This window comes from Arachis hypogaea, chromosome 17, assembly GCF_003086295.3.
Source record: "Arachis hypogaea cultivar Tifrunner chromosome 17, arahy.Tifrunner.gnm2.J5K5, whole genome shotgun sequence".
Taxonomy (NCBI): domain Eukaryota; kingdom Viridiplantae; phylum Streptophyta; class Magnoliopsida; order Fabales; family Fabaceae; genus Arachis; species Arachis hypogaea.
Genome location: NC_092052.1, coordinates 81284482 through 81345429, shown reverse-complemented (window position 1 = coordinate 81345429; position 60948 = coordinate 81284482). Strand labels below are relative to the sequence as shown.

At 40.8% G+C, this 60948-nt stretch overlaps 1 long non-coding RNA gene and 2 other non-coding genes across 3 annotated transcripts; 2 read left to right on the top strand and 1 right to left on the bottom strand.

The window, feature by feature from the left end:
* The first annotated feature begins 267 nt into the window (after positions 1-267).
* LOC140180971 (uncharacterized) lies at positions 268-4227 on the top strand. Its single transcript, XR_011875354.1, has 4 exons — positions 268-750; positions 852-919; positions 1025-1186; positions 4027-4227. It is a non-coding gene; the product is annotated as an uncharacterized lncRNA (long non-coding RNA).
* A 7402-nt stretch (positions 4228-11629) lies between these two features.
* On the bottom strand, positions 11630-11736 carry LOC112767689 (small nucleolar RNA R71). The gene has a single exon (XR_003185130.1). It is a non-coding gene; the product is annotated as a small nucleolar RNA R71 (small nucleolar RNA).
* A 7163-nt stretch (positions 11737-18899) lies between these two features.
* LOC112768758 (small nucleolar RNA R71) lies at positions 18900-19007 on the top strand. The gene has a single exon (XR_003186150.1). It is a non-coding gene; the product is annotated as a small nucleolar RNA R71 (small nucleolar RNA).
* Positions 19008-60948: the final 41941 nt, after the last annotated feature.

The following is a 60948-nucleotide window of genomic DNA, read 5'->3' as shown; positions in this document are numbered from 1 at the left end:
AAAATAATAAAATGTTATATCATTTAATTTGAATAATTGGTATTGAGTTTAAAGTACATTTTATAAAAATGTGATTAATATACTTATTTTATAATTTAAACTAGAAATAATTAATTGAACTTAGCAATATGTTGATAAATAATGTTCTTATATATTTTTTATAGAGTATATTTAATTTTAAAAATTACTCTACTCTTCAATTTTATCAAAATATCTATTCATAACTATCCTTATTTCTTTATAAAATCCTAATTTCACTAAATTCCTAATTGATACCCTAATTTCACAAATAAACACATACACAGAAAGGAAAGAAAGGGAACAGGGGGAGCTTGAGGGGGGAAACGGAGAACAGGGGGAGAGAGTGACAGAACGGAGTAAGAAGAGAGGAAGGAGGATCGCCGTGCTGTGCCGCTCCTTGTGCCGGTTGCCGTTGCTGTCGTTAGAGCCAGAGAAGAAGAGAAGCAAAATCCCGAAGAGAAAGAGATCGACGGAGACGTTCACTCGCTCATCGTTGTTGCTGTCATGCGTTGCCTCCGCTGCTGGTTCAGCTGCCGTCGAGCTCGCAGCAACCGTCACCATGGAGACCGCTAATATCATCTCCGAAGCTGCGTCGTCGATTAAGTTAAGGAGGGGGAGAATCGTGAACAACCGGCGGAGGAGGAGAAGAACGTGTGGTGGTGGGTGCTCTCTTAGCCAGCGTCGTTGAAGGATGCTCCGCCGCCGCCGCCGCCGGAATCACGAGCTGAGGTAGAGGAGGAAGCTATCTTCCCTGTTGTTGTAGTCACCGTAATTCTACTACTGTGGCTTCGTTTCCATGTTTTCTTTAATTACTGATTAAGCTGCTGCAGCTGTGGACTGTGACGATCGATTTTCCAAAAGAATCGTTGCTGCTATGAACTATTTCAGCCCTGCCCTGGTATTGCTTGGTTACCACAGCCTCCTTCATCTTTGTATCTGAATCTGTATCATTCACAACCTATTTTGATTATTGTTATCTCTGCTTGCCGCTTCATTGTTATAGGAAAAATGCCCAAAAATATTTCTGTTTCGGTCTTGCCACCATTATCGCGATTATTGATGACATCGCTGCTGCAGAGGGTCTCCGGTGTCACTGTTGTGGTTGCTGCCATGAATTAGGAATAAAGGGAATTGCTGTGTTAAATCCTGCGATTACGACATCGAGGTATGGGGTTTAAAACGATTTCAATTTAAGAATGCCTACAAGGTTTAGTGAATAACTACAAATAGATTTAATATCTGTGAGTAATTGATTGACTACTTGAATATTGAATTGTGGCTGAAATTGTGATTGGAATGGTTGAGATTGTTATTTGGAATTGTTGATTAGTGATATTGATTGATTATGTGGATTGGGAATTGTTTGATGAATAATTGTTGAGAATTTCTGAATTTTAATGGGTTATGTTGGATTTATTGCCGTTGAGCTGTTATTTGGTATGTTGTAATGTTAGTGAACTTGGTTGGTGGTTGATTTGGAGTTGGTTTTGAGGGGTATTGAAGGGTTGGATTTTGAATACAAAATGGTTTGTTGAAAATTAGGTTCTCTTGAAATTAAACGGCAACTTTGAAAGTGAATCAGTGGCTCTATAGTGACTAAAATGATGAGAATTTAAGTAAATTATATTAAGTGTGATTGTTGAGATTTAATGTTGAAGGTTTCATATTAATTGGAACATTAGTTATGATTTTTCAAAGTTAAGTTGTGAATCTGATTTTCTGCACTACTTTAAATGAAATTAGAAACTTTGAAAAGCTATAACTAATTCTATGATTATCGGAATTGCGTGGAACTAAGTCCGGATTAAGCTTGGGAATATAGGGAGCTGAACTAGTGAATTTGAGACTTTTTCATTAAGTTTATGATTTATGGTAAATTTTTGAATTATGGATGTCAAATCTGATTTTTCTGCAGAACGTTTAACACAACAGCAATTTGTTTCCTCTATTAAAAATTCTCTAGTTTGAATTTTTGAAATGGAACAAATTTTAAATGAAACTCTGGTCCTAGTACTTTAATTTCATAAAAATTTAGAATTGTTAGAGTTGTGGTTTTAAAGATATGAATTTTTAAAATAAGATGTATTATGCAGTAAAAGTCAGGTTTTGTTTTCTAAGTCAGTAACTTTGAGACTTTATAATTATTAATTCTGAAATGATATTAAGATGCAACTAATTGGAGGTGAAAGTTGAGTATGTTTAGTACATATGATTCAAATTTCAGGGCTATTCATGTTTTAATAAGTGAGTTATGGGACTTGGAAGAGGTTGTGTTCAATGATTTGTAAAACAGAATTCTGCAGAAAATTACCTAACTTCCAAGCTACGTAACTCCTTCATTAAAAATGGTATGACCCTGGAACTAATTGAGAAAGAAATTTGGATGCGTTATGTTTAACCATATTAATTTTGAAGGTAATTGGATTTAATTTGGATTTTATATGAAATTTCACATGTTGTATGGTGCTGCTGTCTTCTGGTTTTAAAACACTGCAGAACAGTCACGGTTTTGCTTATATTCCCGAAGCTAGAGTCAGCGAAAAATTATGATTTTTAGTTTAATAGAAAGCTTAATCCGAGACGGTCGTATGGATATAAAGTTTACATGATTCCGAATTCATTTGATATTTTAAAAATAAAATGGAAATCAGGCTGCCAGGTTGTGTTGACAATTATTTTGGATATGGAATTTAAGAAATAGATTTTCTATACTATTATCAAATGTTTTTGAGAATATATATTGTTGTGGCAACTGCTGAAAGAGGCTGATGAACTGTTGAGAAAGAAGGAACCCGTAAGGGTGGCTAAGTCCTATTTTTAAAGGAGATTATGTCCAAATTTTTATAAAAGTAAAATGACTTAATCAAAATGAATACTTGAGACTTGTTTAACGATAATAACTTTACTGATTCTTTTGAGAAAATATATTTGGTTTATAAAGTTGCTAGCAAGGACATGGGTTTTGTCCCGCTTGCATATTTACAATTACAAAAGAGTAAAGAGATAAAGAGAAAAAGAGTAATATAGATACAAATGAAAGAGTATTCAGAGAAAAGTAAAGAGATACAGAGAACAGAATAACTAGAGTAGAGTAAAGAGATGCAGAGAAAAGAGAAACCAGAGCAGAGTAAAGAGATATTTGTATATATATATATATATATTAGTTGCTTGATGCAACCCAGAGCTATATTTATATATATTAGTTGCTTGATGCAACCCAGAGCTATATTTATATATATATTAGTTGCTTGATGCAATCCAGAGCTATATTTAATATATATTAGTTGCTTAATGCAACCCAGAGCCTTTGTAGGGAAACTAAGTTACCTACAGTAAGCAGAGGCTGTCTCAAATGAGCGGCTATTATCATATGCGCATTTATTTAGGAACGAAAAATCGTATTCGGGAAATCGGGATTACTCGTGACCGGATAAATGTCAGGATTACGGGCAGCCAACCGACACATGAGCTCATAGCCTGTACTAGGACTAGACATTCATCATATGCATCTATGTGACATTGTTTGGGTGTGTATATTGTAATTGGTATGCCTAAATGAATAATTCTGTTAACTGCTAATTGCTATACTTGATATAATTGCTCTTGATTGTGTTTGAACCTCATTACTTGTGTTTGTAACTGATTGGATGGATTGTGGTGAATTGGGTGTTGGTTGAATTGCTTGGGCCTGAGGCCGTGATTGGATTGTGTTTGAGGTTTAGTAAGTATGAAAGATTGAGCTGGTTCAGCATAGACTTAATGAACCTATGCTTGGAACAGATTAGTCATTCATACAGTCTAGGAAACTTTTATGAGTTTTATAAAGAAAATATGGGTCTAGGATTTTGAATAATTAACTAATACTTTTAAAGAAGGTTAATTTTCTTTTAGATGTCTCTGAATGAAATTAACTATTTGCGCTTTATTCTTTACTTTCACGGCATTCTCGACCTCTACTGAGAACATGTGGTTTGGTTCTCACCCCCAAATTTTCCACCGTTTCAGTGACACAGGTTTGAAGACGCAATTTGAAGCTGCGAGCGATTAGTAGGCTTTCTTTATGGTTTTAATTGCTTTCATAGAGTCCCCTCGCTCTTGTCCTTTGAAGTTTTATTTTATCAGAGGGGTAGGTATTGTATTTGGATTTATATGACTTCCTATGTATAAGAATTACTAATAATAATACTTCTGTGATTGTTATTATTATTTGCAATGTTTATCCTTGATACATGTCTTTAATGAATAAAAACAAAATTTTCTGGCATTTTCTTAAAACTGAAACGCGAAATCGATACAAAGGCTCAGTAATTAAGTAGTTAATATTAGAAAAGGACACGTAACGTTCTTTCTAGTAGAAATACCCTGACTTAAGCAAGGTATTTTGCTGGAAGGGATGTTACACTATGCGCCCAACTGGGACGTACCATTTGAACTGATGTGTGATGCTAGTGACCATGCCATGCAGTCCTGAGACAGAGGCATGATAAGCTTCTGCATGTCATTTATTATGCCAGTTGTGTTCTAAATGTCGCACAGAAAAACTACACTACCACAGAGAAGGAATTACTTGCAGTGGCTCATGCCATTGACAAGTTCAGATCCTATCTAATAGGATCTAAGGTCATTATTTATACTGACCATGCTTCTCTGAAGTATATACTCACCAAGCAAGATTCTAAACCTAGGCTGGTTAGATAGGTATTACGTCTGCAAGAGTTTGACATAGAAATCAGAGACAAAAAAGGGTCAGAAAATCAAGTGGATGACCACCTGTCTCGAATTTAACCAGTAGAAGGGATATCCCTCTACTGTGGTGTCTGAAACCTTTCTGGAGGAGCAATTCTTTGCTATCCGGACAACACCTTGGTTTGCAGACATTACAAATTACAAGGTAATAAGATTCATCCCAAAGAGTACAGTAAGCAACAGGCCCGAAAGCTCATTCATGATGGTCAATACGACTTGTGGGATAAACCGTATCTCTTTAAGAGATGCTCGGATGGGATGATCCGCCGCTGCGTGTCTGAAGGAGAGGCACAGAAAATGCTATGGCATTGCCATGGCTCCGATTATGGAGGAGACTTTGGAGTAGAGCGCACAGCCACTAAAGTCCTCCAAAGTGGTTTCTATTGGCCCACACTCTTTAAGGATTCCCGAAAGTTTGTCCGACGATGTGACAGTTGCCAAAGGCCTGGCAATCTCCCCTATGGTCATGACATGCCTCAGCAAGGAATCTTAGAGACTGAGTTGTTTGATGTATGGGGTATAGACTTCATGGGTCCTTTCCCACCTTCATACTCAAACACCTACATCCTTGTGGCCGTAAATTATGTGTCTGAATGGGTAGAGACAGTCGCATCACCCACAAATGACACTAGAGTAGTGATGAAGTTCCTTCAGAAGAACATCTTCAGCAGATTTGGTGTCCCTCGGACACTTATCAGTGATGGATGAACTCATTTCTACAATAAACAGCTTGACTCTGTGCTGAACCGATATGGAGTTCGCCATAAAGTGGCCACCCTATATCACCCACAGAAAAATAGGCAAGATGAAGTCTCAAATAGAGAACTAAAGAGAATCCTGCAAAGAACAGTGAATACCTCTAGAAAGGATTGGGCAAGAAAGCTTGATGATGCTCTCTAGGAACGTCACTATATCAATTAGTGTATGGAAAGGCATGGCACCTGTTAGTGGAGCTGGAACACATGGCCTACTAGACAACCAAACTCTTGAACCTTGATGCAAAGGTAGCAGGAGAAAAACGGTTGCTCCAGCTAAATGAGTTTGATGAATTTTAACTTACTGCATTTGAGAATGCAAAGATTTATAAAGAAAGGGCCAAAAAGTGGCATGATAGAATGATTTCTTCCAGAGTCCTTGAACTTGGACAGAAAGTTCTGCTCTTCAATTCTAGACTAAAGCTCTTCCTTGGAAAGCTTAAGTCACGTTGGATAAGACCTTTCCTAATCACTAATGTATGACCCTATGGTCATATAGAACTCCAGTGCAATTACACTGATAAATGATTTACTATTAATGGCCAAAAAGTGAAACATTACTTGGATGGTGAGATTGAACAAGCAAAATCCACCTTATTGCTGACATGAGTGCAGTACCATCAAGCTAGTGACGTTAAAGAAGCGCTTGTTGGAAGGCAACCCAACCAAAATTAAAGTTATTTATGTTTTTCATTAAGTTTATTTCAGTTATCTCAGTTTAATTTTTACGTTTGTTTAAGATTGTGGTCAAATGTAGTGGTTAGAACAGAAATAGAAACAGTCAGAGCAGAAAACAAAGTGCCCTGGGGAAGGCCCCTTACTAGCGTTGAACGCCAGGCAAGAAGGAAAAAGGGGGCGTTGAACGCCCCCAGGAGGCAAAAGACTGGCGTTCAATGCCAACCATGAGGTTCTGGTTAGGCGTTGAATGCCCTCAAGGGATAGCAAGCCTGGCATTGAACACCAGCTAGGGGGCACTGGCTGGACGTTCAACGCCCTGAAAGGGGAGGCAAGACTGGCGTTGAATGCCGACCAGGGAGTACTGGCTAGTCATTCAACGCCCAAGAAGGAATGGCAAGCTGGCGTTGAATGCCAGCTAGGGGGCACTGGCTGGGCGTTCAACGCCCAAAAAGGAGGAGCAGCCTGGCGTTGAACGCCAGAATGGTTGCCATTTTGGGCGTTCAACGCCCTTAACAGGGTTAGGATGTTTTTGATTTTTTTCAAAACTTATCTTTTCCAAATATCATCTTTTTAATTATATCTTCTAAACAAGATTCCTTCAATCATCCTCTTTTAATTTCAAATCTAAAATCTTTTCAAATCCTTTTCAAATCTTTTCAAAATTTCATATCTTTTTCAAATCTTTTTCAAAATCTCAAATCACTTTCATGTCTTTTATTTAACTTTAAAATCTTTTTCATACCTTCTATCTTATTTTTTTTATCTTTTTCATATATTTTGATTTCAAAGCTTATCTTTTTCTATCTTTTACTAAAGTATGAATCATATCTTATTTATCTTGTATCTAATTAAATTTTTAAATACCATCCTCCCCATCCCTATTTATACCATTCGGCCACCCTCGTACTCCTTGCATTCGAATTCTTCCTCTCTTCTTCTTTATCTTCTTTCCATTCTTTTACTCAAGAACGAGCAAACCTTTTAAGTTTGATGTGGAAAGAGCCTTTCCTTCTCACTTCATCCGAATTCAATCGCTCCAAAAAGTGGAAATCCTACTTCAAGAAGCAAGAAAGAAGACAACCAAGAAGTTGTTTTCAACCCTTTCTGATTCTACGCAAAGCAGCATGAAGAAAATTCTTACAAAATCATGTGCAAGAGGACATTGATCCCAGAAGCCAAATTCAAATTAAAATAAGATTAGTACCCGGAGATCCAAGAGCAAATTCGGAAGAGAGGCTGGGAGATTCTAGCTGATCCTAAGATCACTGTTGGAATAACAATTATCCTTAAATTCTATGCAAATCTGTGGATGATAGATAAGCAAAAGAAAGATGGACAAGGATTTTATACTTTTCGCACCATGGTGCGAGGGAAGACTCTCTATTTTCATCTTGACAAGGTGAGAGAGATCTTCAAGCTACCTCCACAAAAGGATGATCCAGAATCCTTTAATAGGAAAGTGGTGGCTAATCCAAAGTTGTATCAGATTCTAGAAGACATATGTCTGCCTGGAACTAAGTGGATCAACAACACAAAAGGTAACCAGAACCAACTGAGAAGAGTAGATTTTAAACCAGCTGCTAGGTGTTAGTTGAATTTCATTGGGTGTTCCATACTCCTTTTTAGCAACCGTTCGGATGTTACCATCAGAAGGGCTGTGAAGATTCACTCACTGTATTATGAAGGGGAATAAGGTGGAAGTCCACCAACTAATTCCCTTTGAGTTATACAAGGTTGCAAAAAGGATGTCAACTCATGCCAGATTGGCCTATCCAAACCTTATTTTTTGCTTGTGTAAGGAAGCTGGAGTCATGATTAACAGGGATTCATTCATCCCTGTAGAAAGCCCTATCACCAAGCAGGTAATAGAAAGCGCCCAAGTACCAGCTGATCAACCCAAAAGCAAGGCGCCTGAGCAAGCACAAGAGGTCCCTCTAATTAAATACTGGACCCAGCTGGAAGCATCTATTGCACAACTGCAAACCACCTTGGATTAATTAAGAGAGGAGAAAAAAGACCAGACTAGCATGCTTTGCAAACTGGTAAAGGAACAAGAGAAGCAGAAGCATGAGCTAGAAGAGCTGAAGCGTCAGAAATTGTCCCCTGAAGAGCCTAACGCCTCCCATGATTAAGGTGGTTGAGTTCCACCTACGTATTTTTGTGGCTATTCTAATTCCTGTTTCTTATGTTTAGATTTACATGATCATTAGTAGCATTTAAATTTTTATTTAAATTCCTGTCTTTTAATTTAAGAATTACATAAGCATTATTAGGATTTAAGTTTTTATTTTCCAATTAGCTATAAAATGTTCTTCTTATCATCTCATTGAACTTGAATAAAATTTTCATTTTTTTAGAAGCAGTAAAGGTAAATAAATTTTGAGTTATATATTAAGAAAAGTTCAATTACTTTATGTGGTGGCATTGCTTTTCCTCTCTGAATGCATGAAATAAACAGTGCATGTTTGATGTTGGAGTTAAAGAATGTTGGTTCTTGAAAGAATGGTGATAAAAGTCCAAAATATGATGAAGAATATTGGAATTTGAAAAATCCAAAAATTGATTCTTGAAGTAAGAAAAAGCAGCAAAAAAAGCAATAAAAGAAAAAAAAAAATATATATATATATGCGAAAAAAAGAAGAAGAAAAAAGCAGAAAAAGCCAATAGCTCTTTAAACCAAAAGGCAAGAGCAAGGATCCAAGGCTTTGAGCATCTATGGTTAGGACGGCCTAAAAGAAATATCTTAGCCTAGGCAGTTCAATTGAGCTGCTTCCCTAACTATATGCTTGTGGTGTGAAGGTGTCAAATGAAACGCTTGAGACTGAGCAGTTAAAGTCATGGTCCGAAGAGTGTGCTTAAGAGCTCTGGACATGATGAATCCATATTTGATGATGATTTTTGGTTAGAATTGAATGGATTTCATCACATAAACTTGCACTTATTCCCATGAATAGCATGTTCTTGTACTTTCCTACCCAATTTGTGGTTGATTATGAAAATATGCTTTTTTGTTCCCAATTCAATCTATTTTATTCCATTTGCCTTCCATTCGATGCCTTGATGTTCTTTGTGAATGATTTCAAGTGTATGAGGTAGGAATGGGTTGGAGAAAATGGAAGAAGAGCATGCAAAGTGGAGGAAACATGAAGAATCAAAGGAGATGAGTTCAGAGACGTGTGCGTGTGCACAGACATGCGTGCGTACGCACAGGAGCCCAATCAGAGCGCGTGGATCTTTTCGAGCGTGTCGCGCATCCATTCAAGCATCGCCTAGTGTGCGTGCGCATAGCTACTTGTGCGTACGCACAAGAAGGGATTTTCGCAAAGTGTGCGGATGCACACGCTTGTGCGCCGCACAGGTGTCCGCACATGACTTCATTCAAATGGCATATGACTGGCAATTTTGAGGCTTTGGAGACCCATTTCTGAAGTCTTTTAGCTCATATTGGAAGGGAAAGGAAGACCATAACATAGCATATCATTAGTATAGTTTAGGAGTAGTGGTAGGAATCTTTTAGTTTAGTTTTCTCTAAGTTTTTTTCATCATCTCTATTAGGGTTTATATTAGGGTTTTACATTCAACTGCCATTTCCATTTTTTATCTTGGATTTTGCTAGTTTCCATTGTAAGTATTCTCTTGTTATTACTCTTTATAGTTACATTGTTCTTACTCTTTCCTCTAATTCAAGTTATAGTTCAATTTTACTTTTCTCTTGCAATTTCAATTTCTTGTTGATGAATTTGATGTTTGATGTTTGTTTTATGCTTTCTTGTGTTATTCTTGTTGCTTGAGATCAATTGTTGCTTTTTATTTCAAGTCTTTTCTCATTTTTACCATGTTTAAGGTTTTTGCCCACCAAGTGTTTGACAAAATGTCAAATATGGTTTTAGGCTAAATTTTTTGTTCTTGGCTTGGGTAAAGTGAGCAAATGGGTTCCTAGAGTTGGAATGTCCAACATTTAGTGTCAATTCTTGGATTGTTAATTGTTCTTGTTCCCACTAACGCTAATTTGTTGTTAAGGCAATTAGCAAGCAATTTAGGATTTGTGGGTTAAGGACACTTATGCTCATTTTACTTTCTTTCCGATGTGAGGGTTGATCAAGTGAGACTAATCCATCATAATTGTCATAGTTGTGGTTCCAACAAGGAAAGGACCCTTAGCTCACTCCAAGCCAAGACTCTTTTTATGCTTTCAATCTTTCATACACTTCTATGTTAATCTCTTTTATACTTTACTTGTTTATATTACATAGTCGGTTCTTTAATTTCTTTATTAGTTCAATCATTACAATTTTGCATGTTCTTTTATTGGTTTATATGTTCATTTCTTCATTTATAACCCCTTGATCACTACAACCGGAATTGTACACTCATTGTCCTCAAGTGTTCCTTGGGAGACGACCCGGGAGTCAAATACTCTCGGTTTTGAACTAGTTTTGAATTGTAACACATCTTTTGAATTTCCAATTTGATTGTGAGAGTTGTTGTTGGTTTGGACTATGCTACCAATGGATTGATTCTTGTTTTTGATTAAATTCTGAACCGGCAATCAATCTCTCGCACCATCAAATTTTGGTACCGTTGTTGGGGAGTTCACTTTAAGTGCAATGAATGCTATAATTTTGGTTGTTGTAAATATGTGAATAGTGTGAATACTTGATTTTGGTTTGCTACATGGCACTAATTGTAGATACTACTTTCCTCTTTAGTTAGTCTTAGTAGTTGTTGATTGTTAAGTTTGTTCTTATTTACTTGCCTATTTTGTTTTACTTTTCATAATTGCATGCTTTCATTGCCTCCTCAGTTGAATGACACGGTCGCTTCCAGACCTGAGCTTGGTCACTTTTGATCCGGAAATTAAACAAACTTTAACTCGTATAAGGCAAGCTTGGCGCCGGCTAGCTTTCGTGAATAGTGAATCGGGCTCCCTTGAGGAGCACTCCAATTCACTATCACCATCAACCCGTGACCATCATTCTCCAATCAACGCGGAGACCATATATTCATCTGTGGGGAGTACTGAATTCTCTGTGAGTTACTCAGGTGACACCGTCATGGCAGACCCACCTCGAAGGATCACTTTGAAGGAGGCCGGAGCTCGTGATCTTAACTTGCAACCGCTTCAAATTTTGTATCCGACTTTGGACCCGAATTTTGAGCTCAAGTCCGGCACTATAAACTTGCTCCCTAAATACAATGGACTACCTAGGGAAGATCCTCTAAAGCATTTAAAGGATTTCCAAGTTGCATGCGCAACTGCAAGAAGACATGGGGTGGATGAATCCGCAGTGTTGGTCTTCGCTTTCCCGTTCTCTTTAGAGGGAAAAGCGAAGGAGTGGTTTTATACACAACTGGGTGAAGTTAGATCCAATTGGGACTTGCTGCGTAAAGAATTTTTGGAAAAATTCTACCCTCCTCAGAAAACAGACAAGCTGCGAAGAGAGATCTCTTGCATTGTGCAACGAGATGGGGAGACTTTGTATGAATACTGGGAGAGATTCAAGAAGTTGTTAGAGGCTTTCCCTCACCACCGGATTGATGATTTGGTTCTTATCAGTTATTTTTGTCAAGGAATGCACCACCAAGATAAGCTTTCCTTAGATGCCGCGAGTGGAGGATCATTGACCAAAAACAAGACCGCTGCAGAATCGTGGGAAGTTATATCAGACTTAGCGGACTCAACTCAACACTCAAGGGCAAGGAGTCCACAACTAAAAGCTTTGAGTGAAGTTTCTCCCTCCGGAGATGCTATTCTGACAAAGACCCTAGGTGAGATGACAATTTTGTTGAGGCAAATCACCTAAGGGCAACACATTCCTCAAGCTTTGATAAATGCCCCACCTCAACCTCCAAGGATCGAAGGACCATCAAGGATATGTGGTGTTTGTGCTTGTAATACTCATTACACCGATGAGTGCCCTCAACTCCAAGAGGACACTACATTGGCAGTAACCAACCCTTGCCCAAAAAGGCCCAATTACAACCAAGGATCCTACCAACATGGAGGCAATCAAAACCAATGATGGAGGGAGAATTCAAACCAAAGGTGGAACCAAGATCCTCAAGCTCAACCCAACCAAAACGTGCAAGTCTACTACTGTTCACACCCTGGGTCGAGCTATCCGACCCGAGATGTTCAGTGACAAAGCGACCGACCTCTTCAGGTCAGGCTATCCGACCTCTTCTCAAAGAGTTCGGCCAAATCGACAGGAAAGCCCAATAAAGGGCCCAAGTAAAGGAACACGACCCAAATCCAAAGGCAATCCAAGCCTATAGAGATAAAGGCAGTTCCCTTGAAGATAAGCTGACTTCACTCAAAATAAGATAAGATAAGATAAGATAACTAACTTAACTTATCAGAAAGGTCAGCCCACACTACTATAAATACACTGGAGCACCCAGGTATAACTCATACTCTGATTCTACTAAAAACCTGCTTAATACCATTGCTAACTTAAGCATCGGAGTCCTTTGCAGGTACCCCCCACCCTCCGGTGACGAAGGATTAGCAGCATAGCCAGTCCACAAGTCGGATGCAACAGCTCCGGCCACCACTCACCGGCCGGACACATCAGCACCGACCAGTACAGGAGATCTCGTCCGAGATCGACCTCCAGTTTTAGGTAACCCTCGGAACATTGGCGCCGTTGCCGGGGACCTGGAAGTCATCCCATCACCATGGCGGACGACCATGACAACGACCATGATTCAGATCTAGAGGATAGAACGCCGCACAAAAACACGGACGCTACACCAAAAGATACTCCGGAATCTAACGGAGACAAAAACTCATCAAATCCAGGAGTAATAGAAGCACTTCAAGATCGTTTAAAGCAACTTGAAAAAGAAAGCCAACATCAACGAGAAGTTGGGAAGGATCTACAAAGAGAGGTAAGGCGACGTCGAGAGTTAGAAGATAAAATCCTACAACTCGAAGCCGATCTCAAAGCAAAGGCTACCCGGACCACCCCTGAGGACAATTCACGCAAAGATCGTGACCTATTCACTAGGGAAATCATGAAAACTAAAATTCCTAAGGACTTTAAACTCTCGGATTTAACTCTGTATGATGGCACTACAGATCCCAACCATCACCTCAGCAACTTCAGAAGCAAAATGTACCTCACCGATGCCTCAGACGTTGTTCGCTGCAAAGCTTTTCCAACAACTCTCACGAAGAAAGCAATTAGGTGGTTCGACAATTTACCTCCTAAGTCCATCTCTAGTTTTGATGACTGGTGCACGAATTGTGAATCAAACTTTTCACAACGCGTACCACTAACCAGCAAGTGCACTGGGTCGTCCAAGTAATACCTTACGTGAGTAAGGGTCGAATCCCACGGAGATTGTTGGTATGAAGCAAGCTATGGTCACCTTGTAAATCTCAGTCAGGCAGATATAAAGTGATAATGGAGTTTTCGAATAATAAATAATAGAATAGGGATAGAGGTACTTATGTAAATCATTGGTAGGAATTTCAGATAAGCGAATGGAGATGCTTTTCGTTCCTCTGAACCTCTGCTTTCCTGCTATCTTCATCCAGTCAGCCTTACTCCTTTCCATGGCTGGCTTTATGCAAGGGCATCACCGTTGTCAGTGGCTACATCCCCTCCTCTCAGTGAATAATATGCTCACGCACCCTGTCACGGCACGGCTATTCATCTGTCGGTTCCCAATCATGCTGGAATAGGATTCTCCCTCCTTTTGCGTCTGTCACTAACGCCCAGCACTCGCGAGTTTGAAGCTCGTCACAGTCATTCAATCATTGAATCCTACTCGGAATACCACAGACAAGGTTTAGACCTTCCGGATTCTCTTGAATGCCGCCATCATTCTAGCTTACGCCACGAAGATTCCGGTTAAGAGATCTAAGAGATATTCATTCTAGCTTATTTCATGTAGAACGGAAGTGTTTGTCAGGCACGTGTTCATAGGGGAGATGGTGATGAGCGTCACACATAATCATCACCTTCATCACGTTCTTGGGTGCGAATGGATATCTTAGAAGCGAAATAAGATGAATTGAATAGAAAACAGTAGTACTTGCATTAATCTTTGAGGAACAGCAGAGCTCCACACCTTAATCTATGGAGTGTAGAAACTCTACCGTTAAAAATACATAAGTGAAAAGTCCAGGCATGGCCGAGATGGCCAGCCCCCAAAATGTGATCAAAGGATCATAAGGTAATCCAAAGATGCCTAATACAATAGTAAGAGGTCCTATTTATAATAAACTAGCTACTAGGGTTTACATGAGTAAGTATTTGATGTATAAATCTACTTCCGGGGCCCACTTGGTGTGTGTTTGGGCTGAGCTTAAGTGTTGCACGTGCAGAGGCCATTTGTGGAGTTGAACGCCAGTTTTTGTGCCAGTTTGGGCGTTCAACTCTGGTTTTGGATCCTTTTCTGGCGCTGGACGCCAGATTTGGGTAGAAAGCTGGCGTTGAACGCCAGTTTATGTCGTCAATTCTTGGCCAAAGTATGGACTATTATATATTGCTGGAAAGCCCTGGATGTCTACTTTCCAACGCAATTGGAAGCGCGCCCTTTCGAGTTCTGTAGCTCCAGAAAATCCACTTTGAGTGAAGGGAGGTCAAAATCCAACAGCATCAGCAGTCCTTTTTCAACCTCTGAATCTGATTTCTGCTCAAGTCCCTCAATTTCAGCCAAAAAATACCTGAAATCACAGAAAAACACACAAACTCATAGTAAAGTCCAGAAATGTGAATTTAACACAAAATCTATTAAAAACATCCCTAAAAGTAACTAGATCCTACTAAAAACATACTAAAAACAATGTCAAAAAGCGTATAAATTATCCGCTCATCACAACACCAAACTTAAATTGTTGCTTGTCCCCAAGCAACTGAAAATCAAAATAGGATAAAAAGAATAGAATATACTATAAATTCCAAACTATGAATGAAACAGAGCTTCAATCATATGAGCGGGACTTATAGCTTTTTGCCTCTTGAATAGTTTTGGCATCTCACTTTATCCATTGAGGTTCAGAATGATTGGCATCTATAGGAACTTTAGATTTCGAATAGTGTTATTGACTCTCTTAGTTCAGTATGATGATTCTTGAACACAGCTTCTTTATGAGTCTTGGCCGTGGCCCTAAGCATTTTGTTTTCCAGTATTACCACCGGATACATAAATGCCACAGACGCATAATTGGGTGAACCTTTTCAGATTGTGACTCAGCTTTGCTAAAGTCCCCAATTAGAGGTGTCCAGGGTTCTTAAGCACACTCTTTTTTTTTTGCTTTGGACCTTGACTTTAACCGCTCAGTCTCAAGTTTTCACTTGACACCTACACGCCACAAGCACATGGTTAGGGACAGCTTGGTTTAGCCGCTTAGACCAGGATTTTATTCCTTTAGGCCCTCCTATCCACTGATGCTCAAAGCCTTGGGGTCCTTTTTAATTGCCCTTGCCTTTTGGTTTTAAGGGTTATTGGCTTTTTGCTCTTGCCTCTTGGTTTTAAGAGCTTTGGCTTTTTCTGCTTGCTTTTTCTTTTTCTTTCTATTATTTTTTTTTCGCCTATTTTTTTTTTCTGCAAGCTTTGTTCTTTGCTGCTTTTTCTTGCTTCAAGAATCATTTTTATGATTTTTCAGATTATCAAATAACATGTCTCCTAGTCATCATTCTTTCAAGAGCCAACATATTTAACATTCTTAAACAACAACTTCAAAAGACATATGCACTGTTCAAGCATACATTCAGAAAACAAGAAGCATTGTCACCACATCAATATAATTAAACTAAGTTCAAGGATAAATTCGAAACTCATGTACTTCTTGTTCTTTTGAATTAAAACATTTTTCATTTAAGAGAGGTGATGGATTCATAGGACATTTATAACTTTAAGACAAAGTTACTAACTACTAATGATCATGTAATGAAGACACAAACATAGATAAGCACATAACATAGAAAACGAAAAGCAGAAGAATTAAGAACAAGGAATGAATCCACCTTAGTGATGTCCTTGAGCTCTTCTATGTCTCTTCCTTGCCTTGGCTGCTCCTCCTTCATTGCTTTTAGATCTTCTCTGATTTCATGAAGGATGATGGAGTGCTCTTGATGTTCCACCCTTAGTTGCTTCCAATAATTGTGTGGAAGAAAATGTATCCCCTGAGGTATCTCAGGGATCTCTTGATTTGCAGTCAAATGTTCTACCACTGAGCTATAGACCCTTGATGGAAGCTTTTGTCTTCCCTTTCCTCTTTCTAGAGGTTTCTCTGGCCTTAGGTGCCATCAATGGTTATGGAAAAAACAAAAAAGCTATGCTTTTACCACACCAAACTTAGAATGTTGCTCGCCCTCGAGCAAAAGAAGAAAGAATAGAAGAAGAAGAAGAGGATATAGAGGAGATGGATGGAGGTGTGTATTCGGCCATATGGGTGGGATTGGGTGGGAGAGAGATGTTGAATTTTGAAGGTAGTGGTGTTTGGATGTGAGTGGTAAAGGGTTAATAAGGAAGAGTGTTTATTGGGAATAGAGGATGATTGAGAAGAGAGAAGAGAGTGAGTGGAGGTAGGTGGGGATCCTGTGGGGTCCACAAATCTTGAGGTGTCAAGGCATTTACATCCCTGCACCAATTTAGGCATGCAAAATGCCCTTGCACACAACTCTGGGCGTTCAGCGCCAGGTTGGTGCCCATTTTGGGCATTCAACGCCCCTTTGCTGCCATTTCTAGCGTTGAACGCCAGAACTATGCTTGTTCTGGGCGTTCAGCGCCAGGATGCTCCCATTCTGGGCGTTCAGTGCCAGAACTATGCTCTGTTCTGGCGTTTGAACGCCAGACAGATGCTCCTCCAGGGTGTGATTTTTCTTCTGCTGTTTTTGATTCCTGTTTTTGATTTTTTTGTTTATTTTGTGACTCCACATGATCATGAACCTAAGAAAACATGAAAAACAATAAAAATAAGAATTAGAAAAACATTGGGTTGCCTCCCAACAAGCGCTTCTTTAATGTCAATAGCTTGACAGTGGGCTCTCATGGAGCCTCACAGATGTGCAGAGCTTTGTTGAGACTCTCCAACACCAAACTTAGAGTTTGGATATGGGAGTTCAACACCAAACTTAGAGTTTGGTTGTGGCCTCCCAACACCAAACTTAGAGTTTGACTGTGGGGGCTCTGGTTGACTCTGCCTTGAGAGAAGCTTTTTCTGCTTCCTCTCCATGGTTGCAGAGGGAGATCCTTGAGTTTTAAATACAAGGGATCCTCATTCCATTGAAGGATTATTTTACCTCTGTCAACATTAATCACAGCTCTTGCTGTGGCCAGGAAAGGTCTTCCTAGGATGATGGATTCATCCTCTTCCTTTCCAGTATCCAGGACTATGAAATCAGCAGGGATGTAAAGGCCTTCAACCTTTACTAATACATCCTCTACTTGTCCATAAGCCTGTTTTCTAGAGCTGTCTGCCATCTCTAATGAGATTTTAGCAGCTTGCACCCCATAGATTCCCAGTTTCTCTATTACAGAGAGGGGCATGAGGTTTATTCCTGAACCAAGGTCACACAGAGCCTTAAAGATCATGGTGCCTATGGTACAGGGTATTATGAACTTTCCAGGATCCTGTCTCTTCTGAGGCAATGTCAGTTGATCCAGATCACTTAGTTCATTAATGAACAAGGGAGGTTCAACTTCCCAAGCATCAATGCCAAATAATTTGGCATTCAGCTTCATGATTGCACCAAGAAACTTGGCAGTTTGCTCTTCAGTAACATCCTCATTCTCTTCAGAAGAGGAATACTCATCAGAGCTCATGAAGGGCATAAGGAGGTTCAATGGGATCTCTATGGTCTCTAGATGGGCCCCAGAGTCCTTTGGTTCCTCAGAGGGAAGCTCCTTATTGACCACTAGACGTCCCAGGAGGTCTTCCTCCTTGGGATTCACGTCCTCTCCTCTCCTCACAGGTTCGGCCATGGTGCTTATGTCAATGGCCTTGCACTCTCCTTTTGGGTTCTTTTCTGTATTGCTTGGGAGAGTACTAGGAGGGATTTCAGTGATCCTTTTACTCAGCTGGCCCACTTGTGCTTCCAGATTTCTAATGGAAGACCTCGTTTCATTCATGAAACTCATAGTGGCCTTGGATAGATCAGAGACTAGATTTGCTAAATTAGAAGCCTTTTGTTCAGAGTTCTCTGTCTGTTGCTGAGTGGATGATGGAAAAAGTTTATTATTGTTGAACCTGTTTCTTCCACCATTATTAAAGCCTTGTTGAGGCTTTTGATCCTTCCATGAGAAATTTGGATGATTTCTCCATGATGAGTTATAGGTGTTTCCATAAGGTTCACCTAAGTAATTCACCTCTGCTATTGCAGGGTTCTCAGGATCATAAGCTTCTTCTGCATAAGAAGCCTCTTGAGTACTGTTGGATGCAGCTTGCATTCCATGCAGACTCTGAGAGATCATATTGACTTGCTGAGTCAATATTTTATTCTGAGCCAATATGGCATTCAGAGTATCAACTTCAAGAACTCCCTTCTTCATAGGCGTCCCATTACTCACAGGATTCCTTTCAGAAGTGTACATGAACTGGTTATTAGCAACCATGTCAATGAGTTCTTGAGCTTCTGCAGGCGTTTTCTTTAGGTGAATGGATCCACCTGCAGAAGTGTCCAGTGACATCTTTGATAGCTCAGATAAACCATCATAGAATATATCCAGGATGGTCCATTCTGAAAGCATGTCAGAAGGACACTTTTTGGTCAACTGTTTGTATCTTTCCCAAGCTTCATAGAAGGATTCACCTTCTTTCTGTCTGAAGGTTTGAACATCAGCTCTAAGCTTGCTCAGCTTTTGAGGAGGAAAGTACTTGGCTAAGAAAGCCGTGACCAGCTTATCCCAAGAGTTCAGGCTGTCTTTGGGTTGAGAATCCAACCACAATCTAGCTCTGTCTCTTATAGCAAAAGGGAAAAGCATGAGCCTGTAGACTTTAGGATCTACTCCATTAGTCTTAACAGTATCACATATCTGCAAGAATTCAGTTAAGAACTGAAAAGGATCTTCAGATGGAAGTCCATGAAACTTGCAGTTCTGCTGCATCAGAGAAACTAATTGAGGTTTCAGCTCAAAGTTGTTTGCTCCAATGGCAGGAATGGAGATGCTTCTTCCATGTAAATTGGAATTAGGTGCAGTAAAGTCACCAAGCATCTTCCTTACATTATTATTATTTTCAGCTGCCATCTCCTCTTCCTGTTCGAAAATTTCTGAAAGGTTTTCTCTAGATTGTTGTAATTTAGCTTCTCTTAATTTTCTCTTCAGAGTCCTTTCAGGTTCTGGATCTGCTTCCACAAGAATGTTCTTATCCTTGCTCCTGCTCATATGACAAAGAAGAAGGCACAGAAAAATAATAATAATAATAATAGAGATCCTTTATACCACAGTATAGGGATCCCTGTGTGAGTAGAAGAAGAGGGGGAGACAAAGAATGTAATATAATGGAGGAAACACAACTGTGAAGAGGCTAGACATGTGAGATGAGATGTTAGGATATGAATGAATAAATAGAGTAAGATGGGGGAGGGAAAATTTTCGAAAATTATTTTGAAAAAGAGTTAGTGATTTTTGAAAATAGTTTTTGAAAAATGTTTAATATTTTTTTCGAAAATTTTTGAAATCAAAAATAAAAATAAAAACAATTTGTTAATTAAAAAAGAAATTTTGAAAAAGAGGGAAGATATTTTCGAAAATTAGAGAGAGAGTTAGTTAGGTAGTTTTGAAAAAGTTAAGAAACAAACAAAAAGTTAGTTAGTTAGTTGAAACAAATTTTGAAAAGATAAGAAGTTAGGAAGTTAGAAAAGATATTTTGAAAAGATATTTTTGAAAAAGATAAGATAAGAAGATATTTTAGAAACTAATTTTGAAAAAGATTTGATTTTTAAAATCTCAATTAATGACTTGATTCACAAGAAATCACAAGATATGATTCTAGAACTTAAAGTTTGAATCTTTCTTAACAAGCAAGTAACAAACTTCAAATTTTTGAAACAAAACATTTAATTGATTATGTTATTTTCGAAAATTTGGTATAAAAATAAGAAAAAGATTTTTGAAAAATATTTTTGGAATTTTCGAAAATAACTAAGAATTTTGAAAAAGATTTGATTTTTGAAAAAGATTTTGAAAAAGATAAGATTTTCAAATTGAAAATTTGATTTGACTCATAAGAAACAACTTGATTTTAAAAATTTTTGAAAAAGTCAACTCAAATTTTCGAATGTGATGAGAGAAAAAGGGAAAGATATTTTTTTGATTTTTTTTTGAATTTTTATGATGCAAGGGAAAAACAAGAAAAATGATGCAATGCATGAAATTTTTAGATCAAAACAATGAATGCTATGAATGTCAAGATGAACACCAAGAACACTATGAAGAATATGATGAACATCAAGAACATATTTTTGAAAAATTTTTAATGCAAAGAAAACATGCAAGACACCAAACTTAGAATTCTTTGATGCTTAGACACTAAGAATTTAAGAATGCATATGATAAACATGAAAAGACACAAAACAAAAAATCATCAAGATCAAACAAGAAGACTTACCAAGAACAACTTGAAGATCATGAAGAACACTATGAATGCATGAAATTTTTGAAAAATGCAAGATGCATATGCAAGTGACACCAAACTTATGATATGACTCAAGACTCAAACAAGAAATACAAAAAATATTTTTGATTTTTATGATTTTCTAATTTTTTTTTGGATTTTTATTTTATATTTTTCGAAAAATTCTTTTGAAAAAGAAAAAAAAAGAATTCCAAAATTTTTAATATGAATTCCAGGAATCTTATGCTCTAAAGCTCCAATCAAAGGGTCAGGCATGGCTTAATAGCCAGCCAAGCTTTAGTATGTAACTCAGACATGACACGCCTGACATTCCTTACATTCAACAGCCAATTGGCTAAGAAAGATAAAGAAGCTCTTCTCTTGAGTACAAGAATTGAGACATGGCTTTATAGCCAGCCAGGCTTCAACATGCTTCATGAAACACTAGAATTCACTCTTAAAAATTCTGAAGCCATAGAATAATTTATTTTTGAAAACATTTTTTTTTTATTTTTTTTTTTCGAAAACAAAGGAGAAAATTTTGAAAGATTTTTGAAAAATTTTGAAAACAAAACAAAAAGAAAATTACCTAATTTGAGCAACAAGATGAACCGTCAGTTGTCCAAACTCGAACAATCCCCGGCAACGGCGCCAAAAACTTGGTGCACGAATTGTGAATCACACTTTTCACAACGCGTACCACTAACCAGCAAGTGCACTGGGTCGTCCAAGTAATACCTTACGTGAGTAAGGGTCGAATCCCACGGAGATTGTTGGTATGAAGCAAGCTATGGTCACCTTGTAAATCTCAGTCAGGCAGATATAAAGTGATAATGGAGTTTTCGAATAATAAATAATAGAATAGGGATAGAGGTACTTATGTAAATCATTGGTAGGAATTTCAGATAAGCGAATGGAGATGCTTTTCGTTCCTCTGAACCTCTGCTTTCCTGCTATCTTCATCCAGTCAGTCTTACTCCTTTCCATGGCTGGCTTTATGCAAGGGCATCACCTTTGTCAGTGGCTACATCCCCTCCTCTCAGTGAATAATATGCTCACGCACCCTGTCACGGCACGGCTATTCATCTGTCGGTTCCCGATCATGCTGGAATAGGATTCTCTCTCCTTTTGCGTCTGTCACTAACGCCCAGCACTCGCGAGTTTGAAGCCCGTCACAGTCATTCAATCATTGAATCCTACTCGGAATACCACAGACAAGGTTTAGACCTTCCGGATTCCCTTGAATGCCGCCATCATTCTAGCTTACGCCACGAAGATTCCGGTTAAGAGATCTAAGAGATATTCATTCTAGCTTATTTCATGTAGAACGGAAGTGTTTGTCAGGCACGTGTTCATAGGGGAGATGGTGATGAGCGTCACACATAATCATCACCTTCATCACGTTCTTGGGTGCGAATGGATATCTTAGAAGCGAAATAAGATGAATTGAATAGAAAACAGTAGTACTTGCATTAATCTTTGAGGAACAGCAGAGCTCCACACCTTAATCTATGGAGTGTAGAAACTCTACCGTTAAAAATACATAAGTGAAAAGTCCAGGCATGGCCGAGATGGCCAGCCCCCAAAATGTGATCAAAGGATCATAAGGTAATCCAAAGATGCCTAATACAATAGTAAGAGGTCCTATTTATAATAAACTAGCTACTAGGGTTTACATGAGTAAGTATTTGATGTATAAATCTACTTCCGGGGCCCACTTGGTGTGTGTTTGGGCTGAGCTTAAGTGTTGCACGTGCAGAGGCCATTTGTGGAGTTGAACGCCAGTTTTTGTGCCAGTTTGGGCGTTCAACTCTGGTTTTGGATCCTTTTCTGGCGCTGGACGCCAGATTTGGGTAGAAAGCTGGCGTTGAACGCCAGTTTACGTCGTCAATTCTTGGCCAAAGTATGGACTATTATATATTTCTGGAAAGCCCTGGATGTCTACTTTCCAACGCAATTGGAAGCGCGCCATTTCGAGTTCTGTAGCTCCAGAAAATCCACTTTGAGTGCAGGGAGGTCAGAATCCAACAGCATCAGCAGTCCTTTTTCAACCTCTGAATCTGATTTCTGCTCAAGTCCCTCAATTTCAGCCAGAAAATACCTAAAATCACAGAAAAACACACAAACTCATAGTAAAGTCCAGAAATGTGAATTTAACACAAAATCTATTAAAAACATCCCTAAAAGTAGCTAGATCCTACTAAAAACATACTAAAAACAATGTCAAAAAGCGTATAAATTATCCGCTCATCAACGACCTAGCCAAAATATTCCTGGCCAGATTCTCCATCTAAAAAGACAAGGCCAAGCACGCCCCCAGTCTATTAGGAATCAGGCAAGGAGATCGGGAAAGTCTTCGCAACTACATGGAGAGATTCAAAAAAACATGCCAAGACATACAAAGCTTGCCAACAGAGGCCGCCATCATGGGCCTCATCAATGGCCTACGAGAGGGACCTTTTAGCCAATCTATATCAAAGAAATATCCCACATCCCTGGATGAGGTGCAGGAGCGAGCGGAAAAATATATCAATATGGAAGAAAACTCTCGGTTGGGAGAAACCTCAAAATTCGGATTCTCCTACCGAGACAAAGTTAAAGAATCCAAAAAGAAGGAAGATCGACGAGGGGAGAAAATTAAAAAATATCACAATTACACTCCTCTTAGGGTATCCCTAGTAGATGTCTACAAAGAAGTTTGCCATACGGAAAAAATACCCCCAGCTCGACCCCTCAAAGGCAAAAGAGGAGGAGGAAACCGGAATAAATATTGTGAATACCATCGAGTCCGTGGGCACTCCACCAACGAATGCTTTGACTTAAAAAATGTCATAGAAAAATTGGTGAGAGAAGGAAAACTAGATCGGTTCCTGGCCACCCGAGATGATGAGCAAAGAAAGAGACGAAGGGATGAAGATGTCGGACGAGCTGAGCGATCACCTCGTACACCAGAAAGAGACGTCCACATGATACACGGCAGATTTGCAGGAGGAGAAATCTCCAAATCATCTCAGAAAAGATATCTCAAAGAAGTATATCATGTCGAAGGGAAGGAGGAAGCAACCGACATCCCTGCAATCACGTTCACCAAAGAAGACGGAACAGGTATCATCCAAGGACCCGACGATCCCATGGTCATCACCATCATATTGGCAAACGCCAATCTCCACCGCACACTAACAGACCAAGGGAGCTCCGTCGACATCTTATTCAAAACTGCCTTCCACAAGCTCGGCTTAGAAGAAAAGGAGCTTAGAGCATACCCGAACAGCCTGTTCGGACTGGGAGATACCCCAGTACAACCACTGGGATACGTGTCACTGCATACAACCTTCGGAAAAGGGAACCAATCCAGAACACTCAAGATAGACTACATCGTGGTCGACGTGAGTTCAGCCTACAATGCCCTAATAGGTCGGACAACACTAAATCAACTCGGCGCAATAGTCTCAACTCCACATCTATGCATGAAATTCCCAGCTACAGAAGGGATAGCTACGATAAAAGCAGATCAAAAGATGGCATGCCCCTGTTATAACGAAAAGTCTAAACCTCAAAGGCAGAGGAGAAGAGTTCCATACAATTGAGCTTGGTGGAGTTCAGAGACGAGAAGAACTCCGTCCACAGCCCGAAGGTGAAGTAGAGAAGGTTCAGATCGGAGACACCTCAGACAAAACAACTAATATTGGCACGATCCTCAAAGGAAACGCAAAAGAATTACTAGTACAGTTCTTACGAGATAACATCGATCTCTTTGCATGGAAAGCTGCAGACATGCCAGGCATAGACCCCAAGCTAATGTTTCACAAGTTGGCAGTCTATCCAGGATCTCGGCCGGTACAGCAGAGACAAAGAAAACTTGGGCCAGAACGATCTCAAGCTGTGGAAGAACAGGTATAAGCACTATTGGAGGCAGGATTCATAAGAGAAGTCAAGTACCCATTATGGCTAGCTAATGTCGTCTTGGTGAAAAAATCAAATGGGATGTGGCGAATGTGCACTGACTACACCGATCTCAACAAAGCCTGCCCAAAAGATCCTTACCCACTCCCAAGTATCGACGCTCTGGTAGATGCTTTATCCGGATATAAATACCTCTCATTTATGGATGCATATTCCGGATACAACCAAATCCCCATGTATCCACCAGATCAAGAAAAGACCTCGTTTTTAACACCAAAAGTAAATTACTACTACATTGTGATGCCTTTCGGTCTCAAGAATACAGGAGCTACTTATCAAAGGATAATGAATAAAGTCTTTTCAGATCATATCGGAAGAATCATGGAAGTCTACGTGGACGACATGTTAATAAAGACACAAAGCAAAGAGATATTATTGTCCGACCTGGCCCAAGTATTCGACACTATAAGGAAGCATGACATGTGACTCAATCCTGCAAAATGCACCTTTGCAGTAGAAGCAGGCAAATTCTTAGGTTTCATGCTCACACAAAGAGGAATTGAAGCAAATCCAGACAAATGCCAGGCCATACTCAATATGAAGAGCCCAACTTGTGCCAGAGAGGTACAACAACTCAACGAGAGATTGACAGCCTTATCCAGATTCTTAGCAGGATCAGCGATAAGATCTCTCCCCTTCTATGCCACTTTAAGGAAAGGAAAGAAGTTCGAATGGACAATGGAATGCGAGCAAGCCTTCCAGGATTTCAAAAGTTTCCTGGGACGACCACCTATCCTAACTCGACCACGGGAGGAAGAACCACTCATATTATATCTTGCGGTAGGAAGTCGGGCAGTAGCCTCAGCACTGGTTCGAGAGTACGACAAAGGGCAAGAACCTGTATACTTCATTAGTAAAGCACTGCAGGGATCCGAGCTGAACTACCAAAAAATAGAAAAGTTTTCCTATACTCTCATACTGACATCTCGACGACTTCGCCCGTACTTTCAGGCTCACACCATTAAGGTTCGAACCGACTAGCCCATAAAAGGGATATTGCAGAAAACAGATCTAGCAGGCAGAATTTTACAATGGGCAGTCGAGTTATCCGAGTTCGACCTCCAATATGAAGCTCAGACAGCCATCAAATCACAGTACTTGCCCGACTTCATTACAGAATTCATAAATACCCCGGAAACCCCCACAAAATGGAATCTCTACATGGACGGTTCCTCGAATAAGACTGGAAGCGGTGCAGGAGTGATAATAGAAAGCAACCAAGGAACCCAAGTTAAGCTTTCCCTCAAATTTGTGTTCCCAGTCTCAAACAACCAGGCGGAATATGAAGCATTACTAGCTGGTTTGAAGCTGGCCAAGGAGGTTGGAGCTCAAAAACTCAACATCTTCAGCGATTCACAAGTAGTCACCTCACAAATAATAGGGAGCTACCAAGCCAAAGATCCCACCATGAAAAAGTATTTGGATAAAACCAAGGAACAGCTCGGACAACTCGAGGAATATAAGATATGCCACATACCCCACAAACAAAATGCCCGAGCTGACACACTTTAAAAACTAGCCAGCACCAAACCAGGGGGCAACAATAGAAGCTTCATCCAGGAAATGCTACAGAACCCGTCAATCTCGGAAGAGGAAAAAGTCCTAGCCATAACAAGTCAAGATCAAGCATGGATGACCCCCATAATTAATTACCTCAAAACAGAAACACTCCCCTCAGATGAAAAGGAGGCAAAGAGGTTAAAACGGGAGGCTCAGTACTACACTATCATAAACAACACCCTATATAAAAGAGGGATTTCAATACCACTATTAAAATGTGTGCCGACCTCCAACACAAGGGAAGTTTTAGAGGAAGTACATAGTGGCATTTGTGGTAATCATCTCGAAGCACAAGCTCTCACCAGAAAAGTACTCCGGGCGAGATTTTATTGGCCAGCTCTACAAAAGGAAGCTACAGAGTTTGTAAGGACATATCCACCATGTCAGAAACATGCCAACTTTCACATCGCCCCGCCAGAAGAGCTCATCAGCGTAACCTCACCTTGGCCGTTTGCAAAATGGGGACTCGATCTTCTCGGACCTTTCCCCAGGGATAAGGACAAGTTAAATTCCTCATAGTAGGGGTAGACTATTTCACAAAGTGGATCGAGGCAGAGCCCCTAGCCAACGCCACTGCTCAAAGAAGCCAGAAATTCCTATATAAGAATATTGTCACAAGGTTCAGGGTTCCATACTCCATCACCACAGACAATGGCACTCAATTCACAGATGCAGGCTTCAGAAAATTAGTAGCCGACTTGAACATAAAGCACCAGTTCACTTCCGTCGAACATCCTCAAGCCAATGGACAGGCCAAAGCTGCCAACAAAGTCATGGGTACGAGATCCTCAGTGATGGTCGGAACTGATGTGTCCGGCTGGTGAATGGAGGCCGGAGCTGGTATGTCCGACTTGTTTGGACTTGGACGTGCTGCTGATCCTCTGTCACCGAAGGGTGGGGGTACTTGCAAGAGACTCCGATGCTTAAGTTAGCATGGGTATTAAACAGTGTTATGTAGAATCAGAGTATGAGTTATACCTGGGTGCTCCAGTGTATTTATAATGGCGAGATGTGACCTTTTGGATAAGATAAGTTAGTTATCTTATCTTATCTTTATCTTTGAGTTGAGGTCAGCGTATCTTCCAACGGAACCGCCTTCATCTCTATAGGCTTAAGCCGCCTTAGGATTCGGGTCGTGCTCCTCTATTTGGGCCCTTAACTGGGCTCTCCTATCGATTCGGCCGAGTTCTTTGAGAAGAGGTCGGTCCGCTTGACCTGAAGAGGTCGGTCGCTTTGTCGTCAATCATCCCAGGTCGGATAGCTCGACCCAGGGTATGAACAGTGCCCCTGCTTGAGCTCGATCTTCTTTGTCGAGGTTGAGTCCTTAACTTCGGTCTTTCTTAAAGTCGAACTCAAGCATTTGTCGATTCCTTTCTTTGTAAAGTCTTTTTTGAATGTAGAACGTTTTCCTCTAAAAGCGCGCGCTTTTGTATTAGCGCTTTTTTGGGAATGCAAGCGGTTTTAATATCCACATTTAATTGGCATTAATTTGCCCTTCATTCTCTCTTGGCTTTTATTTTGAATTTCGTGATGAGAAACGGTTTCTCTTCTTCATTTCTTCTTCGTAACTTCTCCCTTTGCTCTCTCGTTTTCTGTTTCTCTCATCTGCTCTTTGTCTTTCGCTTGTGCTTCTGCTTTCGTCGCTTGGCATTTTTCTGGGCAGCCTTTATCTCTGTGCTTCTACTCTTCCTCGAAGCTTCTTCCGTCTCCAGGTTGGTCCCATTTCATATTTTCCTCGTTGTTCTTGACTTTGCGATGGGGTTTTCCTTTTGATCTTCTTTTTGGAGAAAGTTTGGATCTTTCTGTTTTTTATCATGCTTGACTTGTTGCATGATCTGAAATTTCTTTGCTTTTTGGTGCGAATCTCTTTCTTGTTGCTTGAATCTTTTTCTTTTGCATGTTGCCGCTGTTTCTGTTTGTGCCTTGGTTGATGATTTTTTGCTTGATTTCAAAAGAAAGTTTGCGCCTTTGCTGCTTGGCCTTTTTTTGACATTTCTGATATACTGTAGAAGTAGTGTTTTTTGCTAGTAAACTATAGAAGTGTGGTCCTTTTGTGTTTTTGCTTCCTTTATTTTCTTTCTGGATTTTATTTTGATGAGTGCTGGGATGTAGGCCATAGAAATAACTTGAAAACCTTGCTTGTTTATTGCCTCCAAGGGATGCCCCAAGACCTTTGTCTTGAGTCTTGGGGTTTTCCCTTTTTTGTTTATCCGCCCCATCGAGATGTTTTGCCCTCTGTCCGAGATGTTTTTGAGTAATCCATTCTTCTTTTCTTTTTGTAGGATTTAGTTGACCTCATGTCTTCCCGAAATAACGTTGTCGAAATGTCTTCCCAGGTTCCTGCGGGTATGGCTGATTGGGTGGACTCCATGGTTCTTATGTGTGTCTCGCTGGTTGATTCTGAATTTTGTACTCAGCTTAGGCAGTTTCACAGTGTCTGTAGTAATTCTTGTGATGAGAAGAACTATGAACTTGTCCCTCCCTCTTCTGACGAGAGAGTCTGCTTTTCGACTCGAGTTGTTGATGGTCGCCCTTTCTTTTATGCTTATGATTTTTTCTTTAGTCAGCTAGGTATCACCCTTCCTTTTATCAAATTCGAAACCGACCTGTTATGGTCTTATAATGTTGTCCCTTCTCAACTTCACCCCAATTCCTGGGGTTTTATTAAAATTTTCCAATTACTATGCGATGGTTTTGGTATTCCTGCTTCCCAATCTCTCTTTTTCTATCTGTTTGTCTTGACAAAGCCCGGTGTGGTAAAAAAGAAGTCGGCCTGGGTCTCCTTTTGTTCTACCCTGGGGAAGAAGGTTTTTTCCATGTTTGACGAGTCGTTCCGTGATTTTAAAAACTACTTTTTCAAGGTCCGAGCTGTTGAAGGAGCTCGGCCCTTTTTTCTAGATGAGAATGACGAACCTGCTTTTCCCTTGGAATGGCAAAAAGATGTGAGGGTCTCCAGGTATTCGTGGGAGATGTTGGATGAGGTTGAGCGAGCCTTTGTGACTATCTTGGAAGAATGCTGGGGTCAACCTCCTCATCTTGACACAAAAAAATTTCTAACCAATTCTACTCTTCTTCAAACTGAACTGGGTATCTTGTGTTTCTTTTATTATTTTGTTTATGTTGCTTGTAGCTGTCCTTTCCGACTTATCCGACTTGTAGCTGAGTTTTCTGTTTTGTTTGCAGAGGCAATGAAGAATAATGAATCCATGAAAGCTTATAAGAGAGCGCAGAGGGCGACTGCTGCCAGAAATGCTGCTGCCCAGGTGGCTGTGGAGGGATCTTCCCAAGTGCGCGAGAAGCCATCGGTGCAGAGTTCTGCCGGGGTGAAGAAGCTGGTCCCTACACCCCGAGTTCATTTGGTAGATCCTCACGTCACCTCTGCTGCTCCTTCTGTTGCTCCTCCCAATAAAAAACAAAAGATTGCTGAGCCCTTTGACCTCGATGCTCCTGATTTTAATGCTATTGATTTCATGGATCAACAAATCGGTCCTTATGGCACTCTCTCCATGGACGATGTGTCCATCCTCCATCACTTGGAATTCATGGCGCGAAATCATGTGAAGATGGCGTACATGTCGGCTGCCATATATCGGACTGCTCAGAATCTCCCTCTCCACACTACTAAAGCTTTTATGGAGGAGGCGAAACAGGAGTTTGATCAGATGAAGGAGCTAAAGGAGGAGCTTGAGACGAAGGTAGCCAAGCTGGAGAAGGACTTGAAGAATGAGGAGGCGAGCTCTCAGTCATTGGCGGCTTCTTTGAGGTTGGCTGAGGACGCAGTCTTGATGCACAAGGAGAGTTACCTTTCATCTTATCGGGAAGTGATGCGCCTGAGGGGGGAGCTTGATAGTGTTCGGGAAGATTATGCTGAGCTCCAAGTTCAGGTCATTACTCCCGAGGCCGACCTCACCCTTTTTAGCCTGGATAATATTGTCAGGGATGGCAAGATTGTCCCTGATGATGAGGGTGATGATGATGATGTCGTTCCTCCTGTGTCTTCTACCAAAGTGCCGACCTCTTCGGTTCCTCCCGCTGTACCCGACCCGGATTGCCAGATCCTGAATTGGGAGGATGAAACTGTGGATGCTGTGCCGATCCAGACTCACCCTCCTTCTCCTTGTCCTGATGCTGCCAAGAAGGCTCCTGATGCTTGTTGATCTTTTCTTAAAATTTGTGTAGTTGGCCCAGCTTGTGGGCTTTTTTAGAACTCTTTTATTTATTTGCTGATACTTCGTAGTTGCTTATTTAGAAACTTTTATTTTGAAAAACAAACAATATCTCGCTATCTTTTTTATAGTAGTTTTTGGTGGCCTTTCGAGGCCTTATAACTCTGTAAAAAGTAGTTTTTTGACTAGGCATCTTTTCTGTTTTCTGCTGATGTCGAAATCTTGCGGCTCGACCTCCTTGGATTGTTTTTGTTATGTTATTTGTAGCTTGAATCCTTTGAGGTCGTGGTTGTGGGGGTCCAACTTGTTTCTTTGGTTTTCTTTGCTTTGTATGCTTTCTTAACGTTGGTCCCCTTCTAAGCTATTCTCGTAATCCTGTGTCTTGGACCTTTGCTAGGTCTCCTTCAGGGATTACTTTTATAACTTTCCAGTTGTAGGAGTCCGACTTCGTTAGGTCGATCTCCTTTAAGTTATTTGTAGTCCTCTTTCTTGGATCTTTGTCAGATCTCTTTCAGGGACTACTTTGATAACTTTTAAGTAGTAGGAGTCCGACTTGGTTATACCGGTCTCCTTTAAGTTATTTTTTGTAGTCCTCTTTCTTGGACCTTTGTCAGGTCTCTTTCAGGGACTATTTTGATAACTTTTAAGTAGTAGTAGTCCGACTTGGTTATATCGGTCTCCTTTAAGTTATTTTTGTAATCCTCTTTCTTGGACCTTTGTCAGGTCTCTTTCAGGGATTACTTTTATAACTTGTTAGTAGTAGGAGTCCGACTTCGTTATATCGGTCTCCTTTAAGTTATTTTTGTAATCCTCTTTCTTGCACCTTTGTCAAGTCTCTTTCAGGGATTACTTTTATAACTTTTCATTTTGGGCTGACTTTGTCATGTCGAGCCCTTCTAAGTTAAAGTAATCCTCTTTAATAGGGTTGGCCAGACCTCTTTCCAGGGTTTACTTATAACTTGGGTTTACTTGGTCTGACTCCTCAACGTCGGCTAGTCTTTAAGTTATTATTTTAGCAATCCGTAAGACCTCATCAGGTTCTTTTTTAGATCACTTTCGATAACTTCTTACATTATTCTCTGTTCATCTTTGCCGATTTGTAGAAAGTGGTTGTCGTCTCTAGATCGTCCTTTGGGTGAATCGTGTTTTCACCTTTATCGGACGGTTGTCTTTATCATGATCGTGCAGTGAAATTGTTTTTCACTTTCTGCCGATCTGTTGCTTTATAATCGGACGATGAATGCTTCAGAATAATGCATCTTGAAATCTTTGTAGAATATCTAAAATATATTTTATTTAAAGGAAAAATGCAAATATATACATATGGGATTTGTCTGAGTCTCAACTTGGTGCCTCGTTAAAAAACTTTTTCAGGAAAAAGAGTGCATCCAATGATGAGATCTTTTATCTTTTCTAACTGTAGTACCTTCTGAGGTTGCAGGCGTGCCATGACCTGGGAAGCTCTCGTCCATCGAGTTCAGACAGTCTGTAGTAGCCCTTTCCAAGTACTTATACAACTCAGTAGGGTCCTTTCTAGTTTGCTGCCAGCTTTCCCTCTCCTGGTTGAGTTGTTCCGATATCATTTTGGATTAGGATGAGATCATTTTCTGCAAAACTTCTCGGCACTACCTTTTGATTATATCTGGAAGCCATTCGGCGTTTTAGAGCTTCTTCCCTGATCCGAGCTCTTTCTTGGATTTCGGGTAACAAGTCGAGCTCTTCTCTCTGAAGTTGGGAGTTTGCTCCCTCATTGTAGTGAACTACTCTCGGCGACCCTTCCTCAATCTCTACTGGAATCATCGCCTCTATTCTGTATGCTAATCGGAAGGGGATTCCTTCGTGGTGGAATGTGGCGTTGTTCGATATGCCCACAGGACCTGTGGAAGCTCTTCTGCCCAGGCTCCCTTTGCATCTTGTAATCTCCGTTTTAATCGGGCCAATATGACTTTGTTAGCAGCTTCGGCCTGCCCATTGGCTTGTGGATGTTCGACAGAGGTGTACTGGTGATTTATATTTAAGTCGGCTACTAGTTTTCTGAAGCCTGCATCTGTGAATTGAGTGTCATTGTCTGTGGTTATTGAATATGGAACCCCGAACCTTGTGACAATGTTTCTATATAAGAATTTCCGGCTTCTTTGAGCGGTGGTATTGGCCAGGGGCTCTACCTCGATCCACTTTGTAAATTAATCTACCCCTACTATGAGGAATTTAACTTGTCCTGATCCCTGTGGGAATGGGCCGAGAAGATCGAGTCCCCATTTTGCAAACGGCCAAGGCGAGGTCACGCTGATGAGATCTTCTAGCGGGGCGATGTGAAAGTTGGCATGTTTCTGACATGGTGGGCATGTCTTTACAAATTCTGTGGCTTCTTTCTGTAGAGTTGGCCAATAAAATCCCACCCGGAGTACTTTTTTGGCGAGAGCTCATGCTCCGAGATGATTGTCACAAATACCGCCGTGTATTTCTTCTAGCACTTCCTTTGTGTTGGAGGTTGGCACACATTTTAGTAAAGGTGTTGAGATTCCTCTTTTGTACAGGATGTTGTTTATGATGGTGTAGTACTGTGCCTCCCTTTTTAACCTCTTTGCCTCCTTTTCTTCTGTGGGGAGCGTTCCTGTTCTGAGGTAGTTGGATATAGGGGTCATCCATCCTTGGTCCTGACTTGTTATGGTCAAGACTTTTTCCTCTTTCGAGATTGACGGGTTCTGCAACATTTCCCAGATGAGGCTTCTATTGTTACCCCCTGGTTTGGTGCTGGCTAGTTTTGAGAGTACGTCAGCTCGGGCATTTTGTTCACGGGGTATGTGGCAGATCTTATACTCCCCAACTTGTCCGAGCTGTTCCTTGGTTTTATCCAAATACTTTTTCATGGTGGGATCTTTGGCTTGGTAGCTCCCGGTTATTTGTGATGTGACCACTTGTGAATCGCTGTAAATGTTGAGTTTTTTGAGCTCCGACCTCTTTAGCCAGCTTCAAACCAGCTAATAACGCTTCATATTCCGCCTGGTTGTTTGAGGCCGGGAACCCGAACTTGAGGGAAAGCTCAACCTGGGTTCCTTGGTTGCTTTCTATTATCACGCCCGCACCGCTTCCAGTTTTATTTGAAGAACCATCCACGTAAAGATTCCATTCTGTGGGGGTTTCTAGGGCATCTGTGAATTCTGCGATGAAATCGGCCAGATACTGTGATTTGATGGCCGTCCGAGCTTCATATTTGAGTTCAAACTCTAACAACTTGACTGCCCATTGTAGAATTCTGCCTCCTAAATCTATTTTCTGCAATATTCCTTTTATGGGCTGGTTAGTTCGAACCTTAATGGTGTGAGCCTGGAAGTACGGACGGAGTCGTCGAGATGTTAGGATAAGAGTATAGGCAAATTTTTCTATTTTCTAGTAGTTCAGTTCGGATCCCTGTAGGGCCTTGCTAATGAAGTAGACGGGTTGTTGCCCATTTTCGTCTTCTCTGACTAGTGCTGAGGCTATTGCCCGGCTCCCTACTACGAGATATAGTATGAGCGGTTCTCCTTCTCGTGGTCGAGATAGGATAGGTGGCCGTCCTAAGAATTCCTTGAAGTCTTTGAAGGCTTGCTCACATTCTGTCATCCATTCGAACTGTTTTCCCTTTCTTAGAGTGGCATAGAAGGGGAGAGATCTTATCGCAGCTCTTGCTAAGAATCGGGATAGGGCGGCCAATCTCCCGTTGAGTTGTTGTACTTCTTTGACACAGGTTGGGGTTTTCATGTTGAGTATGGCTTGACATTTGTCTGGATTTGCTTCAATTCCCCTTTGTGTGAGCATGAAACCTAAGAATTTGCCTGCTTCTACTGCGAAGGTACATTTTATGGTGTCAAACACTTGAGCCAAGTCGGATAATAATGTATATTCGGTTTGCGTTTTTATCAACATGTCGTCCACATAAACTTCCATAATTTTTCCGATGTGATCACGATGTAGCAGTAGTTTGCCTTTGGTGTTAAGAACGAGGTCTTTTCCTGATCTGGTGGGTACATGAGAATTTGGTTGTATCCTGAGTATGCATCCATAAATGAGAGATATTTATCTCCAGAGGAAGCATCTACCAGAGCGTCAATGCTTGGAAGTGGGTATGGGTCTTTTGGACAAGCTTTGTTGAGATCGGTGTAATCGGTGCACATTCGCCACTTCCCATTCGACTTTTTCACCAAGACGACGTTGGCTAGCCATAGTGGGTACTTGACTTCTCTTATAAATCCGGCTTCCAGTAGTGCTTGTACTTGCTCTTCCACAGCCTGGGATCGCTCTGGCCCAAGCTTTCTTCGTCTCTGCTGCACCGGTTGAGATCCTGGATAGACCGCCAACTTGTGGCACATTATCATAGGGTCTATGCCTGGCATGTCCGCGGCTTTCCATGCGAAGAGATCGACATTATCTCGTAAGAATTGTATTAGCAATTCTTTTAATCCTCCTTTGAGGATTATGCCGATATTAGTTATTTTTTCCGAGGTGTCCCCGATCTGAATTTTTTCTATCTCACCTTCTTGTTGGGGGCGAAGATCTTCTCGTCGTTGAACTTCGCCCAACTCGATTGTGTGGAACTCTTCTCCTTTGCCTCTGAGGTTTAGGCTTTCGTTATAACAGCGACGTAACATCTTTTGGTCAGCTTTTATCGTGGCTATCCCTTTTGGCGTTGGGAACTTCATACATAGGTGTGGGGTCGAGACTATTGCGCCGAGTTGGTTGAATGTTGTCCGACCTATGAGAGCATTGTAAGCTGAACTTACATTGACTACGATGTATTCTATTTTGAGGGTCCTGGATTGGTCTCCTTTTTCGAAGGTTGTATGTAGTGATATATATCCTAGTGGTCGAACCGGGGTATCTCCCAACCCGAACAGACTGTTTGGATATGCCTTAAGTTCTTTTTCTTCTAAGCCGAGTTTATCAAAGGCTGTCTTGAATAATATGTCGGCAGAACTCCCTTGGTCTATTAAGGTGCGATGTAGGTTGGCGTTTGCCAATATGATGGTGATGACCATGGGATCGTCGTGTCCTGTGATGATGCCGGACGCGTCCTCCTTAGTGAATGTTATCGCTGGGATGTTGAGTGCTTCCTCCTCTCCTTCGACATGACATACTTCTTTGAGATACCTTTTGCGGGAAGATTTGGAGATCCCTCCTGCTGCGAATCTGCCATGTATCATGTGGATGTGTCTTTCTGGTGTTCGAGGTGATCGTTCTGCTCGTTCGGTATCTTCATCCCTTCATCTTTTTCTTTGATCATCATCTCGGGTGGCCAGGAATCGATCTAATTTTCCTTCCCTCACCAATTTTTCTATGATATTTTTCAAGTCGAAGCATTCGTTGGTGGCGTGTCCTCTGACCCGGTGATATTCACAATATTCCTTCCGATTTCCTCCTCCTCTTTTTCCTTTGAGGGGCCGTGCTGGGGGAATCTTTTCTGTATGGCAGACCTCTTTGTATATTTCGACTAGGGATGCTCTGAGGGGAGTATAATTATGGTATATTTTAATTTTCTTCCCTTGTCGGTCTTCTTTCTTTTTGTCTTTATCTCGGTAGGGGTTCCCAGATTTTGAGGTTTCTCCTAATCGAGCGTTTTCTTCCATGCTGATGTATTTTTCTGCTCGCTCCTGTACTTCATCTAATGAGGTTGGGTACTTCTTTGATATAGATTGGCTAAATGGCCCCTCTCGTAGGCCATTGATGAGTCCCATGATAGCGGCCTCTGTTGGTAAGCTTTGTATGTCCATGCATGTTTTGTTGAATCTTTCCATGTAGTTGCGGAGGCTCTCCCGATCTCCTTGCTTGATCCCCAGTAGACTGGGGGCGTGCTTGGCTTTATCTTTCTGGATGGAGAATCTGGCCAGGAACTTTTTGGCCAGGTCGTCGAAGTTTGGGATGGACTTTGGAGGTAAATTGTCGAACCATCGGATTGCTGTCTTTGTGAGAGTTGTTGGGAAAGCTTTGCAGTGAACGGCGTCTGAGGCATCGGTAAGGTACATTCTGCTTCTGAAATTGCTGAGATGGTGGTTGGGATCTGTGGTGCCATCATATAAAGTCATATCTGGGAGTTTAAAGTCCTTTGGGATTTTGGTTTTCATGATCTCTCTGGTGAATGGATCCTATTCTTTACGTGAGCTTTCCTCAGGAGTGATCCGAGGGGCCTTCGATTTGAGATCGGCTTCCAATTGCTGTAATTTTTCTTCCAATTCTCGACGTCGCCGTATCTCTCTTTGTAGATCCTTCCCGATTTCTCGTTGTTGTTGGGTTTCTTTTTCAAGCTGCTTCAAGCGATCTTGAAGTACTTCTATTGCCCCCGGGTTTGCTGGATTTTTGTCTCCGTTGGATTTCGGGGTGTTCGTGTTTTTGTGCGGCGTTCTGTTTTCTAGATCTGAATCATGATCGTTATCATGGTTGTCCGCCATGGTGTTGGGATGACTTCCAGGTTCCCCGGCAACGGCACCAATGTTCCGAGGGTTACCTGAAACTGTAGGTCGATCTCGGACGAGATCCTCAGTGATGGTCGGAACCGATGTGTCTGGCTGGTGAATGGAGGCCGGAGCTGGTACGTCCGACTTGTTTGGACTTGGACGTGCTGCTAATCCTCTGTTACCGAAGGGTGTGGGGTACCTGCAAGAGACTCCGATGCTTAAGTTAGCATGTGTATTAAACAGGTGTTATGTAGCATCAGAGTATGAGTAATACCTGGGTGCTCCAGTGTATTTATAATGGCGAGATGTGACCTTTTGGATAAGATAAGTTAGTTATCTTATCTTTTCTTTATCTTTTAGTTGAGGTCAGCGTATCTTCCAACGGAACCGCCTTCATCTCTATAGGCTTAAGCCGCCTTAGGATTCGGGTCGTGCTCCTCTATTTGGGCCCTTAACTGGGCTCTCCTGTTGATTTGGCCGAGCTGTTTGAGATGAGGTCGGTCTGCTTGACCTGAAGAGGTCGGTCGATTTGTCGTCAATCATCCCAGGTCGGATAGCTCGACCCAGGGTATGAATAGCTGGGTTAAAACGGAGATTACAAGACGCAAAGGGAGCTTGGGCTGAAGAGCTTCCACAAGTCCTATGGGCATATCGAACGACGCCACATTCTACCACAATGGAATCACCCTTCCGATAAGCATACGAAACGGAAGCAATGATCCGAGTAGAGATCGAGGAAGGGTCGCCTAGAGTCGTTCATTACAATGAGGAAGCCAACTCCCAACTTCAAAGGGAAGAGCTCGACCTACTTCCTGAAATCCAAGAAAGAGCTCGGATCAGGGAAGAAGCACTAAAACGTCGAATGGCTTCCAGATATAATCAAAAGGTAGTGCCAAGAGGTTTCTCTGAGAATGATCTCATCCTAATCCGAAATGATATTGGAACAACTCGACCCGGAGAAGGAAAGCTGGCAGCAAACTGGAAAGGACCCTACCGAGTCATAGAAGTACTTGGGAAGGGCTACTACAGACTGTCCAAACTCAATGGACGAGAGCTTCCCAGATCTTGGCACGCCTGCAACCTAAGAAGGTACTATAGCTAGAGAAGGTAAAAGATCTCATCATAGGATGCACTCTTTTTCCTGAAAAAGTTTTTTAATGAGGCACCAAGTTGAGATTTAGAAATTATCCGACTTAAAGGATGAAAAACTCCCGCATGTATATATTTGAACTTTCTTTTGAATAAAATATATTTTAGATATTCTACAAATTCTCAAGACGCATTAATCTGAAGCATTCATCGTCCGATTATAAAGCAACAGATCGACAGAAAGTGAAAACCAGATTCACTGCACGATCACGATAAAGACCAATAAAGATGAAAATGCGATTCATCTAAAGGTCGACCAAACAAAGATAGAAACCACCTTCTACAAATCGGCAAAGATGAACATAGAATAACACAAGAAGTTATCGAAAGTGATCCGGAAAAAGAACCTGACGAGGTCTTATGGATTGCTAAATAATAACTTAAAGACTGGCCGATATTAAGAAATCGGACCAAGTCAACCCAAGTTATAAGTAAACCCTGGAAAGAGGTCTGGCCAACCCTATTAAAGAGAATTACTTTAACTTCGAAGGGCTTGACATGACAAAGTCGGCCCAAAACAAACAAGTTATAAAAGTAATCCCTGAAAGAGACCTGACAAAGGTCCAAGAAAGAGGATTGCAAAATAACTTAGAAGAGATCGACATGACGAAGTCGGTCTCCTACAACAAACAAGTTATAAAAGTAATCCCTGAAAGAGACCCGACAAAGTTCCAAGAAAGAGGATTACAAAATAACTTAGAAGAGATTGACATGACGAAGTCGGTCTCCTAAAACAAACAAGTTATAAAAGTAATCCCTGAAAGAGACCTGACAAAGGTCCAAGAAAGAGGATTACAAAATAACTTAGAAGAGATCGACATGACGAAGTCGGTCTCCTATAACAAACAAGTTATAAAAGTAATCCCTGAAAGAGACCTGACAAAGGTCCAAGAAAGAGGATTACAAAATAACTTAGAAGAGATCGACATGATGAAGTCAGTCTCCTACAACAAACAAGTTATAAAAGTAATCCTTGAAAGAGACCTGACAAAGGTCCAAGAAAGAGGATTACAAAATAACTTAGAAGAGATCGACATGACGAAGTCGGTCTCCTACAACAAACAAGTTATAAAAGTAATCCCTGAAAGAGACCTGACAAGGGTCCAAGAAATTGTATTACAAAAATAACTTGGAAAAGGACGACGCAAAGAAGTCGGTCTCCCACAAACAAGTTATAAAAGTAGTCCCTGAAAGAGACCTGACAAAGGTCCAAAAAAGAGGACTACAAAATAATTGGAAAGAGGACCAACGTAAAGAAATCGGTTATAGATTGCTAGAAATAAATATAAGTAAGAGCGAAAGAACCGAAATACAAGTTGGATCCCCACATCCACAACCTCAAAGGATCCAAGCTACAAGCAATAAGTACAAAGCAATCCAAAGAGGTCGAGCAGCAAGGCTCCAGCATTCTCAAAACCCAGAAAGGTTCCAAGACAAGTGCAAACAAGCATGATATAAAATACAATATTATAACAAGCCTCAAGGTCAGGCCCAAAAGCTTGAAAGCTACTTGTTGTTTTTTCAAAATAAAAAGTTGCTAAACAAGCAACCTGAAGGAGTATCAACAGTCAGCAAAACATTCAAACTACAAAATAAAGAGTTTAAAAGCCCACAAGTCGGGCTATCTACACAAATATCCAGGAAAATTTAGCTAAAATTAGAAGACTTCTCGGCAACATCAGTCTGGGGTGAAGAAGGGTGAGCCTGGAGAGGCACTGCATCCACCGTACCGTCGTCCCTATTCAGAATTTGACAATCAGGATCTAATTCTGGACGAGCGATCCCAGCAGGAAGAACTATAGAGGTCGACACTTTAGCAGCAGGCGCAGAGGGAGGTTCGACATCATCATCATCTTGGTCGTCGGGGATAATCTTACCATCCCTCACAATGTTGTCCAAGCTAAAGAGGGTAAGATCAACCTCAGGAGCAAGAACTTGAACCTACTCCTTCAAATTATCATAAGCAGCGTTTACGCTGCCGACAAGGTAACCTTGGAGCTCCGAATAGTCAACTCGGGCGGACTCCAACTCCTCCCTCAGACGTATCAACTCCCGATAAGATGTGACATAGCTATCTTTATGCCTCAATGCAGTGTGTCCTCGGCCAATCTAACAGAAGCCGCCAGGGCAAGAGAGCTAGCCTTTTCGTTTTCCAGATCCTTCTCCAGTTTGGAGACTTTCACCTCAAGCTCCTCCTTCATGCCCTTCATCCAATCAAACTCTTGTTTGGCCTCCTCCATGAAGTCTTTGGTGGCATGGAGAGGAAGATTTTGAGCAGTCCGATACAGGACGGCCCCCATATGGGCCATCTTGATGGTGCTCCAAGTTATAAAATCTAAATGGCGAAGGAGCGAAACATCATCCATGGGGAGGGCACCATAAGGACCGATCTGTTGGTCAACAAACTCCACCGCATCAAAGTCAGGAGCGTCAAGGTTGAAAGGCTCAATTGTTTTTTGCTTCTTATTGGGCGGAGCACTAGAAGTAGCTACGGAAGACTGTGGAGGGTCGGCCAGGCGAACCCGAGGAGTGGGAATCACCTTCCTCGGCCCAGGAGAACTCGGCACGGGCGGCTTCACCTGAACTTGAGAAGATATCTCTCCCATCGCCTTGGCCAAGATATTTTGAGCAGCAGTAGCCTTTTTTGCCTTCTTGAAGGCCTTCATGGAATTGTTGTTTTTCGACATCTCTGAAAATACAGAATCGACCACAGTAATGGGTTACAATCACAAAAAAGAAGAAGCAAAACTAAAAAGCAAGTATAGAAACAAGTCAGACAGTACCCAAAGCAGTTCGAACCAAAGATGGATCGCTCAAAAATCTTTTTGTATCAAGATGGGGTGGTTCCCCCCATAAATCTTCAAGAACAATTACAAAAGCCCGCTCAACCTCGTCAAACATCTCCCATGTATAGCGAGACACTCTCACATTCTTCTGCCACTCTAGAGGGAAAGCAGGCTCGTCATTCTCATCAAGAAAAAAAGGGGCGGACCCCCTCAACAGCACGGACTGTAAAGAAATAATTCTTAAAGTCCTTAAAAGACTCATCATACCTGGCAAAAACTTTATGACCCTGTGATAAACCCATATTTCATGAGTTCTTTTGTGCTTAATTTGAGTGATTTATACAATCCTTCACCTACTTATTCACATTAATTGCATGGTTTTACTTTCCCTTCCTTATTATGTCATATTGTGAAAAACATGTTTCCTAAGCTTTAAAAATTAATTATTTTAATTACCTTTATTTCCATTCAATGCCGTGATTAGTGTGTTGAGTAGTTTTAGATTTTCTAAGGTAGAATGACTTACAGGACGGAAAAGGAAACATACAAAAAAATGGAAGGAGAAAGCAAAACAGAGCTTTAAGGAAATTGGTATCCACGCGATCGCATGGATGATGCGATCGCGTGCCAAGCACGAATCAGAAGCGACGCGGCCGCATGACTGACACGACCGCGCGCCTTAAGCAGAACGCACATGATGCGGTCGCATGACTGACGCGACCGCGTGACAAGGAAAAGCTCCAAATGACGCGACCACGTGACCCACACGGACGCGTGACAAAGGCCACGTATTAGAATTTACAGAATACGCCCCCAGCGAATTCTGAAGCCCTTTTTGGCCCAGATCCAAGTACAGACAGCATAGACCAGAGGTTATAAAGTGTGGGAATACATCCATTCAGGGAGGTTGAATATTTTTACCTTTCAATGATTTAGATTTAGTTGAGAGGGAGATCTTCAATCTCTCTCTTTAGGATTTAGGATTTCTTCTTGTTTTAAGAGTAACTCTGGATCCCAGGTTTAATGTTCTCTTATTTTAGTTTTACTTTTATTTATTTATTCCAACATTTGAATTGATTATTATACTTTGACTTACGAATTATTCCATGTTATAGACAGTTATTTAAATTAATGATAATTGAGGTATTTTCAGTTTATGATTGTTCTCTTTGATTTAAGTCACCATTGCTTCCTATCTAAGGATATTTTTATTATTCCAGCAATTTTACTTTTTCCCCTTTTTGGTTCTGGTTAGGAATTTAGTAACTCAACAGTTATTAAACTCAACATAATTGATAATCGTTATCTTGCTAATTGAGCTGAACTTAAGCAGTCCTAACCTTTTCTTAGGAAATAAATAGGATTCAAAGGTCAATTTAATTAGTCCCCTAACTTTCCTTTGCCCTAGTAAAGGTTGACCAAGTGGAGTTTAGATTCAACATTCATTATAGTTGAGAAAGATAACTACGTTGGACCTCCGACTTCTCTTACCTTGCCAAAAGTTTGCTTTACAGTATTTATTTATTTTAATTGCCATTTACATTACTTGTCATTTAAATTACTTGCTTCTCATCTTCTAAACCCCGATTACAACCTTTATAGCCAATAATAAGAACACACTTCCTCGCAGTTCCTTGAGAAGACGACCCGAGGTTTGAATACTCGGTTAACAATTTCTAAAGGGGTTTGTTACTTGTGACACCCAAAACGTTTGTACAAAAGGGATTTTTGTCGGTTTAGAGACTATATCTACAACGCGACTATTTTTATGACATTCTTTACTGGCAAAAATCCTAACGTCAAAATGGCGCCGTTGCCGGGGAACTGCTAACATGTGCCTTATTATTGGTTATTGTAAATATTTTTCTTTTGCTTGTTTATTTATTTTTGTTTTTCCTTTTTATCTTTATTTGCTACTATGAACTCTTACCCCCCTCGCTTTGAGTTTGGTTCTAATATTGTTAAAGGAAATAGAAGTTACAGCAGGAATGTGCAACAAGGTCAGACCAATCAAGGATGGATGGAACCAAGAGGATCTAATCAACCTTTTTGGTAGCAACACCCTCCGAGATATCCTGGACAAAGACTGTTCTACCGTGCATACCCAGCTGAAAGACATGGTGGACAACCTTGTAACTACCAACAAGCCCCACCCCGTGCATATGAACCATCCTTTCAACATAACCTCGAACCACCACACTCACAAGCTTTTCTTCACCATTCGCCATCATATGATCCTTCCTTACCCCAATACCAATCCAATCGTTCCCAATCACCACCACTTTCCTTTGTATCATGTCCAAGTCTGGCAAACCGCGAAGCAGAGGATCGCCTAAAAGAAACAGTAATTAAATTTCAAACAACCATTCAACAACTGGAGCAAGCACTAATTCAATGGGCCACTAGATGCTCAAAAATACAAGGACCAACCACAGCTCCATGTGGACAGCCCGATGAAGAGCGTAGCATGAAAGAAATACTAGAGACTCCAGTGGACAAGACAGAGAATGAATTCGTACTAGAACAAGTGGAAGAAGCTATCATTGTTCAAAAAGAAGAGTTGGTTGAAGATCTAGGAGATGCTGAACTTCCTTGGGAATCCAGAATTGAGGAAACTCCGTCCAAGATGCTACAGTTAATGCTAAGGAGGATACCGTACAATCTCCAAGGCAAATCGTTTATGAAGAATCAGACGGAATAATCCAAGAAGCAATTTTCCTTGATGATGATAGTCACAAGTCTAGTTCTCCTAGTGATAAACTTGCGTCCGCAAGTGAATTCTCTGAAATCGAAGAATCTTCCCCAAGTGAATATGAGGATGATGCGGAGGTAGATTTCTCTCAACCTCCAATCTACGACTTAAGTGATGAGGAAGACACCGAAGACTTTGACCAGGATACAGATACAATTGAAGATCTTTGCAAAGAAGTGGAAGAATTCACAGAAGAGCACAAGAAAATGAAACCTGCAGAACCACCAAAAACACCTATCCCAAGGCCATTACCACCTAATACAAGCTTCAAGTGGGTACAATCCTTAACTTATAATTTTACTTATTCACTTGATTATGGTTTGCTTGAAATAGATGGCCAACTTAGAGCTCTCTGTGGCTTTAAGAGTAAAAGGGAATTGGCTCGTACTCAGAACTGGTGCACCAGGTTCAATAAGGTTCCACGCTTCACCTCGAAGTACACGGATTGGTATCATGCTCAATTGCATGGATCACGGAGAACGTCTGGTCACCACGGTGAGATTCTACTTTTTAACTCGCCCGAATGGAAACTTACAAATCAAAACGGAGGCGGATCTAAAAACACAGCTTGGGATCATGGATTATATTCTGACGTTCGTCATCCCGGGAGGCTGATTATCTGTTTGAAGCTGCTCAGAAGCTTTACATGCCTAGTTTGGGACCCCGGAGGCTATTGGCATTCCAAGCACTGGTGGAAATTTTTGGACGAATTTAAACATAAGCCACCATAACAGGATACTCTTCCAATGTCCAACTTAAGGACTTTAACTAAAAGTGCTAGGTGGGAGACGACCCACCATGGTATGGTCGCTTCTTTCTCAATGTAATTCTTATTTATTGTTTTTAATTTACCCTTTTTTTTTCTTATTTTAACATTAACCTGGAATCATGCATAGCATTCATGTTAATCACCGCATCCTGCATTTTTCAGTTAAAAAAAAAGGGATGCACGACGCGACCGCATGCCCCATGCGATCACGTGATATCGCGGAAAACACCACCCGTGCGACCGCGTGACCCACGCGGCCGCGTGATATATATATCGGCGTAAGGATCTAACGAACAGAAAGTTAGGCTGGAATCGTGCGGCCCCTGTGCGTTTCGCACAAATTGGCCCACGCGATTGCATGCCCCATGCGACCGCGTCCCTTGCACAATACCAATCCCACGTGACCGCGTGAGCGACGCGATCGCGTCGTATGGATTGCACATCACCCCAAAAGAAGACAGAGAGTTGCGCTAAAACGGCACTGGAGTCGTGCGTTTAGCACAAATTCCAGTGACGCGATCGCGCGACCCACGCGATCGCGTCACCCTTCTTCCCCCCCTCCCATGCGATCACGCACCCCACGCGATCGCGTCACTCCTATTTTCGTCCCAACCATGCGACCGCGTGCCCCACGCAGCCGCATAGATTCAAAAATATAACCCCCCAGCCCGCGAACCCTATCAGTCGCGAGCCCTCCCACCCCCAACCCTCTTCTCCCTCTAACTACCACCCAGCACCACCCAGCCGACCCCGCCGGCCACCCAGACGCCGCCGCCACCCCGTACTCCGCCGCCCCAACCCCCTCCCCTCCCTTCTTCTCCCTTCCTCCTCTCTCTTCCCCTCTCCACCTCTGCCTCCGCGACCACCGCCCCCCACCGCCGGCCGCCCAGCCGCGACCCCCTCTCTCTCCGCCACACCACAGCAGGATGCTCCACATCAGCTTGAGGCTGCAAATCCGGAGATCCCGCTCCAGTCAGTCCCTCCTCTACAGCAGCCAGACTCTCAGCCCACCACCGCCACAGAGACCCCAGCTACCATCCCTCCCAGTGATGACACTCCTTCACACCCGGCTTGATTGAGCAGCGAGGACGATGCTTCATTTTAAGTGTGGGGAGGTCGCCATCTCTGGCGTTTATTTTGGTGAACTACTACATACTTTTTCTTTTATTTTGGATATTTTTCTGTATTTTCCTCTTTTTCTTTTATTGTTATTTTCTGAGTACTTATACATTACTACTTGTGTATTTTACTCTGTCTTCTGCATTTTGCAAATTTTGTTCACATTTTAGTTATTTAGTTCATTTTAGTTATTTAGTTTAGTTTGCAATTCTAACTTATTAGTGGATCAATTAGTATAGTTTACCCTTTTTACATAAGATAGCTAAGTTATAGCTTAGTTTAAATTGAAAAATATAAAAAGAAAGTAAGCTAGGAAATTGAACATATCAGATTTAAATCCACAAAACTTGTATATAGCATAACATGATGTAGTTAAGCTGACAACATTTCATCAAGGAGGAACATTAAAACTTTAAAAGCCACCCTAAATAATTTTTTTATGAGAATAATGGGAATTTTAAACTAAACCTGCATACAATATATAAATGATATATGATACTTGAGTTAGAGAACACACAGCCTGTGAGTCTTGAGCTTAAAATGTGTGGTTACATTCAAACCATAATTTCATTTCTGTGTGTTACATTTCTTTTTATTCTGATGTTCTTTCCTTTGCTTTAATCTATATGTCCAATTATAGAATATAGAATAGATACATACCAAGAGAATGACTGAGGCCATCATTTGATTTTAGCTCACTCACCCCAAATTAGCCTACCTTTTACATCACCCTTGTTAGCCCCCTTGAGCCTTTTAAAAACCCCTTTATTCTATTTAGCCAAATTACTAGCCTTAAGCAGAAAAACAAAAGAAAACCCCAAGTGAATCCTTATTTAGCTTAAGATAGAAAATTATAAATAGAGTAGAATGTAGGAAACCTTTTAGGAACATGGATGATAGAAATAAAAGGTAGAAAAGTTAAAAGGAATAAAACAAAATTTGGGAAGCATGCTCATGAGAAAATCTAAGTGATTCAATTACCATGTGCATTAAAAAAAAAAGAAGAGAGAGAAAGTTATTATTTTTTCAGCATTTGAATAAAAGGGGATACAAAAGAAATTCCCCAATGCGAAATAAAAACAATGCACATGGGATAAAAATAAAAGAGTGAAACATGAGCATGTAACAATAAGTGGGATAATATGGGAGAATAGGTAAAGAAGTTTTATCTTGCTAGAAATGTATGTTAGGTGAGATCTTAGTCTAATTAAGGATTCGCTTATTAGCTCACTTAACCCTATACATAAATCCTTAACTTTACCTTGGCCCCATTACAACCTTAATTAAAGACCTCATGACGTTTTGGTATGACTATATTCTATAATTGTTGATTGGTTAGATGAAGAACAAAGCAATGGAAATTAAGAATAAAAAGAAAGATGGAGTGAATAAACCCAATAAACACTGAGTGACTAGAGAGTAAACACAAAATCCAGTGAGGGTTCAATAACTCATCAACATATATCTGTACTTAATTTACTAATTGTTTTGCAAGTTTGTACAAAGTTTTCTTTCCCATCTCATTTGCTAAAATGCTTTATTATTTAAGGGTTGGCTATATATATACATGACTCCTTGAGAATATGGATTAACTTGACTACATGTAAGCTTTATATATGAGTGAATAAATTAGAGTTGCATGATGCATCATTCATTTAGGTAGTTGCATTTAAATTAGGTTGCATTGCATGACATTCCATCACTTTAACGTTAATTATTTACCTTGGATTTAGCATGAGGACATGCTAGTGTTTAAGTGTGGGGAGGTTGATAAACCCATATTTCATGAGTTCTTTTGTGCTTAATTTGAGTGATTTATACAATCCTTCACCTACTTATTCACATTAATTGCATGGTTTTACTTTCCCTTCCTTATTATGTCATATTGTGAAAAACATGTTTCCTAAGCTTTAAAAATTAATTATTTTAATTACCTTTATTTCCATTCGATGCCGTGATTAGTGTGTTGAGTAGTTTTAGATTTCCTAAGGCAGAATGACTTACAAGACGGAAAAGGAAACATACAAAAAAATGGAAGGAGAAAGCAAAACGGAGCTTTAAGGAAATTGGTATCCACGCGATCGCATGGATGACGCGATCGCGTGCCAAGCACGAATCCGAAGTGACGCGGCCGCATGACTGACGCGACCGTGCGCCTTAAGCAGAACGCACATGACGCGGTCGCATGACTGACGCAACCGCGTGACAAGAAAAAGCTCCAAATGACGCGACCGCGTGACCCACGCGGATGAGTGACAAAGGCCACGTATCAAAATTTACAAAATACGCCCCCAGCGAATTCTGAAGCCCTTTTTGGCCCAGATCCAAGTACAGACAGCATAGACCAGAGGTTATATAGTGTGGGAATGCATCCATTCAGGGAGCTCACATATTTTTACCTTTCAATGATTTAGATTTAGTTGAGAGGGATCTCTTCAATCTCTCTCTTTAGGATTTAGGATTTCTTCTTGTTTTAAGAGTAACTCTGGATCCCAGGTTTAATGTTATCTTATTTTAGTTTTACTTTTATTTATTTATTCCAACATTTGAATTGATTGTTATACTTTGACTTACGAATTATTCCATGTTATAGAGAGTTATTTGAATTAATGATAATTGAGGTATTTTCAGTTTATGATTGTTCTCTTTGATTTAAGTCACCATTGCTTCCTATCTAAGGATATTTTTATTATTCCAGCAATTTTACTTTTTCCCCTTATTGGTTCTGGTTAGGAATTTAGTAACTCAACAGTTATTAAACTCAACATAATTGATAATCGTTATCTTGCTAATTGAGCTGAACTTAAGCAGTCCTAACCTTTTCTTAGGAAATAAATAGGATTCAAAGGTCAATTTAATTAGTCCCCTAACTTTCCTTTGCCCTAGTAAAGGTTGACCAAGTGGAGTTTAGATTCAACTTTCATTATAGTTGAGAAAGATAACTACGTTGGACCTCCGACTTCTCTTACCTTGCCAAAGTTTGCTTTAAAGTATTTATTTATTTTAATTGCCATTTACTTTACTTGTCATTTAAATTACTTGCTTCTCATCTTCTAAACCCCGATTACAACCTTTATAGCCAATAATAAGAACACACTTCCTCGCAGTTCCTTGAGAAGACGACCCGAGGTTTGAATACTCGGTTAACAATTTCTAAAGGTGTTTGTTACTTGTGACACCCAAAACGTTTGTACGAAGGGATTTTTGTCGGTTTAGAGACTATATCTACATCGCGACTGTTTTTATGACATTCTTTACTGGCAAAAATCCTAACGTCAAAATGGCACCATTGCCGGGGAACTGCTAACGTGTGCCTTATTATTGGTTATTATAAATATTTTTCTTTTTCTTGTTTATTTATTTTTATTTTTCCTTTTTATCTTTATTTGCTACTATGAACTCTCACCCCCCTCGCTTTGAGTTTGGTTCTAATATTGTTAAAGGAAATAGAAGTTACAGCAGGAATGTGCATCAAGGTCAGACCAATCAAGGATGGATGGAACCAAGAGGATCTAATCAACCTTGTTGGCAGCAACACCCTCCGAGATATCCTGGACAAAGACCGTTCTACCGTGCATACCCAGCTGAGAGACATGGTGGACAACCTTGTAACTACCAACAAGCCCCACCCCGTGCATACGAACCATCCTTTCAACATAACCTCGAACCACCACACTCACAAGCTTTTCTTCACCATTCGCCATCATATGATCCTTCCTTACCCCAATACCAATCCAATCGTTCCCAATCACCACCATTTTCCTTTGTATCATGTCCAAGTCTGGCAAACCGCGAAGCAGAGGATCGCCTAAAAGAAACAGTAATTAAATTTCAAACAACCATTCAACAACTAGAGCAAGCACTAATTCAATGGGCCACTAGACGCTCAAAAATACAAGGACCAACCACAGCTCCATGTGGACAGCCCGATAAAGAGCATAGCATGAAAGAAATGCTAGAGACTCCAGTGGACAAGACAGAGAATAAATTCGTACTAGAACAAGTGGAAGAAGCTGTCGTTGTTCAAAAAGAAGAGTTGGTTGAAGATCTAGGAGATGCTGAACTTCCTTGGGAATCCAGAAATGAGGAAAACTCCGTCCAAGATGCTACAGTTAATGCTAAGGAGGATACCGTACAATCTCCAAGGCAAATCGTTTACGAAGAATCAGATGGAATAATCCAAGAAGCAATTTTCCTTGATGATGATAGTCACAAGTCTAGTTCTCCTAGTGATAAACTTGCGTCCGCAAGTGAATTCTCTGAAATCGAAGAATCTTCCCCAAGTGAATATGAGGATGATGCGGAGGTAGATTTCTCTTAACCTCCAATCTACGACTCAAGTGATGGGGAAGACACCGAAGACTTTGACCAGGACACAGATACAATTGAAGATCTTTGCAAAGAAGTGGAAGATTTCACAGAAGAGCACAAGAAAATGAAACCTGCAGAACCACCAAAAACACCTATCCCAAGGCCATTACCACCTAATACAAGCTTCAAGTGGGTACAATCCTTAACTTATAATTTTACTTATTCACTTGAATATGGTTTGCTTGAAACAGATGGCCAACTTAGAGCTCTCTGTGGCTATAAGAGTAAAAGGGAATTGGCTCGTACTCAGAACTGGTGCACCAGGTTCAATAAGGTTCCACGCTTCACCTCGAAGTACACGGATTGGTATCATGCTCAATTGCATGGATCACGGAGAACGTTTGGTCACCACGGTGAGATTCTACTTTTTAACCCACCCGAATGGAAACTTACAAATCAAAACGGAGGCGGATCTAAAAACACAGCTTGGGATCATGGATTATATTCTGACGTTCGTCATCTCGGGAGGCTGATTATCTGTTTGAAGCTGCTCAGAAGCTTTACATGCCTAGTTTGGGACCCCGGAGGCTATTGGCATTCCAAGCACTGGTGGAAATTTTTGGACGAATTTAAACATAAGCCACCATAACAGGATACTCTTCCAATGTCCAACTTAAGGACTTTAACTAAAAGTGCTAGGTGGGAGACGACCCACCATGGTATGGTCGCTTCTTTCTCAATGTAATTCTTATTTATTGTTTTTAATTTACCCTTTTTTTTTCTTATTTTAACATTAACCTGGAATCATGCATAGCATTCATGTTAATCACTGCATCCTGAATTTTTCTGTTAAAAAAAAAAAGGGATGCACGACGCGACCGCATGCCCCATGCGATCGCGTCATATCGCGGAAAACACCACCCGTGCGACTCGCGTGACCCACGCGGCCACGTGATATATATATCAGCGTAAGGATCCAACGAACAGAAAGTTAGGCTGGAATCGTGCGGCCCCTGTGCGTTTCGCACAAATTGGCCCACGCGATCGCATGCCCCATGCGACCGCGTCCCTTGCACAATACCAATCCCACGCGACCGCGTGAGCGACGCGATCGCGTCGCATGGATTGCACATCACCCTAAAAGGAGACAGAGAGTTGCGCTAAAACGGCGCTGGAGTCGTGCGTTTAGCACAAATTCCAGTGACGCGATCGCGCGACCCACGCGATCGCGTCACCCTTCTTCCCCCCCTCTCATGCGATCGCGCACCCCACGCGATCGCGTCACTCCCATTTTCGTCCCAACCATGCGACCGCGTGCCCCATGCGGCCGCGTGGATTCGAAAATATAACCCCCCCAGCCCGCGAACCCTATCAGTCACGAGCCCCCCCACCCCCAACCCTCTTCTCCGTCTCCGCTCCCTCTCCCTCTAACCACCACCCAGCACCACCCAGCCGCCACTGCCGGCCACCCAGACGCCACCGCCACCCCGTACGCCGCCGCCCCAACCCCCTCCCCTCCCTTCTTCTCCCTTCCTCCTCTCTCTTCCCCTCTCCACCTCTGCCTCTGCGACCACCGCCCTCCCACTGCCGGCCGCCCAGCCGCGCCCCCCTCTCTCTCTGCCACACCACAGCAGGAGGCCCCACATAAGCTTGAGGCTGCAAATCTGGAGATCCCGCTCCAGTCAGTCCCCCCTCTACAGCAGCCAGACTTTCAGCCCACCACCGCCATAGAGACCCCAGCTACCATCCCTCCCAGTGATGACACTCCTTCACACCCGGCTTGATTGAGCAGCGAGGACGATGCTTCATTTTAAGTGTGGGGAGGTCGCCATCTCTGGCGTTTATTTTGGTGAACTACTACATACTTTTTCTTTTATTTTGGATATTTTTCTGTATTTTTCTCTTTTTCTTTTATTGTTATTTTCTGAGTACTTATACATTGCTACTTGTGTATTTTACTCTATTTTCTGCATTTTGCAAATTTTGTTCATATTTTAGTTATTTAGTTCATTTTAGTTATTTAGTTTAGTTTGCAATTCTAACTTATTAGTGGATCAATTAGTATAGTTTACCCTTTTTACATAAGATAGCTAAGTTATAGCTTAGTTTAAATTGAAAAATATAAAAAGAAAGTAAGCTAGGAAATTGAACATATCAGATTTAAATCCACAAAACTTGTATATAGCATAACATGATGTAGTTAAGCTGACAACATTTCATCAAGGAGGAACATTAAAACTTTAAAAGCCACCCTAAATAATTTTTTTATGAGAATAATGGGAAAATTTAACTAAACCTGCATACAATATATAAATGATATATGATGCTTGAGTTAGAGAACACACAGCCTGTGAGTCTTGAGCTTAAATTGTGTGGTTACATTCAAACCATAATTTCATTTCTGTGTGTTATATTTCTTTTTGTTCTGATGTTCTTTCCTTTGCTTTAATCTATATCCAATTATAGAATATAGAATAGATACATACTAAGAGAATGACTGAGGCCATCATTTGATTTTAGCTCACTCACCCCAAATTAGCCTACCTTTTACATCACCCTTGTTAGCCCCCTTGAGCCTTTTAAAAACCCCTTTATTCTATTTAGCCAAATTACTAGCCTTAAGCAGAAAAACAAAAGAAAACCCCAAGTGAATCCTTGGTTAGCTTAAGATAGAAAATTATAAATAGAGTAGAATGTGGGAAACCTTTTGGGAACATGGATGATAGAAACAAAAGGTAGAAAAGTTAAAAGGAATAAAATAAAATTTGGGAAGCATGCTTATGAGAAAATCTAAGTGATTCAATTACCATGTGCATTAAAAAAAAAAGAAGAGAGAGAAAGTTATTTTTTTTTTCAGCATTTGATTAAAAGGGGATACAAAAGAAATTCCCCAATGCAAAATAAAAACAATGCACATGGGATAAAAATAAAAGAGTGAAACATGAGCAAGTAACAATAAGTGGGATAATATGGGAGAATAGGTAAAGAAGTTTTATCTTGCTAGAAATGTATGTTAGGTGAGATCTTAGTCTAATTAAGGATTCACTTATTAGCTCACTTAACCCTATACATAAATCGTTACCTTTACCTTGGCCCCATTACAACCTTAATTAAAGACCTCATGACTTTTTGGTATGACTATATTCTATAATTGTTGATTGGTTAGATGAAGAACAAAGCTATAGAAATTAAGAATAAAAAGAAAGATGGAGTGAATAAACCCAATAAACACTGAGTGACTAGAGAGTAAACACAAAATCCAGTGAGGGTTCAATAACTCATCAACATATATCTGTACTTAATTTACTAATTATTTTGCAAGTTTGTACAAAGTTTTCTTTCCCATCTCATTTGCTAAAATTCTTTATTATTTAAGGGTTGGCTATATATATACATGACTCCTTGAGAATGTGGATTAACTTGACTACATGTAAGCTTTATATATGAGTGAATAAATTAGAGTTGCATGATGCATCATTCATTTAGGTAGTTGCATTTAAATTAGGTTGCATTGCATGACATTCCATCACTTTAACGTTAATTATTTACCTTGGATTTAGCATGAGGACATGCTAGTGTTTAAGTGTGGGGAGGTTGATAAACCCATATTTCATGAGTTCTTTTGTGCTTAATTTGAGTGATTTATACAATCCTTCACCTACTTATTCACATTAATTTCATGGTTTTACTTTCCCTTCCTTATTATGTCATATTGTGAAAAACATGTTTCCTAAGCTTTAAAAATTAATTATTTTAATTACCTTTATTTCCATTCGATGCCGTGATTAGTGTGTTGAGTAGTTTCAGATTTCCTAAGGCAGAATGACTTACGGGTCGGAAAAGGAAACATACAAAAAAATGGAAGGAGAAAGCAAAACGGAGCTTTAAGGAAATTGGTATCCACGCGATCGCATGGATGACGCGATCGCGTGCCAAGCACGAATCAGAAGTGACGCGGTCGCATGACTGACGCGACCGCGCTCCTTAAGCAGAACGCACATGTCGCGGTCGCATGATTGACGCGACCGCGTGACAAGAAAAAGCTCCAAATGACGCGACCGCGTCACCCACACGGATGCGTGACAAAGGCCACGTATCAGAATTTATAGAATATGCCCCCAGCGAATTCTGAAGCCCTTTTTGGCCCAGATCCAAGTACAGACAGCATAGACCAGAGGTTATATAGTGTGGGAATGCATCCATTCAGGGAGCTCACATATTTTTACCTTTCAATGATTTAGATTTAGTTGAGAGGGATATCTTCTCTCTCTCTCTTTAGGATTTAGGATTTCTTCTTGTTTTAAGAGTAACTCTGGATCCCAGGTTTAATGTTCTCTTATTTTAGTTTTACTTTTATTTATTTATTTCAACATTTGAATTGATTATTATACTTTGACTTACGAATTATTCCATGTTACAGACAGTTATTTGAATTAATGATAATTGAGGTATTTTCAGTTTATGATTGTTCTCTTTGATTTAAGTCACCATTGCTTCCTATCTAAGGATATTTTTATTATTCCAGCAATTTTACTTTTTTCCCTTTTTGGTTCTGGTTAGGAATTTAGTAACTCAACAGTTATTAAACTCAACATAATTGATAATCGTTATCTTGCTAATTAAGCTGAACTTAAGCAGTTCTAACCTTTTCTTAGGAAATAAATATGATTCAAAGGTCAATTTAATTAGTCCCCTGACTTTTCTTTGCCCTAGTAAAGGTTGACCAAGTGGAGTTTAGATTCAACTTTCATTATAGTTGAGAAAGATAACTACGTTGGACCTCCGACTTCTCTTACCTTGCCAAAAGTTTGCTTTATAGTATTTATTTATTTTAATTGCCACTTACTTTACTTGTCATTTAAATTACTTGCTTCTCATCTTCTAAACCCCGATTACAACCTTTATAGCCAATAATATGAACACACTTCCTCGCAGTTCCTTGAGAAGACGACCCGAGGTTTGAATACTCAGTTAACAATTTCTAAAGGGGTTTGTTACTTGTGACACCCAAAACATTTGTACGAAGGGATTTTTGTCGGTTTAGAGACTATATCTACAACGTGACTGTTTTTATGACATTCTTTACTGGCAAAAATCCTAACGTCACCCTGGGCAGACCTGAAGGAAACCCAGGAAGCTTTCTTTTTAGAAGAACCTCCAGGCTTGGCAGAAACAAAAAGATAAAGGAAAAGAGTTTGAGAAAGTGTTACGCCTAACTCTTGGCAAAGCAGCTGAAAGATCTTGATAAAACCCCAGGAATTCGGATGAAGCTGAGATGGGGCAATGTTACACGACCACAACAAATCAGTCTCGAAAGCAGTAAAAGGAAAAGTAATGTCCAACTGGCTGAAGAAATATTCATAGGCGTAGAAAAAGGGACGCTCTCCCTCGACAGAAGTAGGAAAACAAACCCTCTCGTCAGAGTCGGGCGCCACAAGCTCATAATCTCTCTCTCGGGCACCACCACCACAAACCCTATGACGTTTCCTCAGCTCTACACAAAAATCAGCATCCACCACATAGACACACATTAAGATAAGGGAGTCCAGCCAATCAGACATTCCCTCAAGAACTTCAGAAGACATCTCTACAACGTTGTTGCGAGAAGACATGAGGCCAACTAATCCTACAATAAGAAAAGAAGATTGGATTACTAAAAACAACTTCGGACGAGGGGCCTAACAACTCGACTAATATGATATAGAAGAATGAAACAGAAAAGGAAAACCCCAAAGACTCAAGCCAAAGTCCTGGGGCATCCTTTGGAGGCAGTAACAAAGCAAGGTTTCAGGAAAAATCTACAGCTTACGTCCCAGCATCTCTCAAATAAGAAAAGAAGATTTTAAATAGCAAACACTTCGAAAAACATTGTTAAAACACAAAAAGTCATCAAAGCCACTATCTTCCAACAGTCTATCAGCAAAGAGAATCGCCAACATCAAACATGCCAAGCAGAAATCGTCAAAGACACAACCTTTTTCAAAATCAAACAAAATCATCATTCCAAAGCTTCAAAATCAAAAGCACAAACAGAAATGGTGATAACATGCAAAAAGCATCAAACAAAGAGGAAAGGCAAAAAGATTCATGAAAAAGCCAAAGAAACTCCCAAAACACACATTACAAACAGCAATCAGGCACGGCAAAAGCAGCAAGATCCAAACTTTCACCAAGCAAAATCAAAACTTTCTCAAAATTAGACAAGAAAATGACGTGGAAAAGAGAAAGGAAGAAAAACCAACCTGAACGAAGAAAGAAACTTCAAAGGAGATTGAAGATGGAAAGATGGAATCACCCAGAGAATCGCCAAATGATGCTGCAGCGCAAGAAAAGGCAAAATGTAGGTGAAAACAGAAAGTGAAAGGGTGAAGGGAGAAGATACGAAGAAAGACGGAGAAGAGAAACCATTTCTATGAGCAAATTTCAAAATAAAAGCCAAGGGAACGGGGCAATTAAAACCAATTAATGAAGGTATTAAACCCTCGCACGTTCCCAAGAACAGAACGCTACTATAAAAGCGCGCACTTTCAGAGGAAAACGTTCCACATTCAAAAATTCTACAAAAAGAAAGAAGTCGACAAATGCTCGAGTTTGGCTTCACCAGAGAAGGACCGAAGTCTAAGACTCGACCTCAAAAAGAAAGACCGAGCTCGAGCAGGGGCACTGTTCACACCCTGGGTCGAGCTATCCGACCCGAGATGTTCAGTGACAAAGCGACCGACCTCTTCAGGTCAGGCTATCCGACCTCTTCTCAAAGAGGTCAGCTAAATCGACAGGAAAGCCCAATAAAGGGCCCAAGTAAAGGAACACGACCCAAATCCAAAGGCAATCCAAGCCTATATAGATAAAGGCGGTTCCCTTGAAGATAAGCTGACTTCACTCAAAATAAGATAAGATAAGATAAGATAACTAACTTATCTTATCAGAAAGGTCAGCCCACACTACTATAAATACACTGGAGCACCCAGGTATAACTCATACTCTGATTCTACTAAAAACTTGCTTAATACCCTTGCTAACTTAAGCATCGGAGTCGTTTGCAGGTACCCCCCACCCTCCGGTGACGAAGTATCAGCAGCATAGCCAGTCCACAAGTCGGATACAACAGCTCCGGCCGCCACTCACTGGCCGAACACATCAGCACCGGCCAGTACAGGAGATCTCGTCTAAGATCGACCTCCAGTTTCAGGTAACCCTTGGAACAACTACCATCAACATCCCCAAGTTCAACCTCAATACCAACAACCCTACCCACAATCCTACCAACAACCACCATAAAGCTCAACCTCAAGTAAAATATCAACACCCCAACAGTAGGTCTAACCCTTCTCAAGTCAACCAAGCTCTTCCCTCCAATCAACCTCACATGAATGACACAATCCACACCTTCATGCAAGAACAGGGAGAGTTTCATAAGAAACAAGAGGCGTATATGGCTACGATAGCCGAAGCCCTTTCCCATTTAACTCTCCCTCCTCAAACCACACAAAACACCCAACAAGCTTCAACCTCCAGTAGTTTACCCTCCCAACCTCAACCCAACCCTAAGGGATGCATCAATGTCATTACTCTTAGAAGTGGTACTAAATTGGATAAGAATGTTGCTATACCTCCAAAGTTGAGTGAGGAGACAACTAATGAGGAGGTAGAAGATGAAGTGGAGGTGATGATGGGTGGAGATGAAAATGTTGATAAAAGCGAACAAGAACCACCCAAGGTCAACGAGCCCAAGAGAATGACATTGCTTGAAGAGCCTTTGCCCATTCCATTCCCAACTTTGGCCAAGAAGAGCTTGACCCTAATATGGTGGAAGTTTTTAAGAAGGTTGAAGTCACCGTCCCTCTCTTTCAAGCCATTCAACAAGTGCCAAAATATGCCAAGTTCCTTAAGGACGTTTGTACTCACAAAGACAAGCTTGGCGACCTTAACAAAAAGCAGGTAGATGATTTTATCTCTTCTTTACTTCCTAAAAAATGCAATGATCCCGGCCCATGTTTGGTTCTTGTTTGATTGGTGGGATGAAGTTCATGGATTGTATGTGCGATTTGGGGGCGTGCGTAACCATTATGCCACTCCCAATTTATGAGAGATTGAACTTGTCACCCGTAAAGAGGTCTGGGGCGAGATTTGTGTTGGCCGATAAGAGTATTGTATCAGTTGTGGGGATTGCAGAGAATGTCCTAGTTAATATCCAAGGGTTACTCTTCCCATTTGATTTTCACATTTTGGATACCCCTCCTATTGACTCAAACAAGCCATCATCCATAATCCTTGGGAGGCCATTCTTGAAGATGGCCCGATTCAAGCTAGATTCACACCCGGGAGTCTATTCTTTGGAGTCGGATGGCAAGATAGTCAAGTTCACTTTGGAGGAGTCCAACAAGCCCGTTCTTGAAGCCTATTCTATTTTTGGGTGTGACATAGTTGAAGACCAAGTGACTGAGGATTGTAAGGAGTAAGAAGAAGACAAGGATGTTGCTAAGAAGTCAAATTCCAAGGATCACACTCAACCGAAGAATGCAAAGAAGTTGGAGATTTTCCTCCTTGGAGATGTTTCTAAGTGACCAATGAAGCCATGCAAGTCCAACTTAGGACTCTAAACCAAAGTGCTTGGTGGGAGACACCCCACCATGGTGACATTGTTCCAACTTTATCTCTTGTTTATAGCTTTTTGAACTATTTTCTTTCTTGTGATATAATGATTAGTTTAGGTTTGGTTTGATGATTTTGAGTTGAATAAGTTAAATTACTTCTGGACTATGAAATTGTGCTTGTTTGAATGATTTGGGGTTGGTATGTTGATATGCTAAGGGTAGGAACCTTAGTTTTAAAAAGAAAAGAAATTTCTGAAATAGGGGATTTGTGCGAGCGCACCAAACTGTGCGTCCGCACAAAACTGTGTTTTTCACCATTTATAAGGACGCACAAGCCTGTGCTTCCACACACACCTTGATATGCCCTCTGGTCGCAGCGCCAATAAAGCATGTGCGTGTGCGCTGCCCCCGTTTCTCTTATCTGTGCGTGCATACAGCGGCATGCGTACGCACACGTTCCCTTTCGTGCTTCATCTGTGCAGCCGCACAAACGTGTGCGCCCGCACACAATTACAAGCCCTTCTGGTGGGAGCGAGGGAACAGCCTATGCGCGTGAACAACCTCCCCCATTTTTAGCTTTTGTTTGTGTGCACATGTCTGTGTAAGCACGCACACATGCTTCTGTCGTCAAGCTTAAAAAAATAAAAGAGAGCCCGTTTGTGCGCGCGCACCCTTTTGTGTGCCCGCAAATCTTATTGCAACCTCTTTGGTCGTGGCGATCGCACGCTGTGTGCGTTCGCACCCTTCTAAGTTGTTCTTTCTGTGTGTCCGTACAGGCCCCTGTGCGTCCGCATAAGACGCGTTCTGGGCATTAACAGGGCAGCCTGCCCTGTTGAGAGGCATCCCTTCTCTTCTCTTTTTTTCTTCTTAAGCTGCCCTCTCTCTCTTCTCTGTCCTGCTCTGCCGTTCAGCCTGCCGCCGTCACCCCACTGATGCGAGCAGAAATTGGTGAATTAAAAATTGTTGATTTATATACGTTGCAAGTATAGTTCTTAACTCGCCAGAAATCTGCCTATCAATTTAAAAAGGTGTCACAAAAAATTTAAAATTAAAATACTGGGAGTATGAGTCCCAGGTCGTCTCCCAACGAGTTGCAGAAAAGTGTGCTATTTTATTAATCAGATGTTTTCAAAAAAGGTTTGAGTTGAGTAAACATGAAATTAAATTGGTGAATTCGAATAATGTAAATAAAAGCCTTGACTGGGAATTGATTAGTTGGAATCCCTATTATTGCTGGAATGCTCTCAGGATTAATTGACAATTAAAGGTTGTCCTGCTTAGTTATTCTTTACTAGGTAAGGGAAAGTCAAACAAGTTAGAATGCTACGTCCGTTCACAAGTTGTAATCCACTTAATTAAAAGGGATTGGTGTTAGTGATTAGAAGGCAATCCAACCATAAACCCAATTACAATTTTTCTTTCATGCCTTCCAACTCAAGGGTTCCTTTCAATCAATTCCCCATCAAGTTAGGGAACTACTCGCTCATTGTGAATGTAAAATTCATAGCATATAAAAAGGAATTAAAGGAAGACATTGTAAATAAAAATCAAAATAGTCAATTAAAAATAAACGTAATCCTTGTATTAAATAATCCTAAAAATATTCCAATGGTAAAATTAAATAAAGCAAAGAACATGGAAGAGTAAAGCCAAGTAAAGAAGACGAACTAGAATGACGAAGTCTTGATGAGGTAATAACTCTTTTCAGTGTTCCAATTCCAAAAAGTAAGAGAAAATTAAATCCTAAGAACTATGAATGTGTAGAGAGAAAACCTAGAGGAGGAGTAAAATTAGATCTAAAAACTAAAACTGTGTAGAATGAATGTTGTGTTTTGTTTCTGCATGTTCTCTGGCTCTAGTTTGCTGTTCTGGGCTGAAAATTGGGTCAAAATAGGGTCCAAAATCGCCCCCAGCGATTCTGCAAATTATGCAGATCGCGCACGCCACGCGATCGCGTCGCTCATGCGGACGCATCATTCGTGTTTCGCTTCACCACGCGGGCGCGTCGTCCACGCCTCCGCATCGTTTGTGCTTTTCCATTCCGCGTGGTCGAGTCATCGATGCGGCCGTGTCACTGCGATTTGATCTTCTCCGCGCGGTCGCGTTGTCCATGCGGCCGCGTCGCTTCTCGCTGATCATCTCCTCAATTTCTTGTGTTCCTTACATTTTTGCTAGCTTCCTTTCCAATCTCCAACTCATTCTTGCCCTATAAAGCCTGAAATGCTTAACACATAGATCGCGGCATCGAATGGAATAAAGGAGAAGTAAAAATGCATAACTAAAAGTCTCTAGGAAGCAGTTTTCAATCATGTAATAATTTCAGGAAGGAAATATAAATGCATGCTATTTTAATGAATAAGTGGGTAAGGATCATGATAAAACCACACAATTAAATCCAATATAAACCATAAAATAGTGGTTTATCAACCTTCCCACACTTAAACATTAGCATGTCCTCATGCTTAATTGAAGGAGATAAAATAAATAAGTATGAACATGTAGAAACTCATGCAATGCAATACAATCCTATATATATGAATGCAGCTATATGATTCTTGCCCACTTGATCAAAAGTAAAT